Source organism: Elgaria multicarinata, chromosome 2, assembly GCF_023053635.1.
Source record: "Elgaria multicarinata webbii isolate HBS135686 ecotype San Diego chromosome 2, rElgMul1.1.pri, whole genome shotgun sequence".
Taxonomy (NCBI): Eukaryota; Metazoa; Chordata; class Lepidosauria; order Squamata; family Anguidae; genus Elgaria; species Elgaria multicarinata.
The window spans coordinates 110,098,478-110,170,566 of NC_086172.1; the positions used below are offsets into that span (position 1 = coordinate 110,098,478).

A 72,089-nucleotide genomic window follows, 5' to 3' on the forward strand; every position below is an offset into this window, starting at 1 on the left:
GAAAGTGCAGCGTTGCTCACGGCACGACGATCCAGAGCCCGAGGGTTTCCCGTCAGGAGCCTGGGCGAGGTCGCCTAAGGCTTTGCGACAATGGGAAACGATCCGGGGGAATAAATACCCACCCAGCCACCTCCCAGTCGTAACAGGAAAGGCGCAGCTATAACCGCCCGTCTGAGGCAGGCAGCTCCTCCCACCTCGGGTAGCGGGCGGAGCCCATCCGCTACCGCGCGCAAGGAACAGCGACGGAGGCGCGCCCGTCCGCCGCCTTTGACCGGGCTCAGCCCAGCTACCGCCGGCGCCTCCTCCGGCGAGGAGCTGCGGCCCCCGTTTCCGCCTCTGTCTGTCACCCATGGAGCAGGGAAGCAGCCCGGAAAGAGAGCCTTTGCTGCCGCCGCCAGCAGCAGCTCCCGAGCATGACCGAGGGCTGCGTCGCCTCTACTCTGGCACGGACAGCGCTGCCCCGGGAGACGATGGGCACTGCGGCGGGTCCGCGGCCTTGTCTCGCCCAGTCTGCAACGGTGAGCGGGGGGATCGGGGCTGCCGGCTGACTCCTCCTCGCTGCTGGGGCGGGGGGAAGTTGGGGTTGGTCCTCCAGGTAAGGCTAGTTAGGAGAAGAGTAGACACCGGCACCTGTTTGCAACACCACGGCTTGGTTTCTTCAGCGAGAGGTGCCGGGGTTTTACACGAGCCCAGGAGCTACGCCCTCTGTGACGGGATGCAGCGCGAATTGTCCTTAACCAATAGGGAGGAGAAAAGAACACTTACAGCACAATCTTACTCATAAGTAAATCTCATTGAGTGCAATGGGGTTTACTCCCAGGTGCATGGGTATAGGATTTTTCATTGGTACATATAAAAAGGCACTCTTTTCTTTATTATTGACTGTGTCCTTGTAAAGCAAGTCTTTACTTGGTTTAAAGCTTGCAGTGGAGCAATGAAGTTATTATAAAGAAAAAAGCACCCCTGGCTGCTGATGTGACCTGCGTCTCTGTGGATACCACTGAATCAAGGAGCCCTCCCAGGGGTAGCGTGACCCCATCTAGAGTCAGGACTAAGCCTCCATCCAGAGTAGCAGATTTCTCAACCCATAGTACTTCCATCTCATCTGGAGTAAGTTTCAGCTTCTTAGCCCTCATCCTTTCCTTTATGGTCCTCAGATACCTATTCAAGGTTTCCTACGATTAGGTAATGAAAAAGATAAGTAGAGCTATGTGTCATAAATATGTGGATGATACCTCAGCCTAAACTGATGGATGATTTCTCTCAGTGGTTTCTTGCAGATATTGAAAAGCGTGGGGAACAAGATGGAAATCTGAGGCCGCCCAAATGTCAAGGGCTGAGGGGTGGAACAAAAGTACCCCAGAACCATCTTTTGGTACTTTCCTGGGAGGCTACTGTGCTACTGTGCCCTCAAGTACTGTCTCAGAGAGGTGGTCCAGAAGGATAACATGGTCAATAGTATTAAAAGTGGCTGAGAGGTCCAGGAGAACCATTAGGGTCGTGCTCCCCACATTCCCTGGTGTAAGTCATCCACCAGGTCAGAAGCCAGACTGGAATGGATCTAAATAATCAGGGTCATCCAAAAATGCCTGAAACTGACTTGACACCAACCACTCCAAGGCCTTACTCTGAAATCATAGATATGTAACAGGCTCTAGATCTGGCTTCTTCAACAGCGGTTTTATTGTTGCCGCATTCAGAACTGCCAGGACTACCATATCCATTAATGAGGCATTGCCCACTTCTGATATCCGTATTGTAAGCCCGGGCAGACTTGACTAGCCAGGAGGGGCCAGCATCTGAAGAGCAAGTGGTAGGCCTCCCTTCTCCAAATAGCTTGTCAACATCCTCAGGCTGCAGAAGCTGAAAAGTATCCATTAACAACAGGTCCAGTTGTGTCATGGCTACATCCATGGTTGGTTGGGGACTTCACAAAATCCTTGTAGGTCTAGTGTTAGATTTCTGGAGATGTCGAGCCATGAGCTTGCCATATTCGTAAGGCCTTCTTGTGAGTGGGTCAATTCCGTTCAACAGTGGTTATCAGGCTAATAAACAGTGACTGAGAGCAGAACAGACATGTAGTAGAAGAAACACTCCTGATAATCCTGTACCAACACTTTGAATTTAGCTCAAAAGGAAATTGGCAAGCAATTGTGCTCATGCAGGATCCGTGTTGTGTGCTTCTACAGCTTACAGTGCTGTACTAAATGCAATTTGGGAACAGCATTCATAGGTAGTCTGCATGGAGTGCATTATAGTAGTCAGCTGGGAAGTCATGTGCAACAGTAAGTCCGCAGTTCACATATTGGTAGGAAAGCAATCCATGTCCATAAAACATTTCAGTATATTTCAGCGGAAATCCATGGATTTGGATCTGTCACTGCAATTGCAATATGTAAATCTAATTCAGGCTTTGTTGTCCTTTTTGTAAACTATTTGAATAAAGTACTGATAAATAATAAGGTAGTGACTTACAGCATTTGCATCCAAGTTCTTAATTGAGAATCTTGTGCCTTGAAATCACTCTCTAGTGCACACCCAAAATCCACCCACCCACCCACCCCGCTTCCTTCATCCACCATTTGGAAATCATTTCCATATCCATAGCTGGGAGCATGGATACTTGCAGTGTAGACAAATGTAAAAATTGTAATAGTATGGGGCTGCTTTGGGAGGGCCTCACTACATTCAATTGAAACAGACCTCTGCTTGAATTGTGGTGTTGTCTGGAGCAGGGGAGAGGAGAAGTGGTTCTGCAAGCTTGCAGCAGGAGACTGATGGGCTGATACCCTCAGCATAACCCCAAAACTTGCCCTTCCCCAGACATCAGAGTAAATTTTCACTTAAGGTTGCAATCCTATCAATTGCATCCTTGATGATGAGAATTCGGAGGCTTCTGATCATGCAATGCAGGGCTAGAGGAGTGGCGAGGTAATCTTCATTTCCCCATCTTCCCACCTTTTTTTGATAGATGGGCTTTTTTTCTTCTGAGGGGGAGAGAAGGATGCTGGAATAGGCTCAGGATGCCTTGTATCCTGACCACTCTGCTCTTCTCCTGTCCCCACCCTTTGAAATGCCCACTCCCCCCCCTCCAAAGTTGGAGGGGCAGTTGGTGTGATTCCTTCTTGTGCCAGTTATGAGGGACCATGGGAGGGGGTTTGGATCTCCAACTCCCCCGTCTGCTCGGAATTGGGAATCCCCAGTATCCTATAGCTCCTCAGACAAAGTCTAGGGACTATCGGATTGCTCCCTAAAAGTGTTGTCTTAAAAAATAATAATACTTAGGCCATGAATGGATAGATAAGCATACATATTTATTTATTTGCTGTTTTTAAATTGCTATATATGCCAGACAACTTGCATAAAGCAACCATCAGGCTGATGGCTGAGTTCAATTTGCTGTCATTTTACTTGCAAAACTGGAAGGAAGGCTCACTATGTGGCTGAGCTGAATGACCCATGGTGAGCTTTCTCATATCATATTACATCTGTTTTCACCCTTGGTTGACAGTAAGCTACCCAATCTCTAGAAAGGCAATGCCTAAAAGATGATATACTTACCTCTTAAGTCCCCTTTGTAGAACCCATTGTGTAGTGTCTACTAATAGGATCAGAGACCAATCTACTAGGAACTTCTTCACAAGCCTCATTAAAAATGGGTGAGAGTGATGCCAAAGCGTAGCTGTGTTCTGATGTCTGTTTCATTCTGGCCCTTCTCCTGTCTGATTGTGCCCACAAAGCCTGATACTTGATTTTGCTTGCCACACTTTGGATCCAAAATGTGAGAACTATTGGAGCTTGTTACAGCAGAGGTTTGTTGCTGCTGTCCTGAAGTTGTTTCCTATGCTGATCTGTCCATTTATTTTAGCTGCTCTTCTGAGTTACTTACCTGTACGTTTTTGTTGGAATGTATTCTGCATGAGGGTGAACAAAAGGACAGGTCTAATTAAGGTGTAGTCTGTTGCAAATCCTTTATTTACAATTGATGCGGTTTCCTTGAATTGAATTCTTTCCATCTTGTGGGAGATGGAAGCAGGAAACAATCTGGTTTTGAACCAAGCCAGAATTGGTTGGGTTCAATCCTATGTGCTAACTGTAAGTGCAGGATGATTAGCTGTATATATAAGGATGTGCTAGGATCTATTTCTTTTATGCTTCTAATCATCCCAATTGTACTGTATATGGTGATGTGTCTTGCTTGTTTCCTCATTGCAAAGTTTTGTTATTCTCGAAGATTGTTTGAGCAATAAATATAAATTGTGTGGTATCACTTTGTTGAAGGATACTTCAGGGAGCACAACCCATAAAATTAATTATTGAAGACCCATACACTCAGCTGGGATATATAAATCTGTTGCTGAGTGGGTCTATCCGTATGCCACTTTTTCTCTTGGTCAGGTGAGTCACAGACAGACCTGCTCAGGTAAGGGGAACAAGCTAGTGGAATGGAGCGGGAATGATCCACCCATCTCAGGTTCACCTCATTTCTGTGCTTTTTAAATGGGATCAGTTCACATAGTTAGATGCACGTGATCTGAGCTTGCGTCTGAGGAAAGCTTCCAAATCGACACAAGCACCATCTTGTTTGGAGAGCGAAACTGGTCTAGCTATTGTTCACAATTTTACTTTGACTGCAGTTGTGTATTTCACAGCTCCTGACTGGGTATGGTTTTTATTACACATGGTATTTATTGCAGTCTATTATTAACTGAGCATATCACTCACTTTACTTCAGGACAACACTCCAAATTAGCCAAAATCTGTCAGTTAATATAATTTATCATCCCCATATAACATGGCATGGGGGGAAAATATGGGGGAGTGGGGCTGGAGGATGCTGGGAGCTATAGGACATTTTTCTGTCTAAACATGCACCCTAATTGACATATATTTCAGCTAAAAATGAAGAAAAGTGTTGTATTGCAAAATGAGTGTTATGCCCAGTTAGCAATATTCTGTAATATTAGATTGAGTTGTGCATAGTTGTCTGGTAGGTCAATGCAGACACAACACTGTTTACTAACAGACCAAGGTGCAAGGAGGTGCGTTCTGCTCCTGACTGTTGTTTTATGATATCCTCAGACACTTTCAAGTCACCCCAAATGTTTCTATTCTTGCTTGAGCAAGTCTGGGCATGCCTTGCCTTCTGTTCTCTGTAAGATGGACAAAACGTACTCTTTGAACACTGCTTAATTTTGAGATGTTCCTTCCTGCCATTTGGTGGTGGTGTTTTTTGTTTCTTCGAAATATTTTTATACTGCTTTTCTATTAAAACATCCAAAGTGATTTATAAAACAAATGTATTGTAAAATTATATATATGAGAGAGAGAGAGAGAGAGAGAGTACACTTGTTACATCAACCATCACAAGAGAGGCATTATAATAATAATAAAAATTTCTTACCCGCCTCTCTGTTTGGATTGAGGCAGGGAGCAACAGTAAGTATAAAATACATAAAATACTGATTAAAAATATAGTATACATTGTTAAAACATCCTAAAAACATCCTAAAAGCATACTAAAGGCATCCTAAAATTCCACTGGATAGGCCTGCCAGAAGAGATCAGTCTTTATAGCTTTCTTAAATGCCAAAAGACTGTTAAGTTGGCAAAATGAACAAGTGCTAATAGCCCATTAAAAGCCTTGGAGGATTTCTTGTACTACTACTCTGTGTCAACACATCTTTCTAATGGGCATTTCTGTACCTCTACTCTGAATCATTTATTTTATTTATTTATTTAAGGATTTTTATGCCGCCATTCAGCCAAAAAAGGCTCTCACGGCGGCTTACAAAAGTATTTCTTGACAGTCCCTGCCCACAGGCTTACAATCTAAAAGACATGACACAAAAGGAAAGGGGATTGGGAGGGAGGAGGAGGAGTTACTGCAATCATTGGCAGCTGGAAGCTACATACTGCTTTCTCCCTTTAATAATGATAATATATGCATTTATAATAATTTATGCATTTATGTATTGCTTTCACAGTCCTCCATATACATTATTTCAACAATTTCTACAACATTCCTATAAGGGAGGTTAGTCTTACTACTTCTTTGTTGCAGATATGGGAGTTGAAGGAGAGAGAGAATCTTATCTAAAGCTGCAGTGTATTTATGACTGAGATGTGATACGAAATAGGGTTTCTCTTCTCATACCTACATTACCCCAATTTCACAGTTTGAGAGGTCCACATGGAGGATAAGAGTTCCATACATGTGGGCTTCTGAAACTGACTTAAGCTGATTTAAACAACAAGCAATCTCTTTCTATTGTTTTTATTGTGGTGTCAGCTAATAGAAGGGCTCAGAGATACATTTCCTCTTCTTTCTGTTGTTGCTGTTGTTAATGATAAAGATAATGATAATGATAATGATACCACCACCACCTAAACGAGCCTGGAGATGTGATAGCTTGTTGTCTGATATCCTCAGAAGTGACATTTTGTGTTAGTTTCCCCCACATGATTTCTAAAACTAGTTAGTAGCCTTTACTAAAGGACCATTGTATCTTTGAACTTTGCAGTTTTTGACGACCACAATATCTACTTCAACCAAGCTGTAGTATTCATTGAAGATGCAATTCAGGTATGTTTAGCATATGCCTCATCTGTCAGACTGTGCTACAAATGTAGAGCTGTAGTTAATGCACACAAAAAGGAACTGTTGGTTAGAGTCCCAGTATTCTGTTTCCTGTTTAGTTGCTGATTTATGGTGCAAAGTTAAATTACTGTACATGTCTGTGGTTTAGTCTTACCAGCTCTTCAGCTTAGGTTGTCTTACCAACTACGCCCTTATCTGGACAGAGATAGCCTAGCTACAGTTATCCATGCTCTGATAACCTCTCGCTTGGATTACTGCAATGCGTTATACGTGGGGCTGCCTTTGAAAACGGTCCAGAAGCTTCAGCTGGTACAAAATAGGGCAGCCTGTTTACTAACAGGGACTGGCTGGCGAGATCACATTATGCCAGCCCTTTTCCAGCTTCATTGGCTGCCAGTCCAGGTCTGGGCCCAATTCAGAGTGCTGGTATTGACATTTAAAGCCCTAAACGGTTTGGGGCCAGGTTATCTGAAGGAACGCCTCCTCCCATATGTACCTACCCGGACCTTAAGATCATCTACAGGGGCCCTTCTCCGTGAGCCCCTGCCAAAGGAAGTGAGGCAGGTGGCTACTAGGAGGAGGGCTTTCTCCACTGTGGCACCCCGGTTGTGGCATGAGCTCCCCAGAGAGGTCCGCCTGGCGCCTACACTGTACTGCTTTCGTTGCCAGCTGAAGACCTTTTTATTCTCACAGTATTTTAACACCTAATTTTAACTTAAATTTAAATTTTACTGTTTTAACTCCGTATTTTAATCTTATATCAATTTTGCTGCGTGGTTTTATCCTGGTTGTGCTTTTTATACTGTATTTTGTAATTGTGCTTTTAACCTTTTGGTTGTTTTATTTTGGTTTTAATTTTTGTGAACCGCCCAGAGAGCTTCGGCTATTGAGCAGTATAAAAATGTAATAAATAAATAAAGAAAGAAAGAAAGAACTTCGTAAATAATTTTAGGTGAATTGTATGTATGTTTGTATTTTCAGATCTTTAAATAACAGTGATTACATAAATATTGCTCATTACATATCTAAGAACATTTCAGTATCAGGAACTACATTCAATATTACACGGACTTTTGCTTGCCCAATGGGACTTTCCCCTTTCCCCTGCCATCTTGAAAGGTTGCCCAGCTTTTGGCCTCTGGGCGCAATTGTCACCTGGGAGATTTGGGGCAGACAAAGGAATTTGCTACCACAAGATGTAGTGATGGCCACCAATTTGATGGCTTAAATAAATATATTCCTGGAGGAGAATGGCTACTAGTCCTGATAGTTATGTCGTCCTGATAATTATGTGCTACTTTGCGTAGCATAGGCAGTAAGCCTATGTACACCAGTTACTGGGGAACATGGGTGTGAGGGCACTTTTGCACTCATGTCCTGCTTGTGGATTCGTAGTCAATAGCTGGTTGGCCAGTGTGTGAACAGAATGCTGGACTAGATGAACCCTTGGTCTGATCCAGCATGGCTCTTCTCATGTTCCTATGACCAACCCTGGCTGAGTAGGGTGCCTCCTTTGTATACACCTTGCAGTGGCATGAGCAGTGTATACCCCTTGCAGTGGCATGAGAAAGGACTCAGCCAAGTATGAGGGCATCCCCTTGTTATCTCTGGAGATTGGAGATAACAAGGGTATTCCTCTCCCCAGGCAGGGATTGAGAAGTGGAGGGGTCCCAGCCCTCTGCATGCCAGAGTGGGCTGGAGGTTGCCCTCTCACGATGTACGGGGAATCCATTCTGCTAGCAGGTGCTGGTGACTGGACACTATTGGATGTAAGCCATAGAAACTGAGGGCCAAAGCAGACATCTTGCAACCATGAAGTTGAAGTATTTCTTCTAAGGATCCCCACTCCTACTCCAATGTCTTGTAATCAAAACCAGATATATAGCTGCATGCTACATATTTACAGAACCTGACTTGCCTAATCATTAGTGGATATTGCTTCGAAAGAGCCCAGAGTTGCTGGTATAACTTTATGTGGTTTGGCCTCCATGTTTCAGGATGTATAAATTCTCTCTCTTGTCTTTCACCAATCTAGTATCGTTCCATCAATCATCGTGTGGACTCGAACTCCTTGTGGCTTTATCGGTGGTATTATTCAGACATTTGCCAATGGTGAGAAATGGGGTTCTTTTTACTGTTGCATTTCCTTGACTATCTCCGATGTTCATAGCCACTGCTCTTCTCTAGTTCTACGAATTCCTGCTTCTTCTTTCAATCCTTGATGTTTTTTATTTTCCTAATTCCACCTCTCAGGACTCCCTCAGGGCAGTCTCTGCCAGCTAGCAGTTGCATTAACCCTTTTGTTTTGCAATATTAACAGTTAGCTACACAGCAATATTGCATTAGTGAATTTCTGCTTGCACAACAGAACTTTCTTGTTCTCTCCCCTGCACACTTCAGAGCTGATTTCAGGGTTGTGGAGGGTGGGCAGGGGAATCCACTCCACTGGTGAATGCCTCTCCATCTGGGAGCAGGCACAGTTGGCTTTCATCCAATGTTTTCTCTTTCCAATACTCCAAGTAATTAGGTTGGATAAAGAAATGTCCTGCTAAATAATGTGCTGTTATTACGGATATTCCTGGTGGCCACAGGCATAAGGACGTAAACCGAGTCCTGCTGGATCAGACCAGAGGACTATCTAGTCCAGCATCCTAGTTGGATAGCTAATGGTGTAGAGATGATGGGAATTGCAGTCCAACACATCTGGAGGGCCCTAGGTTGGGAAAGACTATAATAGATGCTTGTTTATTTTATTTTATTTATTACATTTTTGTACTACCAATAGCTAAAGTTCTCTGGGTGGTTCACTGCAATTAAAACCATAGAATACAACAACATGATGCTATCTTGAATGGCTTGGATTCTGCTTTACGTAAGCACTGTCTGAGTTTCAGTCCAAAGAGATTGGAATAAAGGTCTTGATCTCCTTCCACAACACTATTGTGTTTTGGGGAGATAGCTACCTTACGTTGCCATTATGGTATTAAAGAGGCATTCAGTTGTCCAGTTAAGTTCATCTCTCAAGACAGAATTTGACTAGTGCTGCTGATACTGACAGGCTGTTTATTGCATGATTCGTTTTGGCAAACTAACTTTTTAATGCTCCTTTTTCATTTAATGATCACATGTTGCTCTCAAAGGTTTTTGATTGTCACCATTACGCTAATCCTGGCTCTCCCGTTCATTGAAACCCCTTCTTCGTTCACTGCCACATCGGATGTGCGATATCGCTTGGAAGCATGGGAGCCTCCCTGTGGCCTCACGGAGAGCATTGAACTGCTTTGCTTCCTTGTCTTTATAGTGGATGTCTCTGTAAAGGTTAGTAAACCCTCGGGCATATGTTTAATGCCACTTAGGTAGGAGGAGCTCAAGGTTTTTTGCATTTGGTTTACAGTCCTTTCTGAACTGCATTTTAGGGCTAGATCACACACAGTGACTGATGGTGCCTGGCAGGTTGGCCTTGCACAGCCACATGGGTTAGTGCTGCTTTGTCATCAACAACTACTATTGACAGATGCATTCCTGACCATTGGCCATGCTGGCAGGGGCTTCTGGGAGCTGAAGTCTCAAACATCTGGGGCTTGTCTTGACTAAGTTTTGTCCCGGGGTGGATTTGGAGTGATGGCAGGTGATCTACATGATGCAGCCACCATCCTGAAGCTGTCTAAGGGCAAATCCCTGAAACCCCAGTCACAGCTGATGGCAACCCCTGATTGGTCACCATTGACTGGACAGGGTAGAGGGTGGACCTCTGAGTCGGGAGAGCTGGCTCTGGGCGCCATGCATCCCTCTCTTACTCCACCTCTGGCTGCCCCATTCCTCCCCCCCTTTTAAAAAGTTTTTTATCTGTACATAAATAAATAAAAAATGCGGGGGGGGGGGGAAGGAATGGGCCCGTTCCTCCCCACATTTTTTTTTAATCTGTAAATGTGAAGCTTCATTTACAGATTTAAAAAAAGGGGGGAGAGGAACAGGGCCTGATCCTTCCCCCCATTTTTATTTTTTTTTAAGTGTAAATGCGAAGCTTCACATTTACAGATAAAAAAAATAAACTGGTGAGGGGAAAGGAACAGGACCTGTTCCTCCTCCCCCTTTTTTTTTTTTTTTTTTTTACAGATTAAAACAAACAGAGGGGAGAGGAATGGGACAGCCAGAGGGAGGTCTGAGAGATGAGAGATGGGTCTTTTCCTCCCCCTCTCGCTGCCTCCTTTCTCTCCCACCCGCCCCCAGGTGCTCGGCATGGTGGTGGTGTCAACTCCGCACTCACACTCCTTCCCATGCAGATGCCGGGAAGGAGCGCAAATGCGGGAGCCCAAGGCCTCGTGGCACCAACACACCGCCGTCAAGACGAGGGCCTGGAGATCTATCTTCTGCCCACCCTTAGTGAACAACATAAAACCCAAAAAAATCTAATGCAAAAGAAAAGATAAAAGTAGCAGGTAAAACATATAACAGATTAATACTAAAATGCCTGGGTAAATAAATCTGCTCTTGCCCAGTGCCTAAAGCATGGCAGTGTGGAATCCAGGCAAAAACACTTTGGAAAGGGTATTTTATCCCTCTTGTGGATGATTGCATTTCATAGGTGTTGTAGTAGAGACGGAACTGCTCCTCTTGCCTTCCTAGTATAGCTGCATGTATGACTTTCGCTGTTTGTACCTTCGCAGCTATACACATCTGTAGGGTCATTTCGTTCATGTGATTTTGAAGGGATTATCCAGATGTTTGCAAATAATAAGTGAGCTAAGTATATGCTAAGGCCAATGTGGCTTTTTTCTAGGCCCGAAAAGGGACTCTGTAGAGCCTGAAACAAAGTTTTGTATTTTTGAAGGTTCATTCTTACACAGTAATGGCTGTTTTCTGTAATGACTGTTAGGAGAAAAACTGAGTGTGTTTTTCTTCTGTGTTTTTATTGCCTCGTATAAAAGTTGTGTGAGCCTAACAGTATCCGCCAAAGCAACTCGGGCAATAGTTACCAAATTTTGTTCAGTATTAAGCTGTTGTCTCTAAGCACATGAGGTGTATTTGAATTGCCTAACCTGTGCAGCATACGGATTTAAAAATATTTATTTATTGCATTTTTATACTGCCCAATACCAGAAGCTCCCCGGGCAGTTCACAAAAATGAAAACCATTCAAAGTATAAAACAAACAGTATAAAAACATGATATGAAATACATATCATGGCTCTAAACTCCAGGAATGGGAAAGAGGTGCAATCCTATGGATGTTTAGACAGAACAAAAGGCGTACAACCACCAGCATTCCTCAGCCAGCCAGGCTGGTTCTTTTGAAAAACCAGTGCACAAACAAATGCTTCTTTTCTTCAACAGCTGGTCTGGCCATTTTCAGAAAAGATGTATGAAAATTAGCCCCATATCGGAGTCATTTTCTTTCCTTGAAATATTTTGTTTATGTTACAATCGATGACCTAATTGCTATTCAAACATGTGTTGCCTTGTCAGAGTTACCTCATAGGATGGGAAGAATTTCAGAAAACCAAGTGGTTAATGGCGTATATCTTGGTGCTAGGAGTATCCCTTGCAGACTGGACTGTCTCATTGTGCTATTCCTGTAGCGAGGTAAGGAATATGAGTGGATGTGAGTTACCAAGGGTCAAACAGCATGTTAACGTTGATTGCATACTGGCTAGTTGAACCGTCATGTTTTTCACTTTAGGATAGGTGTGCGTGGACCCAATTTGGGGAATTAGATGTCCCTCCATCCACAGTGTAGTGTCAGTGGAGATTTTTTCTTTCTTTTTTTTTCTTTTAACTCCTGAATGGTGGTGGGGAATTTTGAGAAGCAAATGGCGCCTGTGTGTGTGTGTGTGTGTGTGTGTGAGGGTGGAAGTTTTAATCTTCTCATGGTGTGTGGTAGTCCCAATCTGAATTGGGACCATGCAACCTACTCTAGAGTAAAAAGAAGTACTTCTTCATACAGTACATAGTTAAACTATGGAAATAGTTTCCAGAAGCTACCAGAAGTCTTTTTATTTATTTATTTATTTCATTTATATGCCGCCCCATAGCCGAAGCTCTCTGGGCAGTTTACAAAAGTTAAAAACAATGAACATTAAAAACAGATATACAAAATTTAAAACCACCAAAAGTTTAAAAAACAATATCCATTTAAAACAACTAAAACAACAACAGTGATGGCCACCAATTTGGGTGGCTTTAAAAGACAAATTCCTGGAGGAGAAGGCTATCAGTGTCCACTTGTCCTGATGCCTCTATCATACCTCCAGTATCACAGGCATTAAGCATCTGTCCTGCCTCCAATAATAGGCAATACACCTATGTACAGCAGTTGCTGGGGAACATGGGTGGGAGGGTGCTGTTGCACTTACATCCTGTTTGTGGGTTTCCCGTGGGCAGCTGATTGGCCACTGTGTGAACAGGATTAGATGGACCCTTGGTATGATTCAGCATGGCTCTTCTTATGTTCTTATGAAAGATACAGCTCAGCTACGCACTAGAGTGTTGGACTGGAACTTGGGAAGCTCAGCCATAAAGCTCACTGAGTGACTGTCATTGACTCTCAGCCTAACCTACCTCACAGGGTTGTTGTGATGATAAATGGAAAGGAGGAAGGTCATGTACAGCACATTGGGCTCCTTGGAGGAAAAGGTGGGACCTAAATGTAACAACATCATCATCATCAACAACAACAACATAGTTTGATCCTGAGGCAGATACTTGAAGGAAGTGAGCCATAGATTTTAATGGTGTTTCATGAACTTCTTTGATTGTGGTTGAAAAAGAAGAGATTTCGTAGTTGCTTGCTTGAAGTTTGAAGTGACCCTCTGGATAAGATTTTTGGAAGGTGCTTGAAGAAGAGAGAGAAAGCATGAGAAAACAGAATAGCCTTAGTTACTTCCAGTCAGGACTACTACAATACACTCTACGTGGGCTACCTTTGAAGACAATACAGAAACTTTAGTTGGTACAGAATGCAACCACTTGCATCCTTACCGGGGCTGAATGTCAGATCACATCACACCAATTCTGTATAACCTGCACTGTTTGCCCCTGTGTTTCCAAGCCCAATTCAAAGTGCTGGTTTTGATATTTAATGCCCCAAACTGTTTGAGTCCAGATTATATGAAGGACTACCTATGCCCAGAATGAAGCTAACCCTGCTTTAAGATCATCTTCCTTCTCACTTGCCTGCCACAAGGCCCAAATAGGGTCTTCTCAGTGGTGCCCCCTTCTTCCATGCATTTCCCTTCCAAGAAAAGCTGTGGTTGCTTTTAAGAGGGCTATAAAAACTTACTTGCTCTTTCTGGTTTTTAATTGAAAGGGTTTATGACATTTACTGCTATTAAGATTTGAAATTCTGTTTGAACTGCTTTATTCTAAAATTGTTTAAATTTCTTTTTACAATTTGTTTGACATTGAACTGTACTGTTTTTATATTGTAAGATACCTTGGGAAGAGCCCAGTCTTGAAAGGTGGCTGGAAATATATTAAATAAAATACTTAAATACTGCTTAAAATAGTGAAATGGGTCTCTTTAGATGGTATAGGACGTTCTTAGTGAAGACATGAGTTACCCCTTTTTTCTTAGCTCACCACATCAGTGAGAACAGGTGCCTGACTGCCTGGTTTGGTGGAGCAAACTGACTTTTCCTTCCTCTGTTCTCTTCATGAAAATGGTGTCTATGCAATGGAGGCTGGTAGCTTTGATGCCAGTGGGGTGGTGAATCTGTTCTGGGTTTCAGTCAGAACTCTAAAGGAGCTGTCCGAGTTGGATAACGCCTTTAGAGTTCTGATTGGTTCTGACTGAAACCCGAAGTGAATTTACTCCACTGACATTAGAACCACTAACCTCCACTCCCAACTCAACTCCCAACTCAGAGAGCTTATCCAGAAGGATATCAACAGCCATGGAGAGGTATAGGAGAACTAACAGAGTCACATATTTTCTGCTCTTCTCCTGGCATAACTCTACCATCAAGTTGACTCTGTCAAAACCAGGCCTAAAAACAGACTGAAATGGGTCTAGTTAACCAAGCACTTGGAGTTGTGCAGCCATGTACGTGTGTGTGTGTGTGTGTGTGTGTGTGTGTGTGTGTAGGATAGTGATGTCGGAACACTCTTTTCCTTGTCACTTAGCTTCAGTTATTCTGAGAAGACAAGGACAACATGACATAAGCAAGAAAAAGCCACCACATGGTAATTTTACCCCGCATTCTCTCTTGGTGAAGGTTTTGTTATGAAACTCCTGTGGCCACATTGTATAGAAATAATAATAATAATAATAATAATAATAATAATAATAATAATAATAATAATAATAATTTTATCCTGCCTTTTGGCCAAAGCTGGGCCTCAAGGCAGCATTACAAAATGTAAAACATGTACGTTAAAAACCTATAAATAGAAATATACAAAAGTGAAAATATATTAAATATGTTCTAATATTAAAATATTTAAACATTTAAAATGACAATTTTAAAAGTCCTTGGCACAGACGCAGGTCCAGATCATTTGCCAAAGAACAAAGAAGTTTTTGCTTGCCTCCGAAAGCCACAGTCTGAAGAAAGTTCATTTTGTAATTGTTTTTCAGGGCATGGTGAAGTCTTTCCCTTCACAAGGAAATTTTGTCGTGGGAGAATGGCAGGTGAAAATTAACCCTGCAGGGGATTCTTCCTAATTATTCTGTGATTTAGAGATGTCCTGAACAGGAGCATGTACATGAATCTTGGTTAATAGCTGTCAATGACTTTTGTTCAATAGTTTTTAAAGATTTTTCCTTCTGTTCATTTGTTTAATCTGTTTCTTTTCTTTTCTCCTCCACTTTATATATTGAGTTATTTCCATGTCATGGTGATTTGTTTCATCACCGCATCACGTGGGAGATCAGTTGAGGAAAAATACTTCCTTCTTGCGTTTAAACTCCTGCATATTCATTTCATCAGCAACTTTGAGATAAATAAAACATTCCACTGGAGTTAAAGTTGTATGTTTTATTGGCTCACATTGTGTTTTGCAAAACTAAACTTTGCTCTTTAATTTGACAAGCCCATCTGGACAATGCATTAAAAAGTGACTGATTTTCTTTTTGGATGTTAGCGTGTTTCATCAACACATTTTTCCTCCCTTTAAATTTTAGACTCTGAGAATAAGACGGATCCTTCGACCGTTCTTCCTCCTTCAGAACTCTTCAATGATGAAAAAGACACTAAAAAGCATTAAGAGGACATTGCCAGAAATTACGAGGTAAGGAATGATATAGTGATGGCCTTTGAGCCAGTTAGTAGTAAAGACATAGATCAGGGGTGTTGAACTTCATTCTGCCTGAGGACCAAATTCCATTTCGGAGAAGTGTTATTATTATTATTATTATTTATTTATATAGCACCATCAATGTACATGGTGCTGTACAGAGTAAAACAGTAAATAGCAATACCCTGCCGCATAGGCTTACATTCTAATAAAATCATAATAAAACAATAAGGAGGGGAAGAGCTGAAGGCAAAGTGGGCAGGGCCCAGAAAGCAGTTATCTCCAGTAAGTAAGCCTGAGGAGTGGCATTTTGGCCTTTCACAATGTGGCAAGACTGCATAAAATCCAGAAAACCACCATATGACTGGTTGTTGGGAAAAGGGGTGGGGCAAAGATACACCTGGGGAACCCCTGTATTGTGATCCTAGTCAGGCTGAATTTGGACCCCAGACGTGAGGTTCTGCACCCGTGCCATAAATTCTGTGAAAAATGTAGCCATTCTTTCCTGACGTTATGTTACCATTTCTGAGGGAGAAATGAAGAAAAGCCTGAAGAAAAGGCTTATGTTAGAATTATTATTATTATTATTATTATTATTATTATTATTATTATTATTATTATTTATTTATATAGCACCATCAATGTACATGGTGCTGTACAGAGTAAAACAGTAAATAGCAAGACCCTGCCGCATAGGCTTACATTCTAATAAAATCATAATAAAACAATAAGGAGAGGAAGAGAATGCAAACAGGCACAGGGTAGGGTAAACAGGCACTGGGTAGGGTAAAACTAACAGTATAAAGTCAGAACAAAATCAAGTTTTAAAAGCTATAGGAAAAAGAAAAGTTTTTAGCTGAGCTTTAAAAGCTGCGGTTGAACTTGTAGTTCTCAAATGTTCTGGAAGAGCATTCCAGGCGTAAGGGGCAGCAGAAGAAAATGGATGAAGCCAAGCAAGGGAAGTAGAGACCCTTGGGCAGGCGAGAAACATGGCATCAGAGGAGCGAAGAGCATGAGCGGGGCAATAGTGTGAGATGAGAGAGGAGAGATAGGAAGGAGCTAGACAGTGAAAAGCTTTGTAGGTCAACAGGAGAAGTTTATATCGGATTCTGAAGTGAATTGGAAGCCAATGAAGAGATTTCAGAAGTGGAGTAACATGGTCAGAGCGGCGAGCCAAGAAGATGATCTTAGCAGCAGAGTGGTGAACAGAAACCAACGGACTGATGTGAGAAGAAGGAAGGCCAGTGAGAAGAAGGTTGCAGTAGTCCAACCGAGAAATAACCAATGCATGAACAAGAGTCTTGGCAGAAGAGACAGACAAAAATGATCGAATCCTGGCAATATTATACAGGAAAAAATGACAGGATTTAGCTACTGCCTCAATATGAGGAATAAAGGAGAGCGAGGAATCAAATATAAAGCCAAGACTATGAGCTTCCTTGACTGGAGTAAGTGTAACATTATTGACAGTAAGAGAGAATGAGAGATGAGGAGAAGGTTTAGGAGGAAAAACAAGCAATTCAGTCTTTGCCATATTAAGTTTCAAACGACGATGAAGCAGCCAAGCTGAGATATCTGAAAGACATGCCGAGATACGATCGTGAACATCAGGAGAAAGATCCGGAGAAGAAAGATATAATTGTGTATCATCGGCATACAGATGATATTGGAGGCCATGAGATTGAGTAAGATTACCCAAGGGCAACATGTATAAAGAAAACAACAGCGGGCCAAGCACCGAGCCTTGGGGAACCCCTACAGAAAGGGGAAAAGAAGAAGACGAGCTGCCATTAGCCAACACGCTGAAAGAGCGACCCGCTAGATAGGAGGCAAACCAGTTATAGACAGAGCCACAAAATCCAAGGTCATGAAGGGAATCTAAAAGAAGATCATGATCAACCGTGTCAAAGGCTGCAGTTAGATCAAGGAGAATAAGAACGGAATAATGGCCTTTAGACTTGGCAGTAAGAAGATCATTGGTAATCTTAGTAAGGGCTGAACTGATACTGAAATTGGGGAGGAACCCAGGAGTGCAGCTGTGATGACCCCTCTTGCGCACTGAACACTGTACATGGATTTGTCATCTCTCGGGTGCAGCTGAGACTTTGCTGAGAGTTGAGGGGATCTGTTGTCGATGAAACATTTTACTTTGCTGTAGGACTTTACAACTGCATCTCCTCCTTTCTTGTTTTTGACTGGATTGTCTAGAACGTGATGATTTTCTCATCTGAAACATTTTTCTAAATTGAGGAAAATGTATTTTTTTAAATTGACCTCTCCTGGTTTATTTTGCATATTTTCAAAATGGCTCCTCTCCTCCTTGCATTTTAAAGAAAGAACTAATGTCAGCCTTTGTATTTTTTTCCTAATAGTGTTATGCTGCTATTAGCTGTTCACCTGTTTCTCTTTACCATGTTTGGCATGCTGCTGTTTGCTCGAACAAAGGTAACTAACATGGGTATTCAGTGTCATGTTTTGATTGTTTGAGAGCAAAGTCGCTGCCAGTAATTTAGGCAAATGTAACTGGGCTTTTAAAAATTAAAAAGAACAACCCTGTCTCTTTCTGAAATGGCCATTGTCTTCCCTGTGTTTTAGGCATAATGCCATGATAGGTCTGGTTATTTTATGTTTATTTCCCCCCTTATCCCTTACTTTATAGTTTTACTTATGATAATTACATTTGCTATAAAATTGATAATTTTATAGCAAATGTCTTGCTTGCCTTTGTGAGACAGCTGGAGAAGGTGAGGCAAAGCACCTCTATATAGTAGTTTCCCTCTACAAAGTTCAGGAGTGGGCAACTTGTGGTCCTCTAAATCAGGGGTTCCCTGTGCAGCACCTGAAGACACCCTGGCACCCACAGGGACATCCAACGAAACCTGCACAGCTCTTTACTACCTGCCTCCTTCAAAAACATTTTTAATTAAAAATGGAAAAAAAATGTTAGGGTGCCAAGTTCTCCTTCCTGTCCCTCAACTTGCTGCTGATCAGCTGTTTAGTGGGGAGCAAGTGAAAGCAAGATAAAGAGCTAGAGGGGAGAGAAAGAGCAAGGCTTGAGGCGAACAGGGGGGAGAAACAGCAAGGTAAAGAGCTGGGTGGGTCAGGAAGCAATTCCTTCCATTTTTCTCTCCCTCTCAGCTTCTAGTGTTGCTATTTCTCCCCCACACACCCCTTGACTAGTCAGACCCCAACAGCAGCCATTATGTGCCAAGCCACATCCTCCATGGGAGCCATTTTGTGGTGGTGCCCACAGCAGTTCTCAAATTCCTAAATGTGTCCCTGGGTCCACGAAGTTTGGGTCCCCTATTCTGGGTGTTTTGGTGTACAACTCCTATCAGCCCTAGTCAGTCCTAGGTAATGGTGAGGGCTGGTAGGAATTATAGGTCATATCAGTTAGAAGGCCACAAATTGACTACTCCTGATATAGTAAGAAAAAAGAAAATTCCATAGTACAGGCCTGTGGCCTTTCCTCTCTCGTGCTCCCGGGGCTTGCCTGTATTTCTTCAAGAATGCAGCTACCCTTCTGTGGCTGAAACATTTCTACCATTTTTGATCTGCTCCTTTGTCCTTGTGTCTATCATTTTATCACTGAGGACTGACTTTTACCCCTTTTATTCTACTAGTAAAGCTTTCACATGATAGTTTTACCTCTTCACTGATACAGGGAGACATTTTTGTGAACCACCCAATTTGAAGAACTACCAAGGAGTCATATGAGGAAAAAGTTCACATCTAAAGCCCTCCAGCATGATAACGTTTTGCCGAAACTCAAACTGTGGTGGTAGAGTCACCACATGCAAACATGATCAACAAATAAATATGTTGATCAGGCCTTGATTTTTTAAAATTATTATTTTTTGTCCATTTCCCATGCTTGGCTGAACTTTTGCTGTGCGTTTTCCTCATTTGGATCACATTCTTGTAGATTGCTATTTGGTGCCAAGTCTTGCTAAGAATATTCACTCAGGGGCTGTGACTGCACATAAGGCATAATCTGTGTAAAATAGCCTCAGTACTTTGGGAGGCAGAATTTTGAATCAGAGAGGCCAGGGGGTACGTAACCCTTTCCCTGTCTGCAACTTCTCCTATTCAAATGACTCTTCCTGCCCCGACTCTGTTTTTCTCTCCACAGGCTTTAAAACATGCATTTGCCTTACACACACACACACACACACACACACACACACACACACACACAGATGGAACCTCATGAGGGGAAATTAAAACTCCACTGCTGATCTGAAATTATAATGTGCAAATCTTCCATTTTATATTCACAGTGTTAAAATAATATGTTAAATAATGGGCATGAAATATAAAATCTTATTTCAACTTGAAAAAAGGTACATCTGAGCTTAATTTTAGTCATTCCAGCACCAGCTCAAATGACACTTTTGGAAAATGCTCATAGAGATACCATTTTGTGGAAGTAGATTGTTTTGACTAACAGGACAAATTTAATAAAAATTAATAATATGAAACTAGAGGTGCCTTGTGGAAGTATTTTGCTTTGCTTACATTTCATTTGTCTTCTGTTATTAACAATTTCTTAAGTACTCACTTGTCTGCCTGAAGTAATTACAAGAGAAATAATGGGATGGATCATAACATTGTGTTGTGTTGCCTTGATCTTCTACACTGTCCTATTCTGCCTGATAGGCTAGTATGTGTGCCTGTGTGGCAACATGCACTGTGAGCGGACAGTAAGCTAATATTGGGAATAATGCATGATTCTTAAGTGGCTTTGGTTTATTCTCCAATGTTGCTTTGCTAATAACTTGGATCTCTATGCCTAGGATGGCCAGCAGGACAAAGAATGGCAAGGATATTTTCACAATTTACCAGATTCACTGACATCATTGCTGGTACTGCTAACAACCGCAAATAATCCAGATGGTAAGTAGACTTATCCAAGGACATTCTCTCTCTTTGTCTTCTCTCCCTCCCTCCCTCCCTCCAGTTAACAGAATAAAAATATGACTAGGCCAATGTTTAAGCTGTGGGTTTATACATTGATCTAGTTTGCATGCATGGGTTGAGTATGCATTGTTGTTGAAGCGTGGGTTGTCATGACATGCAAACCCTGCACTATGGTTTAGCTGGTGCATGCCTGGGTGCAGCTTGTTGTGTTGTCTGAACATAGGTGGCATGGCTTGTTTGAGGGGGAAGCAACCTTCAAATAACCCAGCAATGCACTAAGGGTTATTTAAGAGTTGCTTTCCCCTCAATCAAGCCATGCTGCGAGGTTCAGATGACACAACAAGCCATGCCAAGGTAGGAAATTAGCAAGTGGCACTTGGCATGCACAGATTGTTTAAGCTGCAGTGATTGTGCAAACCGGGCCTCTGTCTCCTCCTTTCAGGATTTTACAAGTGCTTTATTACTTTCAGGCACAACATTTCTAAACTTTTTTTTTAATGTTGTACAGTGATGATTCCTGCCTATTCTAAGAATCGAGCATATTGCATCTTCTTTATACTCTTCACTGTAATAGGTGAGTTGCTTGTTCCTTTGAATAAAATATAAATTCCTTTGCAAGTCATTAAATGCAAACTTTTGTTTTTAATTATCTCTGTATAATTGCAAGTTAAATCTTGAGAATTGTGGGGTGGGGGACAAAAGCATTTTGGGTTTTAATAAAATATGCCTAAAAAATCAGGTGGCTGACAAAGGTGAGGCGGTGTTGCCCTGACAGGCTGCAACACAGGGACAGTGAAAGGAGTGGCCTCTTGGTTGCTGTGGTAACTGTGTTGTGCTCTGGGAGGCTCAAGACTGCTGTCTTGAGCAGGGAACAAAGCATTGGCTGGGTTTCTTGGACAACTGGGGTATATTTCTCTGGCTCGGGGAGTTTTGAGAACCTCTGGGAAACCCTTGAGAAGAAGTCTTATGTGGTACAGCAGAGAGGTTGAAAAAAATGAGGGAAGGCAGCCAATGAGGACTTTCCCTCCCAAAGAGGGTAGAACTGGGAGTAAGAGAAGACTGTGACTCATTAGAGGCCACGGTCCAGTGGCCAGGGGAAAGAGGGGGTTCCTGGCCACAGGAGACAGTATCTGCCCCCCTCTCCCTGGGTCCTCTGTCACGTGCACAATTCTAGAGGAAAGGCTAAGTGTTTGATCTTATGTGGGACAATGGAGAAAGGAAGAAGCTATAATGGAGCAGAGAAGGAAGCAGTGAGATGACAGGTGCAATATATATCTATACGCTGACGATGTGCAACACCTTGAAAGGAAATTTTCAACATGTTGTAGAATTACAACACTTTCATCTAGTTTCTGCCTATCTAATTTCTTCTGGTTTCATTAAGCAATCACATTTTTCAGTAGCATCCCACAATGAAGAGAGGCTCCCCATATGTAGGCTGTGCCAGAGTATTAAACATGCCTGCAACTGCTTCCAAGGGTGGTCTCTGCGTTTGCACATGCCACAAGAGTGGTTAATAAGCCATGGTCGCTTGTTAACCACCCCCTCGAAAGCTGGCTGATTTCCCTAATTACCCTTGCCAGGCGCATCTTGTCGTGACGTCCGAACCTGATGAGAGTGGGTGACTTGGGTGGTTAACAAACCAGCCAGAACCTGTGCTCTGTTGTAGGGTTGATGGGTGGTTTGTTTACCACTCCAGCCACCCATCCCCACCAGCTTTGGATGTCATAATAAGCTGCAGTGCTTATTATGGTGGTTGGCACATGCCACAATATGCCAGTGGATTATTTAAGCCACAGTGGGCACCAGTGGCGGTTCGTGGAGGAGAGTGGATAGCCTCACAGTATAACATTTCATAATGTACATGGGTTGCCTTTAACAGCATAGTGCAAAATTGCCCATGGTACCTTTCTAAAGAGGGAGAGCAGAGTACAAAGAACAGCCCTGAAAAAAGAGAGGCTAGTCAGGAAAGGACAGGGGATGTAGTACAACTTGCACAGGGTAATCCCAGTGGAGCAGGTGGCAATGGTGGATGGCTTGAAAACAGGTTGAAGAAAGGGGGCTCTCTAGCCAAAACACACCTGATGTTTAACCCATATAAATGAAAGTATGTACTTCTTTATCTTGTCAGTGATAACACAGCACATGCAAGTGACCCAAAGGGCAAGCTATAATGCTAGAGCTGCTTGCAAGTTAGAGAATACTTTTTTTTCTTACAGGAAACCTATTTCTGATGAACTTGCTTACAGCAATAGTATACAATCAGTTTCGTGGATATCTTCTGGTGAGTCAAGCCTAACTAATATATCGTTGCATGTTAACCATTGTTCTTAAAATGCTGAATCATAGTTTGGGCTACTGTGCAAAAAAATCCTCCTGTGGGGCACTTGATCATTGCTCAGGTTCACTGGCATGGTAGAAGAATTTCACTATGGTACAGGCAAGTACAGCTATGGGACGGCCCTCTTCTTGCACACATATGTGGGCCTCTTCTCCATAGTCTGACCTTGTATGTGTGTGCTATATGTTAGGGCTGTGCTCCACTCCGTTTCGGGTTGTAGAAGTGGGAGTGGAATGGCCCGATTTGCCTCCGCCAAAGGTGGATCCGAATCGGGTCAGGGGAGCTGCGGATCGAGGTGAAGCGGTTCGCCTCATTCCAGAGCTCCAAACGCAGGTAAGTGGGGGAGGGAGGGGGGCTCACCTGCCGCCGCCACAGTCTGTGAGGCAATGGCAGCGGAGCGAGGTAAGGGGGGCAGCGAGGAAGGGGGCTTACCTGTGTCCGTCGTGGTCCAGTACAGGCTTCAACTGAGGCCCAGGCCTCAAAGCGGAAGCAAGCCTGGGCCTCAGTTGAAGCCGTGATGGACACAGGTAAGTGGGAGGGAGGGGGGCTTACCTGGCTCCGCCGCCGCCGCAGTCCATGCGGTGATGGTGGAGCCAGGTAAGGGGGCAGGGGGAGGGGCTTATTTGGCCCCCATTTTGTCCCCCCTTCCCCACTTACCTGCCTCCACCATGGAGGCAAGTAAGTAGGGAAGGGGGGCAAAATCTCGATCCACCCTCTGGATCTCGCTCCGCGGAGCGGAGCGGTGGAGGGTTGGATCGACCCGAAGCGGTTCGGGCCCGATCCGGAAGTTCAGGGGTCTGTGCGCAGCCCTACTATATGTATCTTTGGAGACAATTAAGTCTGCAAGACCTACACGATTGGCTCCTTCCCATGTTCTCATTGTTGTGGTATTCACATACAGTATTGTAGCAGTGTGTGTGTGCGTGTGTGAAGGCCATCATACCCTCTAACACTCGAAAGACCAAAATCATGAACAAGCATTTCCCAAGGAGATGTTCTTATCTCCCAACCTAATAACGTGGATATTTTAATTGCAAAAAATGTGTTTTAGGGGTTTAAAGCACCCTAAGAAGATGCTTTTAACCCCAAAGCACCTTCTTAGCCCTTTTATACCAAAGTATACCTGTACTCCGTTTGTACTCTCTGTCTCAATCACAAAATGCTACCCTTTGGGGAAACTGGGTATTTGTACTGGTTGTGAAAGACATTGGTCACAAACATAACTGGGAATTATGATGGAGAAAAAGCGCCTGAGGTTAACGGTTAAACAGAGCTGTATGTGTTTGAGAAAATGATGCTCATCACCCACATTTGCTTCTACCAATTACGTTTTTCTTGAACAGTCTTTTAATGGTATTTCCTCCAAGTCTTCCACCAATACACCTTCCTTTTGAGAAAATGTGCATACATCGAGAATTGGGGTGGGGGAAATCACATACATTGATATTTGCTGTGCTTGGGGAGTACTACTGCCATCTGGGCTACCTTTATGGAGCAGATGCTGCTTCATCATCAAAAACCATTCTGATCTGGTCACCACTTAATATCTTTTAGTTGAGCACATTAAACAGTGTTATTGATGACATGTTGGGCTCGATATTTTCTTGCTCAAGGTGGATGGAAAGCTGCTATTCAGAAGCCCCAGGCTTTGGGCCCAGGCTAAGTACAACAGGCCATGGGACCATTGGCACTTGTCTTTCAGCTCACGGCCTTGGCCAGGCACTAGCTTTAAAGGAATTACCTGGAGAGGAGGGGAAACAAACATCTGGAGGACCCCAGTAGAAGCCAGAGCTCTTCCAACAAACACTTTCCCTGGTTCTGCAACAAGTTCAACCCTTTGTAGTTCCTTCCCCCCCCCTTCTGTCTTTCTGCTGTATTGATGGAGGTGGTTTTTTTCTTTTTCATTTTTAGAAATCAGTTCAATCCTCGCTTTTCCGGAGACGCTTAGGAATCCGGGCTGCATTTGAAGTTCTTTGCTCTGTGAAAGAGACTTCTGTCAATAAGAATATGTATGTAAAAAGGCATATTGAATGGCTAATGCCATACCACAATTTTGCAGGTTATGCACTTGGGGTGCTGGTGAGGGTGGGGTGGAGATCTGGGACAGAAGGCAAATGATTCCTACTCATATATTTTCCTTTTGTTTGCATAGCCTGTGTGTCCAACCTGAGGCCTTAGCTCAAGTTCTCCAGAAAGTAAAAATGGATTCTTATTGCAAAGAAGCGGTCATTGGGGTAGGAATCCCATTTTTATCTAAGTAGACGTGGCCTTTTGTTTGTATTGAAGAATACGATACACGAGGTGCTAAAGTATGTATTGAAATCGGTATGTTAACTTATTTCTGTTGCATCCGTAGAAGCTTGAGTCATCTCCTCCAGGAGGGTTGTCAGCTGCTCAGTTTCAGATACTCTTTGATGAACTCGACAAACACAAAGTTAAAGAGGTATGCTTGGCTATTGTTTATGTCATCTTTATAAATTTGTGACTGATAGATGAGAGAGACTGTTCATACACTACTTTACTCCGAGTACAATCTGTGTGCTAGCCATGGGAATGAGCTTGAACCTTGTGTACAATGTCCTGGCCCTTGCCTGGTATAAAATGTAAAATTTGAATTCCTTCCAAATCAGAGATGGACCATAGCGTTTGGGTGATCCTATGTAAAGATAGATAAACACAAACAGCTTGATTAAAATGATACATTTTGCACTGTACCTGATTCTTTTTCCCGACGCAGTGCTTGAATAGACTCTTTGACTGGGTTCACACAATCACAGAGGGAAAATAAGCCACAGCAAGGGGAGTTCACTGTTTAGGGCTTGTAAATCACCCCAGCTACCCACCTTTGCTGGATTAAGACATCCCAACAACTGGTGACTAATTATGCTTATTTTAGGCAACTCGCAACCAGCATGCATAGGGAGGGAAAATAAGCCATGGTGGTTGCGAGCTGCCTAATTAGCCACCTAGTAAGCAAGCCATCTAATAAGCCACCATAACTCATTTTCCCTTCCTGATCATGTGAACCTGACCAGTTCCATTGTTTTTGCTTTTTCCCAAGCAAAAACAAGGGAATTCTGAGCCTTACAATAAAATAGAGGATCCTGATTTTGTTCCTCCCCCGCCCCCCCCCGCCCCGGTTGCATAGTAAGATTCTTGGAAATCAACCATGTCACATACAAATATCCAAAACTTCTAGCTGTGTTGATTTTTAACTGAGAATTATTGAAGCAGGATAATTATCAAAGAATTGCTGCATAAAGTCAATGGGAATTTTATTCATTCATTTATTTATTTATTTATTTATTTATTTATTTATTTATTTATTTATACATACAATCTGCATACTGTTCCATATCTGAAACAGATTCCGAAGTGGTGAACATAAAAATTAAAACAGTAAAAGATACAAAAATTAAAACACCATTATTATACTAAAAACCACAACATGCCAATTGTTTTTCAGTTTTGGGCCATTCCTGTGTTTCCTTTGTGTTAAGCTCCTTTGCTTTTTGTTTCTCTTCCTTTTTGTTTAAGGGGCAAGAGCACATTTAGCAAATTTGTCATATTGGTTTAGATTGTTTAAGGTACCAGAGAATCAAAGAATTGCTGGTGCTGGGGATGCAATATAGCTGTGAATCCCTGTTTACCGATTAGGGTCTGACAACTCCAAATAAGGTGCAACTAATAATTAATAATAATCAATTCATAACAAATAACTCTTAATAATTAATAACAACAACAATAATGAAAATTAAAAATAAGATATCTGACAAAGATGCCATAGGGCAGCCTTTCCCAATGTGATGCCCTCTAGATGTGTTGGATTACAACTCCCATAATTGCCAGCCATGCAGCCAAACACATCTGGAGGACACTCCTTTGGGGAAGGCTACCATAGGGGATATGAAAATGGTTCAGAATACTTCTGTATATCATTAGTTCTAGGTCCTGAAACAATGGGCTCCATTACACCTACTTTCCCCCCCTGGTTTGCCTCCGCGATTTCTAGTTCCGTTTCATTAGCTCATCAAGCTAATGACCCCTTTTACGTGGGTTTGTGGTATCATGCTGCACCGTGAAACCTCCCTTTCGCATGTTTGCTCTTCCACTCTACCTCGCCCCTTCTTCTTCCACCTCCAGTTCATTGGTTGTAGCATTGTGATGGGTGTGGGCTCCTTCCCTCCTCACTCTGGCTTTGTTGTTTGGGCTCCGTTTCTGTTCATTGGTTGGGCTCCGTTTCTGTGGGCAATGAGGGTGGGATTGGAGCATGGAAACCCACTGGGTGTCTTCAGACTCTCAGCCCAATGTACCTCACAGTATTGTTGTTGTGTGGATAAAATGGAGAAGAGGATGAGGATTATGTATGCCCCCTTGGGTTCCTTGGAGGAAAAAAGGCAGGATATAAATGCAACAATAAATAAATAAATCTGAGTGCCACGCTGAAAAACTGCAGACCAGAGTGTGATAAAACGCTGGTGTGATGGAGCCCAGTAGGTCATGTTGTCAAGGCTTACTATATGTTTCCTTTCCAGCATCCTCCCAGTCCAGATTATCAGTCACCTTTTCTACAGAGGCTTCAGTTTGTCTTTGGTCATCACTACTTTGGGTATTTAGGGAATGCCATAGCTCTAGCAAACGTTTTCTCTGTATGTGTAAGTATACAGTGTTTTTAATACCTTTCTGAGTAGGGATTTTATATTAAAATCAGTTTTTGATATTGTAATTGCTCCTGCCATGAAAACAGCTGAAGGACAGAGCATAAGAGGCCTACTGGATTTGATCAAGGTTCCAGCACCTCTATTCCACTAGTCTAGTCGCCAGTCAGCTACTTTTAGGAACTTGAGGAGCACAGCATGAAACAAAGTCTCCAAGGCAATAAGCCAATATACACCAGTTGCTGGGGAACATAAGCAGGAGGGTGCTGTTGCTTCCATGTCCTGCTTGTGGGTTTTCATGTGGGCAAGTGGTTGGCCACTGTGTGAACAGAATGCTGGACTAGATGGACCTTTGGTCTGATCCAGCATGGCTTTACTTAAGTTCTTATGCTATGTTTGCCTTGACAGTTGTAGAGTAACGGGACAAAATGACACATTTTTGTTTCATTAGGTAAGCTGTTGTCTATGCAGAGACAATATTTGATTGTAGTCAAATAAAAGACAAGAGATTGTCCAAATTTGACCAGTCACTTTACTGGCATGCAAACCTTACAATCCAGTAAGGGTAGATATTTCTTATGGTCTGCTATTTATTTATTTATTTTACTTATTTAATGTGCTAGGTGTGAGTTCAAAGCAACTTTGATTTGGACCCTTTTTATAATGCTGTAGTTTAAATGTTTGGTGCCTATTAACTAGTGGCCATTTCCCCCCTCAGGTGGTCATGGTAATGGATGCTGATAAACCACCAGCTCGGCGGGATGACTTCTTCTTAGGGGTAAGATCCATCACATGCTCTATGGCATTTCCTGTATTGTATTCTTCTTTAAAACTCAATTCTTAATTATACTTTTAATTCTAAATTTTCAAGGTTATAAATTGTTTCTTCATATTCTACTACCTCCTGGAAATGTTGCTGAAAATATTAGCATTGGGAATAAAAAGATATTTATCATATCCGAGCAACATATTTGATGGACTTCTCACTGTAGTTCTGATGGTGAGTATCTTCAATATATATAAAACGCTTAGATATGTTTCCGTAAAGGCTGAAGCTGATGCAGGTTGCTAAGCAACAGTAACAACATGTAACTGTATCAGCTGATACAGGTTGCTAAGCAACAGTAACAACGTGTAGCGTCAGCTGATACAGGTTGCTAAGCCCCTCGCTCGACTCCTCTGGGCTTTCCAAGTTAATCCTACCCCCCTTTCTGCTTCTTCACTCCCCCCCCCCGAAGGGGGCAGCTCCATGGTCCGGAGCATGAGCAAGGCACAGCCAGGACCCTTGGTGGCCGGGTGGGCCGCTCACCTGCTGCAAGCCCAGGCCCCGGCCTAATCTCATGCGAGCCAAGGCTGACAGGAACCCCGGGGAAAGGGTGACACCTGCTCCCCCTCCCCCCGACCTCCCTGCTCCCCAGGTCTGCCAGACGGTGGCCCCCGCGATGATATTTAATTAATAAACTTTAAGATATGCTACAACGGCATATGTTATGCCGGGTACATCTAGTTGCATAATAATTTCCTTTTGTTAATAAAGTTGGCCATTGACTCTTACACTAGACCTTGCTTCTGGTGTTGCACTGTCAAATGGAAAATAACTTCTTGGGCAGTATCCAGCATTGATCACCTGCAAGTGACCAGCTCCGCCAAGTCCATTGCACAAGTGGCATCCACTGCTTGCACAGTGGAGATTTAGCACTTCTGGGGGCATCCCAAGCTCAGCGGAAATGTTCATTTCTGGAATGGGGAGGCTTAGCAGTGCTCACTTCAGGGATCTCCACCGACCTGCCCCTTTCCAGAAATGAGTGTTTCCGCTCATTTTGGGATGCCCCCAGAAATGCTTAATCTCAATTGTGTAAGCAGTGGATGCCACTAGCCTAAGGGAATCAGTGGGGCTGCCTGCTTGCAGAACAGAAGCAGTGGTGGGGCCTTGCTTACGGACAGGTAGCTTTGGATGCTGCCCCTTGTTTATAACATGAGGATAGTCTAAAAGTCCTAATGTTCTGTTTATATTAACTCCATGGGTGGATACTAGTTTCTGGTTGACTTGTTAAAGGTAGTAACTCTTCACCACCATCTCCTTGCAATATATCATGTTAATATATTGATAGGACATTTCATTTCTAATACGTACGTTCCATCCAGCACTGTGCAAGTGGACAATTTGTTCCTTCCTCTCCTCACCCCTGTGCCACCCCAAATTTGTTCCAGAGGTTCCCCACACTCTGAAGCAGATTTGGGGTGTGTGTGTGAGGGGGTTGCAGAGGGGAGGGGGAATCTACAACACTAGCAATATCTGTTCTGCTGGTAGACAGACACAGTTGGATGCAACCCACAATGTTTTATTTTTTATTTATGTATATAATTTATTACCCACTTTTCATTCTAAAATAATCCAAAGCGAGGCCCAGCCAATAAAACACAATAAAACCATGTAACATCAACCAAAAAACAAAGAGGGGAGAACAGTAGACATTCTATTATTTAAACACTTAATTCATTAATAATGATGGTAGTTCCTACTGTGTTGTCTCTTTCCTTCTTCTACTTCTCCTCAAAGGTTTTGGAGGTGTCAACATTTGCTGTGTATGGATTTCCTCATCCAGGCTGGTATGTCTTCTTCGCAAGGAGTTGTTGCTATCCAGGAATAGATACTTGTGATGGTGCTTCTACCAACATTCACCTGCTTCTTGCCAGAATCATGGGGTTGGGGGAACTAGGCAAGGAGCCCATGAGTAAGAGCTGCCTCTAGTCTTGCTTTAAATTAGCTGCATTTTCTGCTTGCTCTGCCTTCTGTTCATTTATGAGTGTTTTTTAATTGCTTGACATTGTGGGAAGAGGCACAATGGTGCAGAATCCATATTTTACAGGGATCTGAGAGCTCTCTACCTGTAGAATGGAAAATCCTTTCAGTGCAAAGAACAGGTCTTCAGATTCAAACTTAATAAAGGACCCTTTTAAAAAGGAGTGAGTCAAGAGGGTTGTAGACATGGGACGGATTGCAAACAGGTGTGATTCCACCCCCAGTCAGATGTTTTTCCTCCATATGTTTTGGACTTCAACTCCCATCAGCGACAGCCCTCATGGCCAATGCCCAGGAATGCTGGCAGTTATATCCAAAATATTTGGAGGGCATGAGGTCAGGGAAGGCTGTACTAAATCTTGAAACAGTCACAGAAATGTGACCCGATGATGAGAGACTGATCGTTCAGTTCTCAGTTTATAACTGTCAAGAGCTAAGTATAACATATATTGCATAAGATCATATGGTCTTGGGTTCCTTTTCCTAGTTATGGCATGTGCATCTTGCATGATTCAGAAAAGCAGACAAACTATATTTTTGGTTCCTTCTCCCAATTTTTGCTGCAATAGTCATTTGTCTTTTCCTAGGACTCCTGAAATGTTGGGGTTGCTATCTCTGTGGGACATGGTCCGTCTGGCAAACATGTTGATTGTGTTCAGATTTTTGAGGATCATCCCCAACATAAAGGTACTTCTGCCTTGCCGTACAGACTTTCATCTGGATGTGGTTATATTCCCCCTCCCTTTCCCTTAAGCATATGGAAGAATATGAAAAAACACTTACGCTTCTTTATCTCATTTTTTTCAGTTCATGTCTTTAGTTGCCAGTACACTGCTGGATCTGGTGAAAAATATAAGAACTTTTGCCGGGATCTTGGTGGTAAGTGAAAACCCAGAATGATGCATGTCTCTTTATATGTTCTATCTTTTATGAAATAGTTTTATCAAAGGATATTGGCAGTATACAAATCCAAGAAGGTGTTCACTTTTAAGGGCTCCTCGTACCCTTTTGAAGAGAAAAGTCCTGGAGAGGAGGCTTCCTTCAGCCCTGCCAAGAACTTAAAATATCTTAGAGTGATGTGTGTGTGTGTGTGTGTGTGTGTGTGTGTGTGTGTGTGTGTGTGTGAGAGAGAGAGAGAGAGAGAGAGAGAGAGAATATGGTGACGTCGCAGATTATACTATAAAGTGGGGGGGGGGGGACACACAAAAACGTCCCTTCCCTGTACTAAACTCACCAGTTGCAGAATCTCCTGCAGTCAATGGCATAGGGAGACTGCATCAGAGGGAGAAAGGTTGTTGGGGAGCACGAGTGGGAGGGTGCTGCTGCTGCACTCATCTTCTGCTTGTCGGCTTTCTATAGGCTATTGTGCACAAGCCCTTTCTCACTCCAATGGGGAAGGACATGAGTGAAATAGCAATTCTACTGGCTTCAAACATGTTCCGCTTCATACTGTCGTAACCCTTCCTGAGGGTCAGTTTTTCATATGAAACAGGGCATCTGTGTGAATTATATTCCTGCATTAGAAACCTCTTATAGAGGACATTAAATCTTGTTCTGGCCTGGAGTCCCAGTCAATTTGTCTTTCCCATTTGAGAATTTTGATGAAACACACACACAAATTTTTGTTCAACTTTTATAATTCTAAGGTCTAGTTGTAGAATCGTTTGTTATTTTAAGAGATTTAAACAAAATTATATCAGGCAGAAAGAATTTCGAGTTCTAAAGGGTGAAGCACCACCTGTTGGCCGACTTAGGTATTGTGAAGTGAATAAATCTAGTGTGGTGAAAAATCATCTTCAAAGTAGTTTGGCAGATAATTCATGGAACTTTTCTATAACAGGAACTGGTAATTTTCCCAGGCCAATGAGATGCTTGTCTTCTCTGAAGCCAGGCCAATAATGACAGATGAACAGAGGTTTTTTTGGTCTGGGTTTATGACTTTTCTAACTAAAAGATCTCTTGAGTAGCGTTTGTACATGCTGTACGTTGGGAATATTGTACGTAAAGTGTCTTCGTTAGATTTGCTTTGGCCCACAGTCTAGTTCTTGTAGGTGCATGACATGAATGGATAACATCTGGAAGTGTTCCTATGATTTTGTGGCTTTGCTGCCTTCACTGCTTCTGCAAACTGATTAAAATACCAAAGTTAGCCAATATTTGGGTGTTCTGGAAAACATAGCTTTTATATGATGAATACTGGCTTTGCCAATGACCTTGTGGTGCTCTTAATTGGCTGTAGAATGTAATGGGTGCCATCTTGTTCTTCCCCAGGTGGCTTTCTATGCATTTGCCATAGTCGGCATGGAGTTGTTTAGGGGCACCATTTCACCCACGGGCAATACCAGGTAAGGCTGCTGTTAAATACAACTGGGCCATTCTCACTTGAATTTGGGATCATAGAATCATAGAATCATAGAATAGCAGAGTTGGAAGGGGCCTACAAGGCCATCGAGTCCAACCCCCTGCTCAATGCAGGAATCCACCCTAAAGCATCCCTGACAGATGCCATCCCTGACAGATGGCAGCCTTCCCCAACCAGGTGCCTCCAGATGGTCAGGAATGCTGGGAATTGTAGTCCAAAACACCTGGAGGCATCATGTTGGGGAAGGTTGGACTAAGGGGAAGAAACTGTGATGGTCCTGTGTTCTGTACAGCCTCTAGCATAGAAGTATTAAAGAGGAAGAATGTTAAAGACATTTTAATGCCTCTTGATCTGACACCAGCCTGTCACTGTCTTCTGTGTGTCCGCCCTACTCTCTCCTGCTCTTCTTCACACTCCACGAGGACATGAGCAGCCTCCCTCCTCCTCCTCCTCTTCATTTCTCAGCACCTTTCAGTACATTCCCTGCCTCTGCCCTCTACCTGTGCATCTCCGCCCCTTACAGTCTGGTTCATTGGAGGGGTGAAGTGGTGGGTGGTCATGGCAGCAGCTTGTGCACCAAAACACCAGTTGGTGATGCGAATATTGGAGGAGACAGAGGTAGCTTGTGTGCTCAGTGACTGCTGGTGCGAGGGCTGTGAGCATTGCTTAGTTCCAAGCGTAGGCAAGCTTCAGAGGTTAAGGATCCATCCTCTGTGTGGTGCTGCACTTCAGAGAGGGCCTTTGGAGTTTCACATGCCACAGTTGAGCATCCCCCTTTCTCCTGAGCTGGAGAGGCAAGGTAAACCCTGACTTCGTCTTGGGCTTGCTTCCAAAATTCAGCATGGCATCTGGAGCCGGGTTGCGGCGAGCACTATTTTTAGCTGGCTAGCAGTGCAAGCCCAAATGTGTGGACTCTCCTGCCCTTCCAACCTTTCTTTAAAAGTTTCCCAATAAGGAAACTTCAGAGCCAACTTGGGCAGCTTCCTCAGTTGGTGAAGCATTCTTACAGTTAGCAATGCTAGGGATGAAGAGTGCCTGGAAGCGAAGCCATCCGATCCCAAAATTTGTGGAAGTTGGTGCTGGTCACACCATGGTGGTTTTCCAGTGGGGCAGCCATGTTAGTCTGCTACAGCAAAAACAGCCGAGTCTTGTGGCTTCTTGAAGACAAGCAAATGTATTCTGGCATAAGCTTTTGTGGGCACTGTCCACTTCAGCAGATGCATGAAATGTTAACCTCAGATTGGTATATACGTGTTTGGGGTGTGTGTGTGTGTGTGTGTGTGCAGGCAGATTGTGCTATCAGAAAGAATTGAAATGCAAAAAGTACAGACAGTTATAATTGCCTTCAGCAGTTTCATGGTATCTGTCTTCGAAATTCCTTTATACATGAATGGCCACCATGATGAAGATGCACTTAGTATAGGCCAAGACATTCTTTTTTTTTTGATGATGTCTTCTTCAGGGCTAAGCCTTGGCAGAGAAACATGCTTTGCAGCTGAGTCCTAAATAGTCTCTTGCTCAAAATTTAAGTCCTCTCTAACTTATAGCAACATCAACTTCATTGTAATTTAAACTTGCTTCCTGACACAACCTTGCAACAACCAGATGTTCTCTCTTACTATGAGCTCCATCACATCAGCTTTTTATCACACTGTCATCCTGCCTTGCTTACCGTTTTGCCCCGTGAGCCTCACATGATGTCATCCCTGCCCTGCAGTCATCTTGCCTCTTCCCCTCCATTTTCCGTGTTTTTCCAGGGCAGGGAAGGTGTGGTATTTTTTCTCCATACCTTTCCGTCCTCATGTATTGTTGTCCTTGCACTGTGTCACAGAATGTCCCTTCTTGGATGTGTGTGTGTTGAAGGACGATCTTACTGGTGAAAGAGGAGGGCGGGGGCAGTTCTCTTCCAGTCCAGTGCGCCAAGTCAGTCGAATGGGTTTTTGCTGCTCCATCCCCACTCTTATTGCTCTATCATCTCCCCATTTCAACTTCCCTCTTTGTTTTTGCCCACTGTATGAGGTGCCCAGCCAATGAAATGCTAAATCGCTAGACTTTAGACGACAAAACCATTAACCACAAGAACCAATAAACTGGAGGGAGAAGGAGAAGGGACAGGGTGTGGCAGTGATACCAGGAAGGGTGAGCTGGCACTGGTGAAAAGGTAAACAAAGCAAAATAGCGCAACAATGCACACACGTGAAAGTGACCAGTGCTTGACGTGCTATTGAAACGGAGGTGGAAATGCAGATGCATACCAAGAAAAAAAAGTAGGTGTGATGGAGCACTATATCTTTTTAACTTTGAAACTTCTTGTAGCTTTACTCTCCCTTCGGAGCATATGGCAGGGAAGATTTCTTGATCCCCCAAATTCAGAGCCACCTGTGAGTTTCCTCTTCATTTTAAGGGGCTTCAAACAGTTCCTCTGCCAAAAGCACCCAGTCCCCTTGCTACATCTGATCTGTGCGATGCAGCGTTGTATGCAATGTGGAAATAATCCATCATTCTCTTCACAGTCTTGTCAACACGAGCGCTGGCAATGCCACTTTCCAGTGCGGCACATATGAGCAGCTGGCATATTGGCCAAACAACTTTGATGACTTTGCTGTGAGTGTGTTTCTTCTGGGTTTTCGTAGTTGCATCGATTAAAAGTTCATTTGTTTAACGGCTCTGAGTTTCCTCTGCATTTTCTCAAAACCTCAAATTAATATAGTATCCACTTCAGCTATTTTTTCTTGCTTATGTCAGGCAGCACTGGTGACCCTGTGGGACGTGATGGTTGTGAACAACTGGCAGGTTTTCTTGGATGCATATTCCAGATATTCAACTCCGTAAGTAGTGGGCTGAAGCTGTGCATTGGGCAGGCATTCAGTCATTTGCTTCGAGCCATGATCACAAACACATTAATTTGTCATAATGGTCACTACTTCATTTCTCCCCCCACCCCCCCAACTTTTTTTTTCTTTTTTCAGATGGTCAAAATTGTACTTCGTCACCTGGTGGCTGATTTCCTCCGTCATTTGGGTCAACCTGTTCATTGCCTTACTTCTGGAGGTAATGTTTAGCTTGCCATTCAGAGCAAAAGAGTTTGCATCTTGTTCAGTTTGAAGTGGTCGAAGATGAGGCTGCAGAACACGCATGGCGGCTGCAGGTGCAGCCACAGCATATTTGCATCCTGCACAAATAAAATGGATCAAACCAGCATCTCGTGGGGTGGTGGTGGGGGGGGAGGGAGTTTGAATCTCTTTTAGCCTGAGGATCAATTTCCATTTTGGAAAAGCTCTCAGGGACTGCATTCCTGTGGTGGGCGGGCCCAAAAATGCCAACATCTTTTAGCTTAAAGCTCTTACCACCAGTAAATAAGTGTTAGGAGAGGCAAGGGAGGGGTAAGGGTATGAGGCCAGGGGAAGAGTTTCTGGCCCAAGAAACCTCACCAGGCCAGATTGGGACTTCAGCTGGGCCAGATGTGAGCCCTCTGCCTGAGGTTCAATACCTGTGATCTAAAACCACTGGTGGCTGCCATTGTAAAAACCCTGCACTAGCACATAACAGCCATTTCAGGCAACTCTGCGGATGAGGTACTGGGTGCAGAGTCTCAAGCTGGGCTTTTCTGGCACATTACGGTCGCCACTGAAGATTCCTTAAAGGGCCAGAGTATAAGGAGGAAGCACTGGTATTTCTAATTATGATTCTGACACTTCTTCCTCGGCCGCGGGCTATCGGCCATGCAGTGTTAGATTGGCAGTGCTAACACTGGCTAGATTGGCAGTACCTCAACAAAGTGATATTTATATGATTCTCAGAAGTCGTGCGTGTGACTACTGATGACCTTGCCTGGGCCACCTTATATTGTGGGACGTGGAGCTGTTTCTTCCAGCTGGCTCATTAGCACACAAAGCAGAGAAGGATAGTCTTGGAGGTTGTAGCAGCAGTTTCGATTATACCCAGGAGAATGAATTTCCACCCTTTCTGGTGTGCTGCACTTATGGGACTTGCTGCTGGGACTTCCATGAACAGCCTTACTTGCTGGTTTTGTGTTTTTATTTTTGTATGGGCAAATGAATTCAGCAGAGAGACCCCCTGAATTGGCTGTCCTGCCCCTCTTTCTCTTGAATTGCAGAATTTTATTCATAAATGGGATCGTCGGTGCCATCGACCATCTCTCTCGGAAGTTGAATACCAGATGACAATGGAACTCATGTTCAGGTGAGCTCTGGATATGTGGCAGCAAGAGCAAGTGTTTTTTTTTGGTAGGGGGAGGCATAATCTTTCTTAATTGGGAAAAGAAACTTACTGAGGTCTAGTTGAATGGCTATTGACACTAGAATCACCACTGCGTGTAAAACTTGCTCTCCAATTTATCTTGGCATGTCTTTTAATTTTATTGAGGGTTGTGCCAATTATTTGGATAACTTAATGTTGTTGTTGTTGTTGTTGTTATATTTATTTGTATCCCGCCTTTTGCCCAATACTGTGCCTCAAGGCGGCCTTACAAAATTTTAAACATATACATTTTAAAACCTGTGAATAGATATATACAAAAGTTTTAAAAAGATTCCAATATTAAAACATTAAAACATTTAAAATACATGACAATTTTAAAAGACCTTAGCACAGACGGAGGCCCAGATTAATCACCAAAGCCCTGCAGGAACAAAAAAGTTTTTGCCTGTCTCTGAAAGCACATCAAGGAGGGAGCCAGTCTAGCTTCCCTGGGAAGAGAGGTCCGGAGCAGTGGAGCAGCCGCTGAGAAGGCCCTCTCCCGTGTTTCTCTGATCTATTGCTAGATTTATTTGTTTAACCCCACCCCCGAGCCTTATTTGATTATCATTTGGGGGGGAATTTCCTGCAGTAAACAACTTCATTCTTGTGGGGATGGAGTATTAGAAATGTTAATACAAATTTTCTTTGTATGTATTTTCTAAAAAGAAGAGCAAAATCGATTACTTACTTTTGCTTTATTAAAATATCCAGGAAGGACTTTTGAGTGGTATTTATTTTTGGTGTTGTTGACTAATTCCAAGAAAACAGTGCCAATTTTTTCTTTGTCAGCTTAAATGTAATTGGGTCCTGCTTTGTCCCAATGTTTATCTTCTCTCCTTTCATTTTATATATGTGCTTTTATATGTATTGTGATGCTCTGCTTTGTCTTTTGAGAGTTTTGTGACTGCATAATAAACTTTGACTAGAATTGTCCATAGGGTTGAAATTTTTGTGTTGCAGGGACAAATGGTATTACGTTATGCCTCCGCTGATTCTATTGTGCCCTACTGTTATCCTTCTGCAAATGGCACCCACTACTTGTGGAACGGAGATGTAGCACTTCTGGGGGCAACCGAAACAAGTAAAAATGGGGCAGGTCAATGGAGCTCACATAAGGGAGCAATAGAAATGAGCATTTTCACTTTTGGGGGGCAGTTCTCTAGGAAGCTTTACATGTCTGTTGTGTAAGCGGTGGGTCCCGCTTGTGTAACAGATCTGGTGGGGGTGTAAGTGTTCCATTAGATACTGTCCATTGTTTCCTTAACTGCTAAAAGTTCACACCATCCCAGGAAAAACACAGACCCAGTACCATAGTATAGAGTAACTTATCCTATCTTCCTCGATTTAAATAGAGTGAGTAGAAGGTCCTTTTTAAAAGTAGCATCATTTTATACCCCTCTGCAAGGATATATGGGATATCCACAAAATATTTTGTGGATCAACTATACTTTGGAGGCCAACTAACAAAGTGTGTCACACTATAGAAGTTATTAATATTGGCGTGACTACAGAAGTTGTCTCAGGAGTAAATAAAGGTGTGTGCAAAATCTCTATTGAGAATCTACGCTACTGGTTTCTAATAGCTTTTGTTTTGTCTTTGCAGGGATGTTTTGGAAGAACCTTCAGAAGAAGAGCTGATTGCAAAACTTCACCAGCATCCACATATGCATCTATGTAGATAACACATAGGTGGAAACAGAAATACATCCTAGCCATACCTGCATTCAGGTTTTATAGCCTCAAGAAAGATACTGGAAATATTTCCCAAAACAATCCTATATCTTTGATTTTACTTTTGAATTTTGCTTGTAATACAAGGTATTTAAAGACTGCAATGTGTTCATTTAATTTTTTAAAAAACAAAATCCTAATTTGACTTCATTTTAAGTTTACTTTTATGGGACTATGGAGCTATTACTTTAAAAATCTATCAGATAATGTGGCAGAACAATTAACTATTTTTTGTAAGAAAGGGAAATGTACCAGTGATATATTGCACTTTACAATGGAAACTCTGGGAGACGTATAACCACTATGGTGACTTGTTGCTAGCATTAAAAGCAAAACAAAAATACAAACCCCGTAAATAACAGAACTTCCTTTTCTGGTATTTGTTGCTGTCTGCTGTGCCAAGGACAATGCCTTAATATTAGGAAAATGTTCTGGTAAATGCCTGACTTTTACAATAAGGATAGATATAATGCTAAATTTGGGTACTGAAATAACAGGCTGCTACCCTGGTAGTTCTATCAAAACATAGGTTCCAAAGTGGCAAGTCTATGTTAGAATGAAGAATAATCCAGTGCCATTAATAACATTGGTCAGAATCTTCATAGCGTGTGCGATCATGCAGTATTCATGTCTGTGAGCGAAACTACATGTCACTTCAAAAGCATGGCCAGAGCTATGTCTCTCCCTGACCCCGATTTACTCTACAGTAAGTCCAGAAAATCCAGATCATGACCCAAGTGGGGGAGAGGGAGTGGGGAGGGCATGGGGGGCCCGTGAACACTTAGCCTCCCCTCCAGCTGGGTTCCTGATCCAAATCAGCCCCCACCTTAACATTACCAAAAGATTATCCATTAAAAAAGGACCACTTATTGGCAATATCTGTTTTACTTTAAAGTAAAAATAAAAGTGAAAGAACTTTAAAGGAACATGTAGTTTGTCCCTGCCACTGATCTGGTTTACACGTAATGACACGCCAGCATGGGTTAATTTCCCCAAAGGGTTTGTTATGTTGCCGGCCGCCATTTTAAAAATGGAAACCATGGTGGGATCATGCCGTGGTTTGTCTTTACATGCGGACCCAGTCAGGGTAGGTTGCTGGTGTAGTTAATAAACCACCCAGAACCCATGGCCTGTTTCAGGATTGTGGTTGGTTGGTTAATCACCCCAACAACCCACTCTGGGCCCACACCCCAAAGTAGTTCTGTGTCCCTGTTCTAATGGATAAGAATTGGCCACAAGGTTTGTTTGTTTTAGCTTAGTGTGCTCTAGTTACCTTGAACTATATGATTCTGTGCTTGAATGTTTCACTCCCTTTAAGTACAAATAAAAAGAGCTTTTTTCTATACTCTTAACACCCATTGGACCTCCAACAATATTCCTATGATGTCATTATGTGTGTGTGAGCGTTTGTGCAATGGTGCCATTTGGCCAGTACAGAGTGCCCAGTTTACCAATGCAATATAAATTCCATTTTCTCATGCTCTGGGACTTTTTATATAGAGAAACCACTAAAATAGTATATATTTTATGAATTTTTATGCATTAAATCAAATGCGTTCCATAAATGTACTGTAAGATTATCAGTACAGGTCATATATGATGACAACAAGCATTTGTATGTAATGACTGTTAATGCAGTAAAATATTTTTTGAGACAGCTGGAGTCCTCTCATTTGTTTGTCTACTTGTTCCAAAGTAAGAATGTCTGAAATATTGAGCACTTCTGTGGTTTTCTAAACATTTTGAATTCCTGCTGTAGACCAGTTTCATATGAAGGGTTACAATCCTACAGCTCAGGTGAAAGTTGCCACCATGTTGCTTGAATTCTTGCTTCATATGAGCTGGATTACGCATCTGAACAGCTGATACTAACATTCATTCATTCTATTTGTATCCTACCCTTTCTCCAAGGCTGAGGTGGGGGGAACCTGCGGCTCTCTAGATGTTGTTGGACTACAACTCCCAGCATCCATAACAATTGGCCATGCTGGTTGGAGATGATGGAAGTTGGTGTCCAATAACATCTGGAGGGCCTGCTCCACAAAACTTAGAGTGGCATGGATGATCCACCCCCTTTTATCCCCAAAACAACCCCATGAGAGAGAGAAACTGGTACAAGGTCACCCAATGGGTTGTATGTCTGGGTGAGGATTCAAACACATGTTCCTCTAGTCTGACAGTCTAACCGCTACACCACACTTGCTCTTGGTGTGAATTGGTCCTGGCAATAGTAGCCAGTGCATTTAAAAAAATCAAATCCACTTAACATCTATTTTTGCATTACCTAGAACAAATCAGTGCCTGGTTACTTTATTAAGGAGGAGGAATAGACGAATCCTACAATAAATGGTTGTTCCATGTCTTGGAGAGGTTCTTGTAAAAGTTAGATTAGTAGGTTAGTAAAATGAAAATGTAAATTTTGGTACTAACCATGTTTACTTGGAACTAGGCCTCCTTTATTTTAATGGGTGTTCTAAATAAGTTTGCTTAGGCTTGTGACCTAAGAAAACAATTTGGATCCTGGACCATATTTTTGTATTCAGTCTGTAATCTGCACATGGATGTGATAGATTACGATGGCACCCATGTATGTAAAAGTGAAGGGATTGGGACCAAATACACTTCTGTAGAACCAAAAATATATTACATGTGTAGTTCATTATGGTCTCAAGTAATTTTCATGAAGTTGAGACTTTTTTCCTCCAAAAGCAGAAACACTTTTACACTTCAAGTAGAAGATTATCTCTAGACAACATAGGCAGGTAATTTGAATAACTTCATACCTAACTATAATAAGGGATTATCAGAATCCTGAAAGTTAATGTATTTTAAAAATCAAGTTTCTAACCTTTATGCATCCAAAGATGTAGGGATTGCTACAAACATGGATGGATGGCTTTAAAAAGGGATTAGGCAAATCCGTAAAGGATAAAGCTATCAATGGCTACTAGACAGGATGGCTATATATTATCTCCAGTATCAGAGGCATACATATGACTCTGTATGCTAGTTGCTGAGGAACATGAGCGAAAGGGTGCTATTGCGTTCATGTCCTGCTTGGGAGTTTTCTGTGGATGGCTAGCTGGCCACAGTGGGGACAGAATGCAGACATGAGACCCATGCAGTGGGAGTATAGGTCATGTTTATACTACCTGTTGGGTAAGAGCAGTGATTACCAAATGATCCCTGTGGCACATCAGTCCAGGAGTTCCTGTAGCCCAGGTGTTTTCTTTATTGAAATAGCTCAGGGAGCAGAATCCTACAGGGCGCTTATGCCCCTGCAGATTCCCTCCTGCAAGTAGTGTATTTTGTATTTTATAGTATGGTTTTATACTGTTGTTTTATACTTTGAATGTTTTTAATTTTTGTGAACCGCCCAGAGAGCTCCGGCTATTGGGCGGTATAGAAATGTAATAAATAAATAAATAAATAAATAAATAATAGTGGATCTCACCAATTCCATTGCACAAGGGAGATTTAGTGCATCCTAAACGAAGCCCCCATGTGAATGGAAATGCTCATTTCTGGAAGGAAACGGGTCAGTGGAACTCCCTTATGCGAGCTCTGCCGACCTGCCTCCTTCCAAAAATTAGCATTTCCGCTTGTTTCAGGTTGCCCGGGAAGCGCTAAATCATCCCTGTGCAAACAGTGGGCCTGCCTATGCAACTCAATTGGCGGGAGTGTAAGCACCCTGTGGATTCTGCCCAGAATTTTTAAAAGCTGACACTTCAAATTACTGGGATGAAGCAGAAGATTGGTGGAGGGGCGGTCAGTGGTGGGCAGAGGCCTGTTACTAAGATCTTAACTTCGCAGAGGCCTTTTTTTTGTTCATGCTTCCTATAGTTTACTGACTGCAGCATGTAAGGCAATCTCCCCCAACTTGGCACCCTCTGGATGTGTTTGGACTACAATTCCCATAACCCTCAACTAGCATGCTGGCTGGGGATGATGGGAACTGTAGTCCAAACACATCTGGAGGGTGCTGGATTAGTCTAGGCTGCCTGCTGGTCTGCTGGTGAAAATGTTGGGTAGTGAGCGTCAGGGATTATGTGAGGGGAGTCTGACCAAATTGGTGAGAAGAGGAAAGCCGCCAACCCCAAGATAAGGAAGGAAATTTCCCAAGGTGCACTGAAAAAAATGTTCAGCCCAGCACTTTTTGATTGGCAGCTCTCTTTGCCAGAGGCACTGTATTCTGTTTTCTTCGAAAAGTACTTTTAAGCACAGTATGAGAACTGTTGGCAGTTATCTCACAAAAACAAACAAAAAAACCCATCCCAGTTTTTTTTAAAAGAGGATCAACTAAAAAGGGAGAGCTATTTTTGTTTCCCAGGAGAAGGTTCTGTTGGATAAGCATTTATTTGGGAAACTGGATGATGGGAATTGTAGTCCAGCACATTTGGATGGTGCCAGGTTGTGGAAGGCTGCCAAGGGATGAGTGCCATGTGGTTAAAATTTCATTTCATTTGTTCTGATTATTATTTTTAAAGACAAGACCAAGTGTCTAGAAGAAATCTTGTTCTGCTGGGCAATCATTTGCACACAGGACCTCTCCTCATCTTGTGTCCAAATGGATCTTTCTTCTGTCTGTCTGGCAACCTTCATTTTTGCGGGGAGTCCCTTGTACAGAGTAGCAAGCATTACCTTGCCCATCCCTTGGTCACATCAGGCTTTCTGGTAATAATTACCATGCCCAGATAACATTGCAATGCTCTCTTAAGCAGGGCCCTCTTTGAAGGCTGCCCAGAAACTACAGCTGGTGAAAAATGCAGCCGCTCGGTGGCAAAATGGCTTGAGTGTTGGCCAACCTATCTTGGCCAGTTCTGAGAAAACGACACCAGCTGTCAGGTGTCTCTGGGCACAGCTCAAAGTGCGGGCCTTAATCTTCAAAGCCCTAAACAGCTGCTACAAGCTACCTGCAGCACAATCTCTCCCACACAAACTTAGCGGATCACTAAGGCCCGCTTCAAAAACACTGCTCAGAGTGCGGCCTCTTTTGAAGTAAGGTGGGTAGGAGATAACCGGCAGTACAACCTCTTTCGTTATGGTGCCTCATGCTCGACATCCTTCTGCAATCCATTTGCCAGGATCCATTCTTCGAGGCATTTTAAAAAAAGGCTGGAAACATTGTTCCTAGCTCTTAACGTAATTTATAGCACAATCCTATCCATGTCGACTCAGAAGTCATTCTCATTAAGTTCAATGGGACTTTATCCCAGGGAAACGTGTTGAGGACTACAGCCTTAAGGCAGTTGATGTATTTGTGTCTTTGCCATTGCTGGCCTGTTTTTAAGTGCTATTGTTTTAAATACCCTCATTTTATTGTGCCTATCTATATTGTTAGTTGCCATGAGAATCAGTATGATTTAAATCTTAAATGTGAAGAAGGAGGAATCTAATAACTTGAAGGATTCACAAACGACTGATAGAAAATGGCACGATTGCGATGAGAAGCTCCTCTCTTGTAGAATTGTAGATATACGTTATACTGGCCTTCTCCAATGTGTAGGGTGACCATATGAAAAGGAGGACATGGCTTCTGTATCTTTAACTGTTGCATTGAAAAGTGAATTGCAGCAGGTGTCATTCGTATGCATGCAGCACCTGGTGAAATTTCCTCTTCATCACAACAGTTAAAGCTGCAGGGGCTCTGCCCTCTTTTGTAGAGTGACCAGATACAAAAGAAGGCAGGGCTCCTGCAGCTTTAACTGCTGTGATGAGGGAATTTCACCAGGTGCTGCATACCTTCAACCAGCACCTGCTGAAATTCCCTTTTCTATTCAACTGTTAAAGATACAGGAGCCCTTTCCTCCTTTTTATATGGCCATCCTACCAATGTGGTGCCCTTTGTTAGCAGAACAGCATGATCCTGACGAAACGGAGCTGTGTGAAATCCTGGCTGAAAGAACACGCTTTACCCTAGACTGGAGACTCTGAGTCAAAGGAATAAGAAAGTTTGCATTTTATTGCAGGAAATACATGTTGGCTAGGAGAGTCCCCAACCCAAGATGGTGGGAGACCCAAAGGGATGCCTCCTCTTGGAGAGGCAAAAGCATAATGAAGAGGGAAGTGTGGTCAGCTACAATAAGAGTACCAGTCTGAAGGAAGGTCAAGCACAGATCAGAGAACAGTCTAGGAAGCTTGGAGGTCATTTATCTATCCTCTTTGTTTTTTGTTTTGAAGCAAGCTGAGTAAGCACCCACTCTTCCAACAGCTTTAAGATGTCTTGGACTACAATGCCCATAATCACTGTCCATTGGCCATGCTGACTGGGGCTGATGGGAGTTGTACTGCAAAAGATCTGGAGGGCACCAGATGTTGGGGCAGACTGAGTTATACACTTTTATTTCAGACCTGGACTGCTCTTGTAAAATGTACAATATGCAGCTGTGGGGAATGGCAGTTTTGGGGCTGTGTTTTGTGTTTAAACCTTTCCATATCATCATATACAAGAATATGTGTGGTGTTATTTCACAGAAGGAATCCATTAGTGAATATTAACATTCATTCTGTGGGGAGCAAAAGTTTCGCTTTGTGTGTGTGCGATAAGTTTCTACATCCTATTAAACAAACACTTCACAAAATACCGAGTTAATTTCAATTTGGTAAAATAATGGTAAATCAAGATGTTTTATGCAACATTTACTTTAGCCGTAGAACAGCCTTTTTGTAAGTAAAGGCATTACAAGCACACCTAACGCCCTTCACACATTAGGATATAATGTTCTATAATAAAGCAGGCATTAAAAAAGTATTTATTTACGAACTCCCATCTATAAAATTCTATAAATTTTTTGTGGTACACATTTCAGAACAACTTCAATGCCTGCCCCTGGAGTTACTATGCATTGCATATATATGAACCTCCCTTATGCTGAGTTAGGTCATTAGTCCATCCAGGTCCGTATTGTCTCATTTGCCTGACAGTCCTCTTCTAGGGAGGCAGCCCGGTGCCCTCCAGATGTTTTGGATTACAACTCCCATAACCCCCAGCCACCATGGCCAATGGTAAGAGGTTGGCTCAGGGTACAGTTCTAATTGGACAACTATTCTCAGATTGCCTATAAAATGTGCTTGTTATGCTCAGCCATTTCCTGTCGACTTTATTTTTGTAGTGGGAATTGGAGCCTGTGCATCTTTATACTATTTTTTCTCTACAATCTTGCCTCATAGAAAGTTCTTCGTCATCTCTGGACAGTGTGAGAAAACAACTTTTCACACAGCTGAGGCATGCACATTCCGTGGATCTCCACTACTTTGTGGGATCCATATTTTGTACATTTTAATCAGGTATCCCATGCTGAATACAGGATGTGTTTTCAGCCTTAAATAAATAAATAAATAAATAAATAAATAAATAAATCCATATAATTTATTAACTTGCCAGAAACTCCGCTCCTCCACCCCTGATAGCTGAAATAACTGTCCTGGACTTGTTTGCTAAGTCACTTGCCCTGTTAAGCCCAGCCATTATGTTTTGGTGCCATGTCTGCAGAACATAGCTTGGAAACAAGCTTGCTATTTTACTTTTGATCCAAACTTTTTTACACCAAAAAGTTGTAACATTAAATAATGGATTGCAAAGTGACGCTGAACATTCATAAAAACAACAACATACATTCTCTCTCTCTCTCTTTGACATTCCCACAATGTGTCATCAAAACTGATCATTGTTCAATGACTTCCTCATCTGTCTCTTTGGAGTTCATCAGACAAGTGTTTTATCGCACGCATGCTCGCTACTAGCCATGGTTTTTCGCGGGTCTTTTAGATGACACCGCCTGCCTCCCACGTGCCTCCTGCTCCTTATTGCTTTTCCATTACAAAATGGACTCCTTTTAATCTGTCATTTTTTTGGAAATAGATTGTGCCACCATTTCCTGCTGTGTGCAGAAAAAGCAGAGCAATAAAAATAGCCACTGAATGGGCCATGTGGTCTTTGTTTACTTCCTCTTTCTTCTCTGGGAAGAAAGAGGAAGTAATGTGGGACAGGAGTGGGGGCGGAAAAACATTGGTAGGGAACCACGATTTCCCCCCCATCTAATGATGCTCTTTATCTTTCTTTTTCTGGTTTACTAGAATGATACTTCAATAAAGTTTTTGTGCCACCTCCCATCATGGGCTTTGTAAAAGTTCTGCAGACCAATGTAAGTACCACAGTATATTTGAATTCTCTGAGATGGTTCTCCAAATTAGTGTAACCTTGATGCTTCATGAGTCCTATTTGCCAGGTAGGACAGTCATTTGAATCTGTATTGATTTGAATCTGCATTAAAATTACTGTCATTTGAATCTATATTGACTCTGCATAGAATCTGTATTGAACTGAATCTTTATTGAATCGGTATTGAATGATGGCTTGTGAGTTATTTGCCAGGTAGCACAAATCACTGTTGTTTGAATCTTCACATATGAAGAAAAATAATAAACAATAATAACTCAATTTTGGAGGCATGTGACAGCATGCTTGAAACTTAAACATGACAATTAGACAAAGCTATTCATTTTAGATATATTAAACATATATTTAAACATATTTGCATGTTCACAAACCGCTTTCTTCACCTCGAAAATTACAAATTCTATATGCATTGCATATAAGGTTTAAATATGAAATAAAAACGAAAGGGTTTCTGTTTTTACATAGCAGCCATAGCACCAGTGTGTTTTCCAAGACGGCTCCAGAGCTGAAATGGACTATAAACCTGATATCTACACTTCTGCGAAAGTTTTAACTACGATTTGCATCCTCTCCCCACACTTAATCTGGTACCACAATTACTAGAAAACAAGAACCTAGTACATCAAGCAAGGCCAAACAATGAAATCTAGGGGATTATGTTTTATAGGAAACCTTATGATAACAGGCTAGTGTGCTCCATTGAAAAATGGAATAAGAAAGAAAGGAGAGGTGAAGTTGTTACAGTCAAGAAAACAAACTAGATGGGTTGACTGCCTGAAAGGGACATCTTTTATTTAGTAAAAGAGTGAAATCACCCCTTTGTCCATCTGGAAGCTCGGCTAGATGGCCCTCCTAAACCACTCTCTTCTGATCCTCAAGTGTACGTGAGAACTGTAGTGCAGGACTGGGTTCTGGCAGCTTGGGTTGCCTTTCTATCCCACAGAGGAGTGTGGTTTTGTTCCACCAAGAATTGTGATGCAAATCTGTAATACTATAGTGTTGAACTGCCACGGCCTTGGGTCATGTCAATATGGCGGTAGCTCTTTACAATAAAGATCTTATTGAAGCGGGCAGGAGAGCCTGTCTAACCTGTATTATTTTACTCAGTTACATCTCCTTTCTGCATTTGAGGTTGAACTCGTTCCAGCCCTAATGTGCTACTGAGCTGTTGCCAGTGCGCTTTTTATTAAGCAATGGTCTTAGAAAGTAAAACCTGAGTCTTTAATGTGGCCTCTCTACCTGTTTTAATACTGGTGAGAATAATCTTATATTTCACCAAAACTATGTGTATTTAGTTTCCGGCTTCCTGGATAATTGAGGGTTCCTATTAAAAAGACTTGAACAATCCTTGCTATAGAAAAACGGCTCTATAGACCTCCTCTGTTTGGAATTAAAGGTGAAGGTGTTAAGCCCAGACAATAAAACTCAGATCAAAGTAGCCAACAGAAGGGGGCCACAAGAAGAGCAGATTGTCCCATCGCATCACAGAAGGTGCCACCTCTCTTTTTCTGTAATTGAATTTCATGAAAGAAGCAAAGCTATTCTTTCCCAATGTAATTCAACCGGGCTCCTGGCTGGATTGACAAGGAAAGCACCTGCTTTGTTTGCTTTAGGTTTGGGCAACAGACCCTTCTCACCTGATGGGGGTTGGTTAATCCATAACCCCAGCTTGTGGGGGCAGCAGCAACACCTGTCGGCCAAGCAGGCTGTTAACCTCATTCATGTCCTAATATTAGGCTGGCTTTAGATTCTGTTGGGTTGCTGTGAAGAACATTTGTCCTTCCAACTGTGTCAGCCACAGAAGAGTTGAATAACATGAGATCACTGATATCGGAAATGCTTTTCGTTGGGCCTTAACGTTGCCCACATGAAGAAAACTAGGAGTCTGAAGCATCTGCTAACTTACTGGAATTATTATGGGTTGGATGTATGCCATAGATGGATAATATTTTCTAATACATCTCTCACTATCTTCTGAGCTTTGTTGAAAGGCTTAACCCTCCCTCCTAGAATCTGGGCCTGGGCATAGGAAGGGATCTATTACCATGAGGAAAACATTGAGGCCAAATTCATGCTTGAGGATGTTCATGGAAACTTTCTTTCCCGTATCTATAAGGGTTGTCCTGATCCTGCATCACAGGCTTTACTGGGTGCAGAGAGAAATGATGTTTGGGCACTTACGATAAGCAAAACAGATCAAATATTTCAAAATGTAGACCAGGGACAGGGAACTTGTGGCCATTCAGATGTTTTAGCCTACAACTCCTATCAGCAAAGCCAGTGAGGGTTGATGAGAGTCATAGGTCAAAACATTTGGAGGGAGACAAGTTGCTTGCATAAGAACATAAGAAGAGCCCGGCTAGATCAGACCAGGAGTCCATCTGCTCCAGCACTCTATTCACACAGTGGCCAATCAGCTGTCGAGGAGGGACCCACAAGCAGGACATAGTGCAACAGCACCCTCCCATCCATCTTTCCCAACAACTGGTGTATATAGGCTTTCTGCCTCTGATACTGGAGGTTAACACATTGCCATCAAGACTAGTAGCCATTGATTGCCTTCTGCTGCAGGAATTTATCCATCTCCTTTTTAAAGCCATCCAAATTGGTGGCCATCACTGCATCTTGTGGTAGTGAATTCCGAAGTTTTACTATGCGCTGTGTGAAGAAGTACTTTCTTTTATCTATTCTGAATCTCCCAACAATCAACTTGATGGGATGTCCCCGAGTTCTAGTATTATGGGAGAAGGATATAGATGGAATGTCATGCATAATACTTTTTTCTTGGCAAGAGCATCCTTAATTGAAGGGCTACTGGTGGAAAGCTGTTCTGCTAACCCAAGTGCTTTTCATTCCTATTGCCTGTGGCTGTCTGGAACCAACACCCTTCTTGGTATCTAAAGCATTCTTAATTAATACAATTGATATAATCCTCATTCAAAGTATCTTCAAAAGTGATGTCTGCCCTTTGAATTGGGCAGAGCCCTGGTCACTAGGTCTTCTTTTCTATTGGTTGTTAGATTTGAGCCATTAAGTACAGAACAGACATTATTAAAATGGCTGAAAAAGTCAGACGACTTTATCAGACTCATTCAATCTGTTCCTGGATGCAAGGGGGTATCTGACACAGGTCCTATGCAGGGTGAAATGAGTATAAAGGGGACACACACACACACACACACACACACACACACACACACACACACATATATATATATATATATATATATATATATATATATTATATGCATGCAATTCTGGCAAAGTACAGAAATACCATCGAATGTGGTAATAGACAAAAATTTAGCCTCCTATGAATTTAAGTTTACATTTAAAATAAAACCCAGGTATTTAGCCTACATAGTTGTGAAGATTTTTTTTAAGGTATGGACAATGCTTTCCTGAAAGCTCAAAAGCCATGTACCTATCTTTTCTATCATCTTCTCTACTGAATACACAAGCAGGCACTCTTCCTATGTTTCCACTGTGGTAGTGTCATGGAGGAGCATCCGGACCCCTGTTCTTCAGAAGATCCTGATTCTTTTCTTCAGGAGAAGAGGCTCCAGAGTTACTTGTTCAGGGACAGGATTCACCTAGAAAAAAGCATCACATGGCTTCTGCTATCCTGGGATCCGTGTCCCCAGAAAGCCCTCAGGGGTCAGCTTCCCTGCATCCAGAGTGGTTGCAATGCCATCGTTAGACTCTGAGGACTCAGACCATGAAGACACTTGCACACCACACCCACTTCCACAGCTTGAGGCTACTAAAACAGGCCAGATCCCTTTAATAGAGAAAGCTTCAGTCAGTGTAGATGCAAAGCCAACCAGCCTAAATGTAGACAACTTCCTGCTTAAGGCTCAGTCTTGATCTGCTCCTTGTTGGAGCAACATAGAAATAATTCTCTAGCCTGAGGACTACTTGGAGCTTTCCATGGTGCTGATCTCTCTCTGTCTTCTTGTTTACCTGAGAAGCCTGACCTAACCTAAACCCTGGTCAAGATCTGATTCGTAGCATACCCCTGCAACCCAGGTTAGAGCACAGGGCATTAGCAAAAACCATAGTCTGAAATGGCACAGGTAGATGTGCCATCCTGTCAAAGCAAAAACAGCAAAGAATCTTGTGGCACCTTAAGGTTTAACCAATTTAGGCTGCAATCCTATGGTTCCTTGAATAGCAGTCCAAGAGCCCTAGGTTTTTTTGTTTTGTTTATATCTTATGCATTGAGAGCAGAGACAGAGGTCTGCCTTTGCAAAGGGAGACCTCATCTCCCAAGTCTCATCCGGGAGGCTGTGCTGAGATCCACACCGAGTGCTTCTCCAACATCAGAACTCTGGCTTGGATAGCACAAAAGGAGGGCATTCTGGTGGAATTCCCTGGATGTGCCAGGAGAGGAAGTGGATCCTGTGGCCCCCACAGCTTTACTGTACCCCCCACCTCCTCAGTGGTAGGATTGCTCAGCCCTTGTAGCATTAGGTAGCGTGGAATACAGCCCACTTCACCAGATTATGAAGTTTTATGGCAGGTGTAGATACTGTCCCAGCCATTATGCTTTGTATTTTGTTTCCATTTGTCCCACCCTCTGTACCTGTGTGTACTAGAGATGGATGAGGATCTCATTTCATTTCATATTTGATCAGAATTTACCAAAATTTGAAGATTTCTTCATATTCAGGATGAAAATAACTTAAAAGAAAATTAAATTAATTGAGAATTAAAGAAAAACAATGACTGTGGGAGAAATGGAAACAGACAGAGTTGTTCATCTGGTCTCAGGGATTCGAGTGCTTTGTTCTTAAAAGTTTGGGTTTGAATCCCTGTGAGTTCAATCATTTTAGAGTTAAATTAAGTTGAATTAACCTTCCCCCCCCCCATCGTAGGCTCCTCATTATTAACAGCTACATGGCAGGCAGGTACTGTACATCACTTTCCTCTCCAAGCTGAAAATACCTGGACCTATTGTATTTCACCAGTGCAAATGGGTGTGGATTTCTTTTCAATTTGATTTTGATAAGAACTTATCAACATTTGCAAATTTCTTCATATTCAGGATGGAAAGAACTTTTTTTGTTTGTTTTTAAAAAACTGAATGTAGGAGAAAATGAAACTGATAGAATTGTCTATCCCTGGGAGCTGTCTTTAAGCCAGCAATCAGCAATCTTGGAACAGACCCTTATGATTCCATGTGGTGTATCGCCCACATTTATTTCAGGAAGACAGTTACCTTCAAGAGCAGTAAAATAATCCAAGGTTACTATATCAAGGAAAACATCACCCAAAGGTCCCCAGGTAATTTAGATCATGGAATGCAAATGCCCAGGATCACTTATGTTCAGTACATAGGAAAAACAGCAACTCAGGTACTCACATGTTTTAGGAACCATAAATTTGCAGTATTGACAAAATTATTGGAATAACCAGTTGCTATGCACCCCAGTTCAGATAAGCACAGGCTATCAAATCTGTCAGTTATTGCAACAGAGATGCCAACTGACCCAAGAACATTGGAAATAAGAGAAAACTTCTAGATAAATAAATGACGCACGTGGTTCTGGTTCTGTATTGGCTTATGAAGCATCTGAGCCTTACTCTATTGCTAGAGGAATCTTCCTATGAGTTGACCCTTGTCTGTTTGTTGCTTACATCAGTAGTTGGCAGGATGGGGTAAACAGTGGGAGCGAGACCCTTTCTAGCAACCCACACCATCGATCTGCCTTTTTTGGGGGTGGGGTGGGGGTGGCACTGCGTTGCTGAAGCCTGAACCATGCTAGTCTAGGTTTGGTTTGCCTTTGAGGGAAGCTCACTTTGCCTTGGGAAGCTCCAGAAATGGTCCAAAGATGCTCATTTGGCTTTGGCTGGGTTCGATGCACAACCTTAACACGCACGCACACACACACACACTTTCCAAGTAAGGATAATACCCCATGCCACAAGATCTTTCCTAGGCTGAAACTCCACACAAAAGTAAACCAGTGGTTTTAGTGGGTTTTAGTGGGTGTGGCAATGATCTTCGCTTATGGTAGCTCCTTCTTGTTCCTTGGCCATTGGCAATGACCTGCTCGTGATGACTGTGTTTGCTGGCCATGAGCACAAGATTTCTTATGCTTATGCCTTACATCCACGCCCAGCAAGCTTGGGGGCGGGGAGGCTGTTGCGGGTGGGGGACTGAGGTGGGGAGGTTCACCATTGGCGGCCTCTACATGGTGCCACCAGGATGGGGAGGGCACTGGGCAGCTCCACAGCTGCATTTTCCCCTCCCTGCTTCCTTTCCGTCTCGGGGTTTCCTCCTTCCCTGCCTGTAGGCAGTGTGGGCTTGCTGGTTGCCCATTTGGGGGCCAAGCAGGATTTTTTTGCTCATAATATAAGTTTATTATGAAGGTTTTTTTTGCCTACTTCACACTGTAAGACAGGCTGGGAGTATTAAATAGGTTAATCTGGTGGTAAATTTCAGTTTGCTTCTTTTAAAAAAACATTTTAAGGTGTTTTATTCTGTTTTTATTTCATTCTTGTACACTGCTTTGAAATTTTTTGAATAGGGAGTGGTATATAAATATTGTAAATAAATAAATAAATAAATAAATAAATAAATAAATTTTTCTGGTCACATTTGGCAGTAGGCAGGTATGTGTGGGCATCTGGAGCAGGATTAGGGTTGGTGCGCATTCTGAGGCACTGTTCAGGTGATTGGTAATGCCTGAGGTTCCCAGCTCTGAGCTTTGCGGCCACAGCTGGCAAGATAAGGGTTACCTTTGGGGCGGACCTTCCTTACCCACTTATAGCCCCACAGCATGTGGGGGACACAATGGAAAGCCTTCCTACCCCAAAAGGGGGACAACTGTGGAGTGGTGAAATAGAAGCACCACGACACAGCCTGCGAATTCTTGCTCAAATGTTTTAGAGTGGGAACCAGCTGAAAACTTGCTCAGCCTTTTGGGACCCAACCTGTAACCCCCTGCTCAATGCAAGAATCCACCCTACAGCATTCTTGACAGATGGTTGTCCAGCTGCCTCATGAATGCCTCTAGTGTGGGAGAGCTCACAACTTCCCTAGGTAACTGGTTCCATTGTCATACTGCTCTAACAGTCAGGAAGTTTTTCCTGATGTCCAGCCGGAATCTGACTTCCTGTAACTTGAGCCCGTTATTCCATGTCCTGCACTCTGGGATGATAAAGAGTCAGTAGTTAACATTGAACAAGTTTCTATGTTATTTTTCATTTTTTAAAATATCAATACAGGTGTATGATAGGCTCTCTTGGTGATACCATCTCCAAACAAAGCTCAGAAGTCTGGAACTTGTAATAGGGCTCTCTTGGTGGTGGCACCTTTGCTGTGGAATGCCTTCCCCTTGGAATATAGACTGAAACCAGCATTGATTAGTTTTCAGTGCCAGGTGGGGGAAAAAACCCTTTTCTGCAAAGACTTTTGAACAGTCGAGCCTATCTATCCGAGCAGGATAATTGAAGGTGTATATATAATTTGACACTGACTGACCTTTGTGTGTTTTATAATGTAATGTAATTGCATTTTATAATGATAATAGATTATAGATTGTGGTCTCCCTGGGATCGTTTTACGATGGAGTACCTATTTATTTATTAAAAAGGTATAAATAAATAGCCACTATTTATTTGAATAATATTTAAGCATGACATAAAAGAAAGGAGCCCTTTAAGAGCTTGTATCACGAAGAGGGCCTCACAGCAGGAATGGCCCACTGTTGGCCTGGTGAAAGAAAGAAAAAGGCCCTCATTGTGCGACCCACTCAGGAACACATCAGGACCCTCAGTTTGAGAAGCACTGTTGTATTTACTGTTTTACTCTGTACAGCACCATGTACATTGATGGTGCTATATAAATAAATAAATAATAATAATAATAATTGTATGCCATAAACCAGCAGCCAGAGTAGGCACAGAAGAAAACATAGCTGCAGTGAAAAAGCACCTCCCATTCAGATGCTTTCCCCGCAAAGGAATCTACGAATTGGTGATAGGCCATATACTAAAACAAAGATCCTGTCACCCTTGTGTGAATTGCTTCATTATATCGTTTAGTCACTAGGTGGCACTGGACTTATTTGTAGCAGATTGGAATCAGGTGTTTCTTGCTGCTGTTCTGTCTTAAGAAGGAAAATAAAGTTCTTGGCTTTGCTTCCTGATTGGTGTATCCTCTAAGCCTTCCACAACAATTGTAGTGCTACCTGGTATGATTAAGGGCTCCATCACACGTAATCCCCCCCCCCCCACTATGCCTCTGATTTTTTTTACTTCTGATGCATAAGTGCATCAAACTTATGGTTGCTTTCACCTGAATACACTGCTCTTTCAATTGTTTGCTACTTCACTCTTTCTTCCTCCAGTTCATTGGTTTCTCCTTCACCCCATTTAACAAGACATATATGAGCAGGTCCTGTCAGATGAGTACTTCAACCAGACCACCTTTCTGCCCGGCAAAAATGGAACAACAATTTAGTCTGGCTCTTTGGGGGCATCAAGAGAGTACAATCCTGTCTCTGGAGAGATTCAGGCATTGTACAATTTTAAAAAATGCTTTCGAGCCTGGGATGCAAGGTTTGGTTTTTTAATTGAGGCTAGGAGCAGGCTGCTGGGAGAGATCGCTTTTCCTTGCCAGGACCTGATGCAATCCATTTAAGCCAATAGCCAGACTCCCATCACAGCACATGCCCCCAACAAAGGAAACCGTGAGAGTACAGCACTACACAAGGCTTAAGGGCGCATTAAACGCGCTTAAGGAAAATAACCCAGACTTTAGGTATTCTAGGAAAAGACAGAGAAGGCTGGGGAAGAGGTGGGGTGTCAGCAGGACAGGCACAGCGTCGTGTGAGTACCGTGCTGCAAATCCGCACACCAGGCATGGCGAGAGTGCACTAAATCGCTGGTGTGATGGAGCTTACAGAAACAGAATCTCAGGTAGGACAATGCATATAGGGCCTGGCTCAATTGAAAGTGGCTCCCATTGAGTTCTATGGAACATAGTAGTTTGGTAAGTAGCGGGGAGAGATAGCAAAACCTCCCCCTGAGATCACCAGGGATGAGGATCGGTTAAGCCCTGTCCGCACTGATGGTGTTTCAGATGCACCCCGTGTCTTCTCTCCCATAAGTGAGTGCCTATCATACATTCCTATGATTAAAACCTAAATCACTTGATTTGTGCTTTCTCTCAGAGGTCTCTGCAATATAAAGTTCCACCACCATATACATCCCACCCATTGTAAGGATGGTCATTCTGGGATTGTTGGATCCAACAGTCGCACACATGGAGGTCCACTCATCCCATAGGACTTCCACTGGTGCAAAGGTACTACCCTGTGTGTTTCTGCCCACTGCAGATCCCTGCATGCCCCAAATCTACTCTCCTTTGCAAATCACAACCCTCCAGAACAGATTTGTTCTGCTAGTGGTTTCTGTTCTGCTAGCACAGGGATGGGCTACTTGTGTCCCTCCAGATGTTTTGACCTACAACTCCCATTAGCCCTAGTGAGCGTTGCCATTAGTAACAGATCATGGGAATTGTAGGGCAAAATATCCCAAGGGCCGCAAGCTGGCCACCCCTATGTTAGTAGACGACGAGTGTTGGAGGGCTTGATTCATACATCTATTGTTCCCATAAGCTAGGGTGAACATATGCGAAGGAGGACAGGGCTCCTGTATCTTGAACAGTTGTATTGAATAGGGAATTTCAGCAGGTATTGTTTGTATATATGGGGAACCTGGTGAAATTCCCGCTTCATCACAACAGCTGCACAAGCTACACTAGGGTGATCAGATAAAAAAGAGGGCAGGGCTCCTGCAGCTTCAACTGTTGTGATGAAGAGGGAATTTCTCCAGGTGCTGCATGTATACAAATGACACCTGCTGAAATTCCCTTTTCTATGCAACTGTTGAAGATACAGGAGCCCTGTTCTCCTTTTTATATGGTCACCCTAGGCATGCTGGGAGTTGTAGGCCTTTTTTCCACCTAAACATGCATCTATGGTAATCCAGGGTTACTCTTCTCCATATTAACAAGGTGAGGGGGAGAGATTGGGGTTTATTTAAGGCCACTCAAAGCCAAACTAAAAGTTGTTAAAGTACAAATAATGGAATGATGTGTGCTAGCTTTCTCTACTTTCCTGTACACATGCATAGCCCTGATTTGCATTAGGACCATGGTGCTCTGGGAAAGGAGAATAATCTCTCCATTGGAGTCGATTGAAGCTTTTCTTCTTAAACCCTCCCCACCACCACAGTGTATGTGTGTATAGAAAAGTGCCTCCTCTCCTGGAATCTTCCTTTCCTAGAATTATTATTATTATTATTATTATTATTATTATTATTATTATTATTATTATTTATTTATTTATATAGCACCATCAATGTACGTGGTGCTGTACAGATAACACAGTAAATAGCAAGACCCTGCCGCATAGGCTTACAATCTAATAAGTTGTAGTAAACAATAAAGAGGGAAAGGAGAATGCAAACAGGCACAGGGAAGTGTAAACAGGCACCAGGTAGGGTGAAGCTAACAGTATAGAGTCAGAACAATCTCAATATTTGAAGGCTATAGGGAAAAGAAAAGTTTTTAGCTGAGTTTTAAAAGCAGTGATTGAGTTTGTAGTTCTCAAGTGTTCTGGAAGAGCGTTCCAGGCGTAAGAGGCAGCAGAAGAAAAAGGACGAAGCCGAGTAAGGGAAGTGGAGGTCCTTGGGCAGGCGAGAAGCATGGCATCAGAGAATGCCACAGTTCCAATCTGAATTGGGGCTAAAAGCACTTACAGGAGAATAGAGAAAGCTAGAATGCATAGTTCCACTGGACATTTAGTTTGGCCCTCCTTGGTTCCCCTAGTTTGAACCAGGATGATCTGGCCCAGATCTCCCTGTTGCGTCCATGGCATTGATGCTGCTTTTGATCAAGTATTTCAGAAAGCAGTCCAAGGGCCAGATCTACACCAAGCGGAATATAACACTTTGAAAGCAGTTTGAAAACGGTGTATGCAATGTGTCCTGGCCCCCAACAGTTGTCAATATTGTTATAAACTGTTATAAAGCAGTAGTGCAGATCACACCCGGGACGGCGCACTGTGCCTTTCCTTACTGTCACCTCATTCATGCCAATGATCTCCAATCAAAGGACAGAGCAGGAGCTTCCTTCCTGTATTCCAAATGTGCTGTCCCAATCAAAAGGGCCCGTGGTTCAGATGATGTCTCCAAAGCAAACAAAACAAGCTGGTCACGTGTTTGGCCAAGACTGCCTGCAATTCCAATGTATTGGCACAGTGAGATCCCTAATTACTGCCTCTTTTAAATATAAGTTAAATGTTGTGCAAATCAAAATTTATTGTAGTGCTTCCATGCAACAACTCCCCCCCACCCCCCGCCCCACAAACAACCTTGTAACCCAAGTATTTCTGCCCGCAGGAGATAGACCAGAAAGAACATTGAGAAATGTTGGTTTAATTCATTGAATTGGCTTTCTGCCTTGCTGCCATGTGTACATGAAGTGTGTGTACATTTCGCTGCATCAAGGCATTGCCAGAGTGCTTGGTGAGTATGAAGAGGGTACAGTTTTGTTTGGGGCTAAACTGATTTTTGGGGTGGATGGCTGTATGCCCAAAGACAAGTGAAGATACGCAGTTGTCTGCTTCACTGAGTTGACACATACTATTTGAAGCACAACCTTCGAAATCAGGGATGCTTAACCTCAGGCCCACAAGCTGAAACTGGCCCTCCAGAGTTCCCCAGATGGCCCTGCCCCTTCCCCTGACCCCAACGCCCTTCTCCCCACCCCAGGACCATTTGATGCTTCTCCAGCTTTTGCGTATTTCTTTCCCTGTTCTAAAAGGCTGAACGGCCTCTCCAAAGGCTTAATGACAGGCTGTAAGAGCATTAAACTAAAATAGGCTGGTATTTTTGGCATCCACCCCCTGCCTTTTGACTTTGGTCCTGCTCTTTTTGCCTTCAGCCCTACCCACCACTGGAATGCAGCGTCTAAGCGCTTCTCCAAAACTGAATCTGGGCCTCGGGCTGAAAGAGGTTTGACGCCTTGTTCTAAATGTTAGCACACATTTTTGCACTTAATTAGATGGCTTTGGCGTGTGTTCGATTTCTGAAGACAAAACTGGTCCGTCAGTTGTCTGCGCTGCTGATCGGCTACATGGCCCGAAACACGAGAAGCTCCCCTAGCAAAGTTAGGTGCTCCTTTCTCCTGGAGACCTTGAGTACACCATGGATGGCCCCAGCCTTCGTGTTGAGAGCCGCTGTGCTCTAAATACCAGCTGTTGGGCACCGGAACAAAACAACACACACAGAGAAAGCCAGAGGAAGGCTCTTGCCTTCACACCCTACTTGTGAGCTACCAAAGAACATCTGACTGGCCACAACAGGGCTGGTGCAAAGGGTAGGCATGGTTGTGCACCTATCAAGACCCCATGCCTCAGCAGAAGGCTACTGCCAAGAGCCCCCCTGGATGTGCTCCTCTTCTTCACCATGACAACCTGCTTGTTCACTTGCCTCGCCCTCTAGCCCAGACAACTGCGGTGGTGGGATGGAGGAGCAGTAGATGCCATGGCCTCCTTGCTCACTGTCAAGCAAGCAAGTGGGAGCAATGATGAGAAGAGAGGATGGGGAGCAATAGCAGCTGGTGACAGTGGCACTGAGAAGGTAGAGGAAGGGCGGCCATTGAGAGCATCTTGCCCGAGGGCCCTTAAAATCCTGGAACAGGCACTGAGCCACAACCAGAAACAGAATCCTGGACTAGACGGCCCATGGAATACTGTGAAGCAACTCCTCTATTCTGATACTGCAAGTTAATAGAGCCCCTGCATGAGTGTTGAAGTAGTCCCTTTCAGACATGACAAGAGGCTGGCATTGGAAGCAGCCTGTGGATAGGGGAAATCTGGTGTGCTACATGCTGTACTGTGGGGTGGAATGACAAGGTTAGGGGGATAGAGGTAGGGCAGGTAGGTAAGTAAAGAAAGTTTATTTGTGTAGCCGAAGCCATTACAAACATATATATAATCAAATAAAACAGAATAATCAAATATATTACAAATATATAAGATTACATTACAAGACTAAAATCATCCCAAAGCATCGTTCAGTAGACTCTATTCAGTTGCAACTTAAAACCTGATCATCATTATTAGAAAACTTCCTCCTTAAAACTGACACTTTAAAAGCGAAACAGGCTACTTTTTCAGAAATGGATGGAGTGGTATCCCCCAATAAAAATTGGGGCAGGTGAATCTGACTGGCAGGATATTCCTCATGTCTTCTAATTTACGGCACAATCCTATAGATTGCATCCTTGCTGCTTGGATGCCTCTGAACTCAGAGGCTTCTGAGATTCCTATGCTCTGTGGCCTGAACCAGCAGGGTGGGAGGAAGGGCAGAGGCAATCTTCACTTCCACTTCCTCCATGTTTGGTAATTTTTGCTAGTTGGACTTTTCAGCCCATCAAGCGATGGAGCTTTGAAGCAGGAGAGAATGAGACAGGAGGAGGCTTAGGATATCTGGTATCCTGGCCTCTCTGGTCTCCTCCCCTCCCTGCCCATTGGAATGACCCCTTTCCTTCTCCTCCAAGGTTACTTTTCCAACTTCAGAGAGGCAACTGGCATGGCTCTCTTTGTGCCGGCTGTGAGGGGTCTGGGTCTGGAGTTGGATCTCCTACTTTCCCTTCTGAGGTTGGAGCGGTCTCCAACCTTGGAGGGTTTTTCCAAGCTACATTACAATCCAATTCTTCTCGATTATCCCAGAGTGCAGGACACAGAATAATGGGCTCAAGTTACAAAAAGCCAGATTCTGGCTGGACATCAGGAAAAACTTCCTGACTGTTAGAGCAGTATGACAATGGAACCAATTACCTAGGGAGGTTGTGGGCTCTCCCACACTAGAGGCCTTCAAGATGCAGCTGGGCAGCCATCTGTCAGGTATGCTTTAAGTTGGTTTCCTGCATTGAGCAGGGGATTGGACTCAATGGACTTATAGGCCCCTTCCAACTCTACTATTCTATGATTCTATATACACTTACTGGGAATACATTCCATTGATGATAACAATGAGGCTGAGGAGGAAGAAGTTTTTAAACTGCCTTTCATCCAAAAATTTCAGGGAGATATTAAAAAAAGAGACCCCCAAATGGTAATATAATACTAAAATGCAGTACAAGCAACACACAATGAAACCATAAAATGACTTAAAAGGCAGTCTAATATAAAAGGACAACCTAACCTGCTAAAACAGCCAAGCGAACAAAATGTTTTAACCTGCACCGAGCAGACAGTAAAGTCAGTGTGAGGACCAAACTCCACAAAAATGGGGTGCCATAACAGAGAAGCTTTCTCCCTTATTAATGTATAATGTGTGGAAGGTACTTTGGGGAAAGTCTCCCCAGCAGATATTAAGACATAAGTGGGCTGGTACAGGGAGAGACATTCATTCAGTTGATGGGATTTACTTCTAAGCAGCCATGCCTAGGATCGTGCTGTGAATTGAATCTACTCTTCAAGAGGTGCTTCTTGTCATGTCAGAGTGCTGCAGGGTGAGAGAAGCTGCATTTGCTGATTGCTGAAACTCCTTGTACATCTATTGTACCTTTAGGACTTGCTTTGCCCATACAATCCCATTGGGCTGAGAGGCCCATACAAACCAATGGAGATCTCATTAGGAGGCCTTACTAATTGCTCTCTGTGACAAGTTTGGATGACGAGATCCAGCAGATTTTTAGTATGATTGTTCCACAATTGTAGGCTCTTGAAGATAGTTTTTCTTTGATTGTTCTCCATTCCCATTTTTTTCTTTCTTTTGGAAGAGACACCTGTTCTGTCAGGCTTTTGGTTTAGTATACAATTTTCTGTGGCTGCGCTGGTGGCATTGAATTGTTTTTCAGTGACGTGTAAATCTCTTTGAACCTTTGAGAAAAGTGGTATATATATATCTTTCACTATCTCTATCTCTATCTCACTAGATTTGAATGTAAGTGATGGCAGTTACAACTTTCTTCAGTACTTTCTTGGAAATTGAGTTGTCATTCTAAAATTTGTGTTTGCAAGTGGGAAACTGTTTCAGTTCTTGTTGCAATTTGCCTCTGTAGATATATAAAGCAAGATATCTGAAACTATGGAGTCACTTTCAGGGGTCCAATATACAAAATGTTTTAGTTGAATTATTTCTTTTGAAAGCTGACCTTAACATCACTGAACATTACTGAAAGCCGCCCTTAATATCATCACTTTTAGAGCATGTTTTAAAACGTGCACAAAAAAAAAAAAAAAGCGTGTGAGAAGGAGGGAGAGAAAGCTGATGATCTTTATTTTAATTTTATTGTTTATTTATTTATATCCCGCCTTCCACTAAAATTAGCATTCGAGGCAGCTAACAATAATAAAGACAAAACATTACATAACTAAAGCAACCACATCAGTTAAACACACATTAAAGAAAAATGCACCTGTTCCAGAGAAATTAGAAATAAAAAGCACCCACCAGTTGAAAAAACTAGTTCAACAAATAAGATAGGTCGCCAAAAATGAAAGGAAACCCCAAGTAGTGAATGAAAAAAAAGTCAAGGGCAAGGGGTGGAAATGGAGATATGTCTTAGAAAATATTTATTTGTTATTGCTGAAGTGTTTTGGACTTATGAGGTCCTTTTTCAGGGCAATTCAAGTAAATAAGATAGCCTTTTTATTCATTGGAATAATTCACACATAGAATGTGAGGTTGGCCTGGGAATCAGAGTTGGGAAGGGGTCTTGCAGGCTACCTAGTCCAACCCCCTGCTTGTTACGGTCATTAGTTCACATGATTAAACAACCCATGATTAACAAACCATGGATTGTTTGTGTGCAAGCAAAAGCGAGCAAGTAGGCTTCTTCGCTCCCAGTCACCTGCTTCCGCTTTCTTAACCCAGGAACGTCCCTGTGCTGCAGCCAGGAGTGTTCCGCTGCTGTGGCTGCCAAGGGAACAATGCATTCACACATCTCCAGTGTCGCAGTTAGCGTAGCTCCAGAGAGCCCACAGGTGAGCGCTGAAGCTGGAAATACTAGATCAAGAATCGAGATGTATTTATTTTAAAAGATTTTTAGGCTGCCTTTAAAGGCGGGACCCTCTCTCAAGCTGGCACACAAGTTAAAAACAATACATGCCTTGGCAAAATATAACAGGCAAGCAATAAATAAATGTTCAGTGAAAAGGCTTTAAAAACAGATCACAGCAATATAATACCAAGATCCTAATCCGCTTAACGGTTGTGGCTGTAAGGCAGGGATGTGGAACATGTGGCCCTACAGATGTTGTTGGACTGCAATTCCCATCATCTGTCACCATTGTCCATACTGACTTGGGCTGATGGGCATTGCAGTCCAACAACATCTGGAGGGCTCCATGTCCCTCCTCTCCTCCTCCGCTATATAGGGCTTAGAGGTGGAAATATTTTCACGATTGTGGCCTTTTGTCGTTGCAGCCTACAAGATGCTGCTTGTCCTTCAGTCGAACATTGCCAGCTTCACGGAGAGACCACAACGGGGATTTCGAACAGGTTGGCCTTTGTGAGAAAAACGGAACCCTTCTTCAATGAAAGCAGGGAGGGTCTATCCGGGTTTGGGTAGACGCAATCTGCAAAAGGGGAGTGTTTGGGGGGTGGGAATCGATGCTTTGATCAGCTATAAAGCATAACAACAGCTGTGTAGAGAAGGTTTGCTGTGGTTAGCTGGCATTTATCTCTTTTGCAAAGCAAGTACCTTGTAAACCAGTAAAAATTAACTGCGAGAGCACAATGCTGTTTTTGTGACTTCGGAATGCAGATAAAGCTCTGCTTCTCTTGGCAGGCGGATGAAAGGAACAGAGGATTTGCATACAGGTGAGGCAAGGCTGTTGTCCAAGTCACTGCCAGGTATGCAAAGTGCCTCCAGCTGTGTAGGGGCTATCTTTTCATTAAACTGGAGAGATTTCCACCTGACCAGTGGCAGCCAGAAGTGAGGGGCCGGATTCAGGGACGGGCAATACCAAGAAAGGTCATTGGATGGCAGCAGAGCATTTGACACACGCATGATGGCTGGCCTCTTGTCTTCACTGAGCATCCAGGCTCCCCTTGAGGACTCCCAGGGGCCGTCACTCCGCGAGCCGGAGACTGCAGACCCACAGCGACTTCCAAGCTTGAAAGTTGGCTCCAAACTCCGACATACATTTGAACAGAAAGAGTTTTGAACTCCCCGTTCTCAAACATTGTCTTAATGAGCCTCTATTAAGCAACTGTTTCAGCCCTCCAATGGAAAGCTGCCACCCACCCACGCAGGGTTGCTATGCCTCTAACAGCTGCTGGGAATGCCTAACCTGTTGGATTTCTGCCTGTCACGTACAAGGCTCCTGCCAGATAAAAAGCTGTTGCAGTCCAAATCTACTCAGTGGTTAAGTGCAAAAGCCAAAAATGTGTCCGATAGTGCTCACTCTTCTCCCCTTCTTACCTGTGGACAGAATTATGAGCCTTAACTAATACAAATACAAGCGTTACTTGAGTCCCTTAAGAGGCTTTTAAACTGAAATCAACAAGGTTTCCTCGAAAGCCAATTTTGTACAAGAGTAATTTTAACGTTGTTTTACCCAGAATTATTCCCTCCCCATTCCATTTAAATTCAATGGTCTACTCACTCCTTTGAATACTCAGCTACTTAGCCTTACAGGGTACCAATCCCTATGTGATATTTGAGCATCTAATCCAACAGGAGTCAAATGCAGTCCTTTGCTTGCCTTGTCTCACTGACATCAGAGCAGGTCAGCTAATGGCATTAAGAAAGGTAGGATGAGTTCCCAGGGGTTAAGGAGAAGATTTGATGGAAGAAGAAGTACACAGAAGTACACATGTTATACTACTGAGAAGGGCTATGCTCAGTAGTAGAGTGCATGTTTTGCATGCAAGAAGTCCCAGGTTCAACTCCCCACATCCTCAAGTACATTTTGTAAAGATCCCTGTCTAAAACCCTAGAAAGCAGCTGCCAGTCTGTGTAGACAATACTGAGCTAGATGTAAGGCCAAGTTGATATAAGGCAACTTTCTGTGTTCCTAACAGGCTCATTTTTGGCCATTATATAATGTTGCCAGTTTACCTATGATTTTGCAAGAAGAGAGGCAGACAAACCCTGCCCTGAGGAGCTTACAAATGAAGAAGAGCAAGATTAGACATGGAACAGTTTAGATAAGGTAGGATATATTATTCCATCTCTGTGTATGTTTAAGGCACAATCCCAAACAAGTATGTACATATACCTGACAACTATTGCAATTAAAATAGGCATTCAGCAAAATGCCATAGACAATAACAGATTGATTATACCCCATAGACGGTTGTCAACCCATCTAGAAACCAAAAACAATCTCCCCACACACCAACCCCCCCTTCCAAACTTACCTACTTACTCAGAGAAAGTTCTGAAAAACAAATTGGTTATTGCAGTTTGGCACCAAGTGTCACTGGTTTGGGCTTTGGCACAGGAAAGCTGGTGGAAATTTCCACAGCTTCATCTGCAAAAGTTCTTCTTTCCAAGCTGCTCTTTGATTGAAGTGGTTGTATGTGAACTTAGAGACAGCCTGGCGGTGTTTGAGAGAAAAATTCTTCCATGCATAAAATGGCATAAAATTGTATTTGTTGTTGTTTTTAATTGGCCAGACTCCTCAGTAACAAAATATAACAGATGCTCGGACTACTGACTGATCAGTGCCCATTCTTGTCAATTCCTCCTTTTCATTAAGAAAATAACAGCCTAAAATATTATAGTTTCAAAGCCCATGTAATGTCTAGCAAAATACAATATTGATTGAACGATGGACCTAAAGAGCTGTTATAGAGCAGTGGCTAAAGATAACGACTACAGATGAAGAAGTCCCTTTTTCAATCACATCTTTGCCATGAATACCCTTCAGGCAATTTACTCTGGCCATAGCTAGACCAGGCCTATATCCCGGGATCATCCCTGTGCATCCAAATGACACACAGGGGATCCCGGGAGCAGGCAGGGACGACCCCTCCATTTGCCTGGGCTAATCCTTAGGTCTAGCTAAGGCCTCTGTCTCAGCCTCAGGCTCCCCATCAGCAATATGGGGGAAATAATAGTGATGTACCATACAGGGTTGTTGTAATTATTACAACAAAATGGTATATAAATATTCCTAAATGTATTAATGATCATTATGAAGATGATCATGATGATCATCATGATAATAATAATTGATCATAGTTCCCAGACTTTTGCTAATACCAACAGATTATTTTCTTGGTTCAGGAATTGCTTATTACCTCTAGTTGTTGATGCTGAAAAACCATCAGCATACATGGGCCTCATCTACGCCAAGCAGGACATTGCAGTATGAAAGTGGTATATAAAAGGCAGAAGCCACACTACTGCTTTATAGCGGTATTGAAGTGCTCTGACAACTGTTGGGGCCCATTGACACACACCATATACCACTTTCATAGTGCAATATCCTGCTTGGTGTAGATGAGGCCTCTGTCTGTGAAATTATGCTCCATAGTACACAACTAAACATTGTCCTAAATTGTTGTGTTTGTGTGCATGTGCAAGGATGTGTGCAGGTGAGGTAGCTGAGATCACAGGACTTTTCAAGTTACAGCTGCAAGTTTTCTGGAGAAATTTCTGTAGTCAGAACATGTTTAGTCAAAGTCAGGTTAGATTACTGGTGTTAAAGCCAGAACCTTTCACAGTTTACCTAATCACTTCTTCATTCATTTATAAACCTCAGGTAATTCAGGAACATGCCTGAGTTTCAAGATTCAGGGTACACAAGAGCTCATTCTCTAGGTAAATGTCTCCTGTCTAGCACTCAGATAAAACATGATGTTAAGAAACACTGGATTTATTCTGTAGGTTGAGGACCGGACATAGGCTTAGAATGACATATTTTTTTTCATCCAGCCAACAAAGTTGATTAACTTTAATAACGTTGCCTCTAATGTTTCATTATAATCTTTATTTAAGGAAATGTTTGAGCATTAAGCATTTTTCCCACAGCACTGAAACAATGTGGCTTTCCTTGCCAAATATCACATTCACACATATCCTCTTCATTTCTGCAGCTTGAAGGTAATGTTTGGAAGTTTTCCATCATCTAGCTGCCAACTTACCATCATAGATTATTATCAGGATTCATTTGACTGAAGCATCTGAGGCAGAGGAAGGCATGTTCCTGGTTCTCTCTGATTTTAGCTGTTGCCCATATTTTTGTGCCAAATGCTGCCTATGCCCCACTCATTGTAAGGTTGCACATATTGACACCTCTTACAGTGGTGTTTCCTGCAGAGAGAACACACAAACACTGTGAAAGGGGGTTTGTGTATCTCTAAATGTTTGAGTTCACACAGTAGACATTTGTCACGGAGCAGCAAATGCCTGGGGCTGCCTGGCACATGTCTCTAGCAGCTTTGGGACGCTTATCTCCCTTTTACATCATGCGCTCCCCAAAGGAAACACCTGATTAAATGTGACCAATGTACTAATGTGGAAAATATAATCAAAGTATTGTATTGACTGGATTTGGAGTATTAGAATTCTGGTAAATTTCTCGAGACTCTAATAGTCATCATTGTTTGTATTCTAAAAGCACCTTACCTCCGTTAATAGCTAAGGGAATGGATTAACTTGCTTCCTGGTCAGACTTGTTTGACAGTATTTCCCCAAAAGTCCTGCAAAATGATGTTGTAGATTCTCCTATATTTTCAAAGCTTAATCTCTTTGGCATGTAAATGTTGACATGTATTCCATGTCACTTGGGATCCTTCCTCCACAAGCAATGCCATTTACTGGGTGACAACACTCAGAAGAACTTCTCTAGGGACAATACAGTTTCCTGGGGAAGCATTTAGGGCACAATCCTATGCATATTTAGACATCCTATGTTGGCTGGCTCATGCTGGGAGCTGTAGGGCCATTTTCTGTCTAAATTTGCATAGGATTGCACCCTTAAAAACTGATTTCTGAGCCCAGAAGTCATTTCATTCACTTTGTTATATCTGTTCTGGCTGATGCCAGTCTCCTGCCCCAGACGGGGATTAGAATTCATACCTTTTATTCTGCATGTATGAAGACAGAGCATGGGAGAGGACATGGTTATGTAATATAAACAAGTTCCAACTAGGCCAAAGTGTCTTTGGGCTTCACCACACACACATCTTTACCTGGGCTTCTGCTTCAGGATTCTTTGCGGGATTAAGATTGGCTCCTTTACACAGGCTGACATGTGCTCTGAATTGCACACGCCCTTTCTCGGTAAATTCTATATGTTTCCTATATGTTTCATTATACAGCCACTAGATGGCATTGCTGATTTATTGGATTAACCTTGCTTATCAGAGTATCTCCAATCTTTTTGAAAGTGGGATAAAGGGGGGAAAGTGCAGAAGATGTTCTGGAGGTTGACAATGTTGTGTAAAGGATCCACAAACCTCCACAAATGATCAATCGCAAGCAGGCAATAAATCACTCATGTAGAAATGCTCTTCAACTGGAATCTGCCTTTGATTGTCCAGTGGATGAATTCATTCTGTGCGTGAGCTTTCTTTCTGTGGATGCTTCCAGATGTGGCTTTAATTGCAGTCACCTTGCCTCTTCCTTCATACAATTTTACCAGAAGGGTATTTGTGTCCAGACAACAACATAAGCAAATTGGAATCCTCCCAAGTTTTTTCCATTGTTTCTTCCATCTTTTTTCTTATCTCAGAAAATGTATTAAGGAGGTAAAGAGCATAATAGCAGCACATGTGAAAGGAAAATATGTGATTGAGGCACATTGGGAGAAGTTACTCCTGGGAAAGGTGGATGAGGTCTTGGAGATGCCCCTCATTTCTTCATTGCTTTTTGTGCATATCTGGTTTCAAAGCCATTTCATGTCCTGTACTGCAATTCTGATCTGGAACCATGTTTAATGCAACTAGATTGGGTTGTGAAACTGACCAAATGGTCTAATTAGAAATTGACTAGATTAGAGAATGGGTATTCTTGGGTGAAATGTATGGGATTTATAGCCTGACCCCAAACAATGTTTGCTTAGAACTAAGCACAGATGCATTCTTCTTGTCCTATGCTGTAGTCATGCCCTTTTAAAACCACCACCTTTCATAAAAATAATTTGAGATCATCCTGCTTCAAAAACAGCCCCCCACCCCAGAACAGAGTGTTAAAATGACACTGTGAAGCAATGACTTCAACATGTCAGGAGAAGGGTATGTGTGGCAACCTTGAGAGGCGTGGAAAGGAGAGAGGACCACACTGTCCACTCCTCTATGTTACGCCCACCACATGGATGGAATGTAGTGAGATGCCCACACCTCAAAACCACTGGATGCCCTGAAGTCTGGTCAATGCCAATTACACCTGTAGCTTATAGTGGAAAACCAGTGCTTTTGTAGTGCTAGAAGCATTCCACTTGGAAACTCCCTGCCTCTGCCATTTCTTTCCCAGCCTTAGGTGGGCATGGCAGAGTATAGTTTTTTCAGCTGTGTGACCTGCTTTGGATGCTTTCTGCTGGCATTTCACCAACTCCGCCCCCCCCCCCCATGCTACACAAAATTCCTTTAAATTTCAGTATATAGTTTATTCTTAATTAAATAATAAATATCAGAAACAGGAGACAGCAATAAAACAGAGAGAACTAAAATTATTGTGTGTAAGGAGTAAAGTTCACACGGTGTTAAAACCAGTAGCAAGTATTAATGCTGATCTAACCAGTCTGTTAGTGGTGTGGTGGGCCCAGACCTTTGGAACATTCCTCAGTGCCTTACCTGATGTAGGAAGAATCATTCCCAAAATTAGCATATAAATTGGCCAAAGTTAGCAGCCCTTAAAACACTACTTTACCTTCTGCGTCACGGCACATTTGCTATTTTTATTTATTTTTCTAATTAATGGGGGAGGTTTTTGGCTTTCCCAGCCTTTTGTCCTGTCTTTGCTAGGAGTGAATATTGAATAGTACTGTGAAAAATGTAGCAATATGAATAAGTAGACTGATGTCATAGGAGTAAAAAAAATAGTACCTGGTTTTTAAACCTATTGATGACCATTTTTCTTAGACAAAATTATAAATGGTAGCTTTTGCAGGGTTGGGTGGGGGTGGTAGATTCACATTTAAAAACTCAGTTAAAATGCATTTTGTCCCATTTTTAAGTTAACTCTGGCAGTGTAGCTCTGTGTCTTTCTGTCTGTTGCCTCCATGGACAGAGGAGGCTCTCTTCAGTGGATCGTTGTCCTCTGCATGTAGAGGTGATGAGAATGGTAAGGAAGGGAGTGGGGCTAATGTGGTTTTCCCCAGTCCCCCTTCTCACATGTAGAGTTACACTCCCCCTAAAGACACAGGTCCGCAGCTTGGGTGTACTCCTGGATTCAGGCCTGAGCCTGGATGCCCAGGTTTTAACGGTGGCCAGCAGTGCATCTGCACAGTTAAAGCTAGTGTGCCAGCTGCGCCCATTCTTGGAGATGTCTGACCTGGCCAGGGTGACACATGCCTTAGTTACATCCCAATTGGATTACTGTAACACACTCTACATTGGGCTGCCTTGAAGAGTGTTCGGAAACTTCAGCTTGTTTAAAGAGCTGCAGCCAGATTGTTGACCGGGGGCTGGTTACAGGGAACATACAACTCCCCTGTTACAACAGCTCCACTGGCTTCTGGTCTGTTTCTGGGCACAATTCAAAATGCTGGATATCACCTATAAAGCCCTATACGCTTGGGTCCAGGTTATCTGAAACACTGCATTCTCCCATATTAGCCTACCCGTGCTCTGAGATCTTCTGGGAAGTCCTTTATCTCAGTCCCACCAACATCCTAGGTATGCCTGATAGGTATGCGGGAGAGGGCCTTCTCCGTGGCTGCTCCAAGGCTCTGGAACTCCCTTCCCAGGGAGGCTAGACTGGCTTGCTCTGTGCTATACTTTTGGAGGCAGACAAAAACTTTTGTTTTGGCAGGCTTTTGAAACTCCTCTGGACCTGTGTTAATGTATTGGATTTTTTTCTTTTTCTTTTTAATCTGTTACTGTTTTTTTAATTTTTAAAAAATGTTTTTAATTTTACTGCAGGTTTAATTCTATTTTAACTTCTGTAAATTTATATTTATATGTTTTAATCGTACATGTTTTAATCTTGTAAACCGCCCTGAGCCAGTACTGGGAAAAAGGCAGGGTATAAACATAAATATAATAATAACAATAGAGCTTACAGAGAAAGAGGATGCCTGAATCCTCTTTGTCTGCAAGCTGTGTGAGTGAAATTTTAGAAACAGTTTCACTTCTGCAGCAGAAGCCTATGAGCTACATAATCTCCTGAGGGGTCAGAACAATCCTAGGCCTAGATGGACCCGTAATCAGGATGATACAATCAAATATGAATTAAGAAGTATGTATATTTATTTATTGTATTCCAGCCAACAGCTGAAGGAGAAGGATCCAACGGTGTCCCCAGCCACTAGCACTATTGATGTTGCGCGACTGGAAGCCATCATTTGCACGCCATCAATAGTGCAACAGCTCCGTCAGGTTTGTACTCTTGAAAGTTCTCGTGCAAAGATTATTTTTGACATTGGAAGTATCCCCAGATCATCGGGATTGCAGTACACTATCTGTGAAATCCAAAGACATGCCTGCTAGTCTTGCTGAGCATGTCGTCTTTGGGTTGGGGAGTCGCATTCCTTGAGACATTCTCCAAGAGTACAAGTGCAGCTCTGTGTAGACCTGTTGCACCCTTGCTCATGGCTGTTCTTGGCCTTTTCCCAGGATGGGCTGAATCAGCTGAAGTTGTGGTTGAGTGCAGTGGGGGCTGGCATCTTTCAAACAAAATGGGTGGGGTGTTGAATTTACTCTCCAGAGCCACCCTCTAAGGCAACATGGTAACAAATGGAGCACGTGCTTTGACTTTTCTTGGTGGCACACTTGCTCTTGCAGTCCTCCCCCACCCCCCGTCCTCCCCCACCCCTGGAAGATGCCGTGTCATGAGGACATGGCATCTGAGAGGC

General features: G+C 42.8%; 1 protein-coding gene across 2 annotated transcripts; it reads left to right on the forward strand.

The window, feature by feature from the left end:
• The first annotated feature begins 302 nt into the window (after nt 1-302).
• On the forward strand, nt 303-40,557 carry TPCN2 (two pore segment channel 2). Of its 2 annotated transcripts, XM_063117369.1 has the most exons (26): nt 303-518; nt 6,525-6,586; nt 8,637-8,713; nt 9,742-9,919; nt 12,067-12,183; nt 15,176-15,229; nt 15,722-15,828; nt 18,207-18,279; nt 20,631-20,730; nt 21,263-21,328; nt 22,974-23,038; nt 25,007-25,104; nt 25,248-25,329; nt 25,452-25,538; nt 27,631-27,750; nt 28,472-28,531; nt 28,625-28,753; nt 30,314-30,363; nt 31,144-31,243; nt 31,364-31,435; nt 32,828-32,901; nt 35,432-35,522; nt 35,664-35,746; nt 35,888-35,969; nt 37,036-37,121; nt 38,782-40,557. In XM_063117369.1, the coding sequence occupies exons 1-26, from the start codon at nt 350-352 to the stop codon at nt 38,858-38,860; spliced, it is 2,361 nt and encodes a 786-aa protein (XP_062973439.1). In that variant the 5' UTR covers nt 303-349; the 3' UTR covers nt 38,861-40,557. The 2 variants fall into 2 exon arrangements, with proteins under 2 accessions (XP_062973439.1, XP_062973440.1); XM_063117370.1 differs by lacking the exon at nt 15,176-15,229 and having other exon boundaries at nt 304-518.
• Nucleotides 40,558-72,089: the final 31,532 nt, after the last annotated feature.

Bases quoted from the DNA above. Each gene is read 5' to 3' on its own strand.
- TPCN2 (XM_063117369.1), top strand. From the start codon at position 350: ATGGAGCAGGGAAGCAGCCCGGAAAGAGAGCCTTTGCTGCCGCCGCCA. The intron at 21,329-22,973 runs GTGAGTTGCTTG...TTTTTCTTACAG, and splicing joins TATACTCTTCACTGTAATAG to GAAACCTATTTCTGATGAAC. The intron at 35,970-37,035 runs GTAATGTTTAGC...CTTGAATTGCAG, and splicing joins TCATTGCCTTACTTCTGGAG to AATTTTATTCATAAATGGGA.